Below are 72089 nucleotides of genomic sequence, written 5' to 3' on the forward strand. Positions count from 1 at the left end.
TAATTGTTAGTTATTAGAGATAATTATGTATTTGGCACCGAAACAAATTACTCTTCCATATTTGACACTAAAAATTTTGAACTTCCTTATCTAGCATCAACTTGAAAATTCCTCGTATATGGCACTGCCGTCCATTTCAAGCATCCCATCGTTAGTTGACTAGGAAGACCATGTCAGCTTTTCATTAGAAGTACCAAAATGCCCCTATTAACTTGAAAATTCCTCGTATATGGCAAGTCTTTGTATTCCCCTTCTTGCTAACAGCACCACCCCCCTTGTCATTCTCCTCAGAGCTCTTGGGGTTCTGCTCAGCTGCGATACTCTTGTCCTGTTTTTCCTTTGGCAGGTCAGTTTGGCATACATGGTTGTTGTCGAGCTCGAGGTCGGTGAGGTTGGTGCAGCGCGCGAGCTCGGCCGGGATCGGGCCGGACACCTTGTTCACGCTGAGCTGAAGCTCCTGCAGCGACGTCAGGTTCCCGAGCGACGCCGGGATGTGGCCGGTGAGGCCGTTGATGGACAGGTCCAGGACGATGCCGCCCAGCAGGCAGTGGCACATGAGAAACAAAAGTTCCAGGGGCATTTAAGTCCTTTGCCACCCACATTTCACACCGTTAGTGCTGCAAATAGACAGAATGGCGTGAGAGAGAAAAGTTTTTCGATCTTGGACACTGACGATAGATCAAACTTTTTAGGGACATAGACGATTAGACCATCTTTTTTAATGGCATACAAGTAAAAGACTCTTGATTTGAAAAGTTATATGTGTGCTTATTAGAGATAACACTGAATGATGCTATCTATTTTTAGAGTTCAGATTACTAATTGTATAAGATGTACGCTTACAGAAGCATAGTTGTTGTTCTGACAGTGTTTGATTCCACTTCGAATCACTGTATTTGTTTTGTTATTCATTTTGCTTTTGATGTCTAACCTAATTTATTGCATATTACAGACTAGCTTCTTGCTGTTATATTCAAGTCATAAGTCATTACACATTATTTATAGATTTGTTGCACTTTATTATTTGATAATTTGTTTTTTTTCTGACAACTAGGAAGCCAATAAGATGGGGCCAACCATAATGTTTTTTTGTATGTTCATTTCATTTTTGCATCATGTGCATTTGTACATAATCTTCTTTCTGGCAACTGTTATACAAGTCTATTTGACTTTTTGACCTACTGAATAATATAAATGTGTTCTTAGCACATGATATGTTACTGAATTAGGTTGAGTGTGCACATGTTCTCCCTTGCAGTTATTGTAGTTGCATAGAAATGTGTTTGTAATCCCACTTTGCCTACTCCTATCACCAATTTTGTTGGCCCTTATTATTTTATTAATTTTCTTAGCCATGCATTTTGTTATATTTTTAGTTCAACAACTTTGATCTATGTCATTAATTACAGATATATTTTTATTCGAGTTACATCGCATTATTTGGTGTAAATACAGTCTTAGTTCACTGTAATTTAATAAGTTCATTAATTTGAATTTTATTTTATGACCTATAGTTTTCTTACTTTGATTTGTTTGTTTGATTCAAGGCCCTCAAATTTATTTGTATTTGCAATTCATAGAAATAATATAGTTTTTGTATTTTTTTCTTTTTGATATGTTTGGTTTATTAAAGGCCAAGTAATTATGTTATTTTGCATCCATAAATTAATTTTGAATTTCGTCACTTTGATTATTTGTCATGTGTATATGCTTTCCTCCAATACGTACTAATTCATAGATCCTACTTTATGCTTGGGTGAGCTAGTGTGTATAGTAGTTATTTGAGGGTGTACAGTTGAGTTCTTTTGCCTGATTCGGTAGCAATGATATGTGTTTTTAACAGAGAATATTGCTTTTCTCATAGTAGTAGTTGGAGTGAATATGTCGAGTGATTATTTTTATTTACTGATGCATATGCTTTTTCTAGTGATTTTAATGTGCCGAGATCATTCTTATTGTATACCGATCCATGTGCATAGGAATGCGTTTGTGATGTCTGTCCTTATAGATCTATTTTATTTTATTTACATAATCTTGGATATGGTAATTGTAGCTATAGATCACTGTAGTGATTTTACTATTGCTTGTGACCGTCTTTGTTATGCCACCCCACACATAGCACATTCTGTTTTCTAATCATTCATTGCCTTGTTGTTAACTGCTGATTCCCGGCTGAGAGCTCATGTTGCTCTTGCCATTTTGGTTACCATGTTCTGGTCCATGCTTTTTCTTGCTGCTTCCTGATTCTCTAATTTTATAACTTTGGCAGCTCATTGATGCCTCATAGCTGATCATTTCATCCCGTGTTGTTATGCTTCCTTATGTTTTTTTACAAAAATCGGGTTAATTTCTCATGAGCTGTTTCATCTGGTGCTTACTATCTTGCCTGTTGTATATATGCATTATCTGTTGCTTTCTCGCCTTGTTGTTCCCTGCATGATTAGATGCATGTCCTTCGGTTTTTCCTTTGTCTTACTCTGAATGTGTTTCTATGCTCAGACTAGGTTGCTTGATTTTACTTACTATGTCTTATTAGAAGCTATTCCTAGATTAGTTTTTTTTATTTACATATCATTTATAGTAGTGTTACGTGACTATTTTTGGTGTAATTCATCATATGTAGTACTGTAATTTGTATTTTTATTCCTTTGTCTTTTAATTTTTCATTGTATCTATTTATTTGAATTTGATTTCTATAGAAATATAGAAATTTATTTGATTTCCAGTTTTGATTTTCTGATTATCTATTTGTTGTTTTTGATCTTGCTTCCTTCTTGGCAAATCTACTAGCACATATCTGCATCTAGTAAGAAGGTATGGCCCCAGCTGATAATGTACTTAATTAATTTACTATCATGTTACTATGAATTAATTTTGTATTTACACTAGACTTCAACTAAACTTACATTGGTTAATTAGGTGTAATTGTTAGTTATTAGAGATAATTCTGTATTTGGCACCAAAATAAATTACTCTTCTGTATCTGATACTAAAAATTTTGAACTTCCTTATCTAGCATCAACTTAAAAATTCCTCGTATATGGCACTGCCATCCATTTCAGGCATCCCTCCGTTAGTTAACTAGGAAGACCATGTCAGATTTTCATTAGAAGTACCAAAATGCCCCTATTTATTTTGGTTGCTCTCAGGTCCTCTGTCTCATGCGTGCGTCCATCTCCCCTTCTCTTCCGAGTCTCTAGTTTTCTCCCGTCGCTCTTCTCTTCTAAAAAAACAGACCCAAACCCTAGAGAGACTGGAGGCCGGAGGAGATGAGGATGGGGCGGAGGAGGCGTCGGTCGCCGATGCCTAGGAACTCACGGGGTGGGTCCCCCCAGCTTGAGGCGCCCCACGGTCAGCCCAGCTCGCCCCATGGTCACAGATCGAGGCACGGGTGTTACACCCTAATTTTGCATTTTCTAAAAAAATAGCCAAATTGATTTATTTAAGCAATTTATGTGAGCATTCAAACATAGGAAAGTAATAATTTTTATAAAACTAAAATCAAATATAAGATTAGCTACAAGTGATGCATACGTGCTGCTGCATATTTATTTTTGTGATAAATGGTTTTGATTCAAAGTCCAAATGAATTCAAAATCTAATTGAAAATGGATTTGGAAAATTGTTGGAAAAAGGAAAAGAATTGTTTTTTTCCTCTCCCTCCCTTCCTTGATTCTCGGCCCGCTCCTCCCGCCAGCCCAGCTCCCTCTCCCCTCCCCCTTCTCCTCATTTCTGGCCGAGGCCTAGGCCGAGCAGCCGCGCCAGCCCGGCTCGGCCTCCCCCTGGCGCCCCGCGTCGGCCCAGCAACCGCGCCGGCCTAGCTCCGCGCCAGCCCAACCGCAGCCGCGCTGCTCGCCTCAGCAACCACCGCGCCCAGCCACTGACACCCAGCCCCGCCTGTCAGCTCCCCCACCTTCCTCCCGCAACCGCAGCGGCAGTCAAGCCACAACCACGCCCGCGCCCGCTCCTCGCGCGTCGTGGGAGCGCCCCCTCCCCGTGCCCCGGCCTCTTTTTAAGCGAAGCCGAGCCCCCGCGCATCCCTCTTTCACTCCCCGCTCTAGTTTTCGCCCTCGCTCGCGCCTCGGAGGCCGCAACCGCCGCATGGAGAAGCTCTGAGGACCGCCGTCCGTGTCGCCCATCTTCCCCGAGCCGTCTCCGACCCCGATTTTCCCCGCTGTGAGACCCCATGCTCCCCTCTACCTCCCCATGCCGTTTGAATTGAGTTTGGTGGCTTCTAGCGCCGTAGCCGCGAGCGCCGATAGCTCTTGGCCGCCGGCCATGGCGCCCGCCACTTCAGCCTTCCCCTCCGGCCACCTTCTTAGCCTAGCCGAGATCCCCTGCTCCTTCGCATCTTCTCGGTGCCTTCGGATACGCATTCCGTGGACCGTGGCCCCCTAACTGAGCTCGCCGGCGAGTCCTCACCGTCGGCCATGGCGCCTGGCCGCCAGGAACACTGTTCTGGCCAGCCCCCCCCCCTTGTTCTCTCTCCTCTGAAATAATCCTAGCCGTCCATCGCGTGATCTAAGGCCCTGGTTGGCCGATACCCTTTCATCGTGGCAAATTTGTTAAAGAGCCCCTCCCTTTTCCCAAAATAGAACCCGTCATCCTTAGCGTATTTCCCCGTATATGCTTTCTCATTTTGAAAGCGTAAAGTTAACTGTTTTAGTTCAAAGTACGTTTTCAGTATTTACAGAAATGCCATTTAAACTGTTTTGCTTATAAAATTGTCGTTTTAGCTCTGAATTGAACCGTTCAAATTGCGTTAGCTTTGTAATTTCATTATCTACATGTTAGTACTACTGTTAATCAAGTTTGTAACTTTTAAATTTCATAGTTAGATTTAATTGAATATATTGCTATAGGAAATCCTGTTTAAATCATAACTTTCGCATTTTAGCTCCGTTTTTCGTGAACTTCGCGTTGACGTGATCGTAGCGAGACGTAGATTATTTTCATAAATATTTTATCTTGTTTTCTATACTGTTGGTGTACTGTTCTAATTATAGGAATGTTTGCTTTGCATGAAATGCCTTTGGAATATTGTATGTTGCCGTGTTGGTCGCGTTCAGACGGTGAGGAGAACATTGGAGACCAAGAATTCTTCGATGACCAGCAGAACCAGCAAGAGTTTGTGAACCAAGGCAAGTATAGCATGGGCCTACCTTGATGTCCTATTTCACTTTAATCAATTACTCATGTGCATGTGTCTAATTTTGATAACCCTAAGGACATTCTAGGCAGTTGATGACTTGTTCCCTTGACTCCTATGGGGTAATTGCATATGGGTAGATTGCTAGTGCTCTAACTGAATATGATCTACATGATGATGAATGGTTCTATGGAACCAAAAGTATAACATGATTTATAACAACTGATCCATAGGGCGAAGGGGCAAATGACTATTGATCATGTTGCTCCTGGCCCTCCATAAGGACTTATCTATTGGCAAAAGCTGGGACTGACAGTGCAACCGGGAGAGTCATATGGCTCTGACTTTAGCTCAGTAATAGGACCTTTTCTAGCTAGTTAGAGGTTACCTTTATGGCACAAAAGGGGCTTGCCACGTTGGGTATAGGGCTGCCTCTGTTCCTATGTGTATAGCCGCGATGGATATGTGCCATAGGAAAGGGGGTTCCTACATCTGCCTGCCAAGGAAACCTAGCGGTCCTAACTTGTTAGAGAAACCTATGAAATGGCTTCATAGTGTACCCTGCCCGCTCACCTTGGCAGTGACATGGGAGTAATTAACCCGGGCATATGGGAATCATGACTCGCGGTGAATATGCACCACCTCTGCAGAGGGTAATAAACTGTTATAACAGCCATGCTCACGGTCACGAGCGGCCCGGAAAACTCATAGAATAACTAGTTACTTGTTGATGATCATTTAAGTTGTTCTATGATGATATATGATACACTTGACCCTGATATCTGTTCATATGGGATTAAATGGGAGCTTAAGCATAATTTGATAATACCTGAGAATAAAAGCTTGACTTACTAAAAATGTTAACTGCAGTAAACCAGAGTCAACCTTTTTGAGCTTCATAACCCCATGTTAACTTGTTAAGTATGGGATGTACTTGCGCTTGTTTATTTTCTTTATTTGGATAAAAATTCTGGATGGGTAACAGATGACAACGGGTATGAGGAATTCCCTGAGGATTTTTAGGCTTGTGGTCAACCAGTTGACCTTCCCTGTGATGAGGCCCACGAGAGAGTTATCTTTTTATTTTTCCGCTGTGTGATGTAAGACTAAGTTATATTATGGATCTGATGTAAGGACACCATGATGATACTTTATGTAATTTGTCAGCTTGTGTGTGTGATTGATCCCTGGGCACACACGAGTTTTGTGCATTCAATTTTATCCTTAAAATTGGGTGTGACAACAGGTCCGACGAGGAACGTGGCCACGGGGCGGGCTTATCGGCCGGCGCTGGCCCCATCTCGCGCCGTGGGGGTGGCCTCACCCAGTAGCAATAGTTATACCTTACAAATGCTCATGTACTAGTTGTTTTGTTGTTTGGACACACAAAATGGATACAGATACAAGTTATTTGCTCAAAATTCACCTTCTTGGCAATCCAAAGAAAAGTAGAAAGGATGTGAGATGTTTTTCTTTAGAGAAGGTTGTGGATGTTGATTTCACAAATTATATGGACCTTGTTCAATCCATTGTTCAACAGTATCCTCCGGGGTACTTGGAAGTTCCACATGTGCAATACTATGATGCTGAGTTGAAAACTTTTCTAGAAGTAACGTCAGACCAAGAACTGATGGTAATGTTCAGTAAACATAAGGAAAAGGTCATCGGGATGTTCATTGCTTATTGTGATCTATCTAAACCTTACAAGCCTATCACTGAATGGCAATTTGAAGGAGAAGCACAACATAAGGACGACACAGAACAAGAGTTGGATACCTATCTCATGAATCCAATACCAAACAATGAGCATGTTGTTGTGGATGAGGATGGTATGTACTTATAGGAAGACCATGTGGTATATGTCCCTTCTGATAAAGGGAAGGAGAAGACCTCTGTTCCATTAACTGAAGATAAGGCACAATCTGGTAGTGAACAGGAGGTGACAGAGAAAGAGATGATAGAAGATGAGATGCAAAAGATCCAAATCATGGCCCGCATGTAGAATATAACAAAGAAGACCCTCCGATGACAGTAGGCAATATGTATCCCAATATGACAGAGTTTAAGTTGGCTTTTTTGCAGCACGCAATCAAAAATGAGTTTGAGTATAATATAGAGAGAAGTGGACCAAAACGGCTGAGGGCTTATTGTTTAAGGAAAGAAGAAGATAATTGTCCATGGAGGATACATGGTTCTACAACAGCTGATCGAATAACAGTAATGGTAATTATCTACTGTTCAAACTTGCACATCTTGCTTTTGTTGCAAACTTGATATGTATATTTAATTTACTATGTTTGCCTTTTTGTATAGGTGAAAAAGAACCCTAGTGCTCATTGCTGCTCTAGTAGTAGAAGAAAGAAGAGAGTGAGGAATGCCACCAAACACTGGATTTGTGAAAAGGTGAAGGACTGGCTCATACAAGATGCAACTCTAGGAGCGAGTGAATTGCAAGAAAAGCTCAAAGAACACTACAAGGTTACCATCCACTACAAGAGAGAATTTGATGGTAAGAACCTTGCATTGAAGCATCTATATGGTGATTGGGACTGCAGTTTCGATAATCTATACAGATTTAAGGCCCAAGTTGAGAGCTACTGCCCTGGTAGTTTAGTAATTATTGATCATCACACTATTGTAGATGAAATCAGATTTAGAAGATTTTTTTTGCCTTGAAACCTTGCATAGAAGGGTTCCTTAGTGGTTGCAGGCCATATTTGGCAGTAGATATCACATTTCTCACAGGCAAATTCAAAGGTCAATTGGCTAGTGCATCTGCTGTAGATGGACATAATTGGTTGTATCCAGTTACTTTAGGAGTCTTTGATTCTGAAACAAATGATAACTAGATATGGTTCATGAGTCAGCTTAGAGAGGCGATTGGAATCTGCTCACTTGTGTTGATTTCTATGTACAAAATATGCTCAACTGTGCTAATTTGTAATTATATTGTTTGATAACATAGTCAAAGCTTGGGAACTACAACTAAGAAGTCTCCAATTAAGAAGATAACAAGTAAGAAGAAGAGAAAAAAGCCCGACTCTACATCTGGACCTTCAAAGAGTTCAAACTGGTATTAAGATCTCTTTTGTATTTTATTTAATGAAACATGGTTTCTAATCTAATTAGAGAATCTAATTACCAACCTTCTCTCACCATAGCCAAAGCACAGAGATTACAAGCAAGAAAAATGAGAAACATGGTAACTCCAGCTCTAGAGCATAAAAAAGATAACATGTTACATTTGATAGGGTAGTTCTTCCTGTTGTTGTTACATATCTAAACTCAACTTCGATACATGTACATGCGCAGGTCAAGAAGCGGCTCCAATCAACCCGAGCCAATTTCCACCAAGTTTCATTCTCCAACAAAGGAGAAGGCTAAAAGGACCAAGAAACAACTTGCTTCAAACCTGAAAAAAATTCCTATGCTGCCACTTGACAGCCCTGCAATGGGCACCATAAACAAAACAGCTGAGCTTGCTAGTCCTGCAAGTAGCACAAGAAGCAAGAGAAGGTTGAGCCTATGATTCTCTATGCAGATGTGCTTGGCAATGTGTAAGGCATATGCTCTATGACCTATAATATAGTGCAACTGATGTGTGTATGATGAACCTGTTATTCTGCAATGTGAACTTAGACCCCTATGTATGAACCTTCATGTGTTTATGTTTATGAACCTTGTAATGTATGAATATTTATGAACCTAGACATGTGAACTTAGACTCCTATTGTATGGATTTGTTGAGCTAATGTGAGGTGTGCAAGGTGTTTACGTTTTTTTGCTTTTTAAGTATGTTGACAATGTGATCAGATTTGTGAATCTTGTGCATCAAATTTATTGATTATTATTGCCACTCTTCAATTATCAAAATGTTATGTTTTATTCACAAGTATATTTGTGCTTTCCTTATTTGACAACATGTCCATTTTTATTCTTTTCCTATCTGGCACTACATGTTGTTGCTACATAGAAGGGTATATATGTCATTTTAGGTGGCACTTGACAACGTTACTGCATCAAATGGACGGCAGTGCCATATATGGAAGGAATTTTCAAGTTGATGCTAGATAAGGAAGTTCAAGATTTTCAGTGCCAAATATGGAAGAGTGATTTATTTCAGTGCTAAATACAGAATTGTCTCTAGCTATTATTGATGTATCTAATACTAAGTGAAAAAAGTTTATTAGACACATGTTTGGCTCATAGTTTGGATGAACTATGTTTATTTTGATTTTTTTTATTTGAGGCAATGCCCTTAGAATCTCTTTGGTTTGCTTTCCATAGAAAATTCTGGTTTTTGTATTTTGTTTATTTGGTGCTGATTTTTATTATTCTCTTTTTGTTTCTTGAAGTTCTTTTCTATTAAATTTAGATTGTTCATCCATTAGTTATTTTTGCCAAACAACATGTTTGTAGCAAGACTCACGAATACAATTGATCTATTTTATTTCAATGCTCATGCTCTGATTTTTTGTCCATTTGTTATATTATGTATCATTATTGATGTTTTGATCTCAAATTTTGTTCATTTGTCTATTTGGTATGTTGAGTTGGAGCTGGATGTGGTGGAGGATGTGGTTATAGAGTTGTTTTCCAGTGTAGTAGAGAGCACGATATGGAGGTGGTTCCTAATGATGTTCTTGATATGGAGGTGGTTCCATAGAAATTTTCTGTTTTTTCAGTTTTCTTTGTATTTATAATAATTTATTTTGTATTATGTTTATTTTGTTATTGTCTTTCTTTGTCTCAATATATGGGGGATGCAGGGCTCACTCTTAGTTCTACTATTAAAGTTACGAGTGGCCTGTATTTTCTGCGGCTGTTTCATTTGTGCATCGTCTTCTTCTCTGTGTCACTTTGGACTTGTGAGAGGCGATTCCATCAGGCTACAAGGTTCGCTCCTTTTGTTTCCTTCAAATCCTCGTATTTTTTGTTGTTAGGGTTCGCTCATGAGTTTTGCCAATGTGACAATGGCAGTAGCTCTTGTTATTATTCTAAAACATTGGTATGTGTTTGTTGTGCTGTAGGTTTCTCTTGGTGCACTTTCCCTTTCAGTGTCACCAGGTACATTACATTGGCATTTTTTTGATTATCTGTTTGTGTTTTGATCTTGTTTTGTTTTGGCAAATTTACTATTATATGGACTATGAAAGTATGAATTAAACTTTCTGCATGATCTGGATCTGCACCTTCTACTGCAACAAACAGTCTTGTTTTCTGGACTTGTTGTATTTGTAGCAGTAGACGTGTACTTACTGCGTGCGTGCAGAGACTCATATGCAGTAGTGTTGACGGTTGCTAGTGGCGTGGATGATGGCAGGTGCATGCGGTAGCGGGCGGCGACTCCGCGGTGGGGTAGAAGATTGGGCCCAGCATGATGGTGGAGGACAAGCAACAGCTGAGCCTCGTGTCGGTTCTGGATTTCCCCTTCGATGACGACGACGGCGATGAAGGGAGCAATGCCGGCACCTGCTCCTCCCTGGCCTTCCAGTTCTAACGCTGCACGCTGTCGAACCTCCACATTAAGCTAGCTTCTTCTTTCCATTGCCATCCCTGCACTGCACATCCATCGACCCAAACTTCCATCTTCTATCTCATTTTTACCTGATTTATTTAATTAATTGTATGCATGCATGCCAGCTAGCAATTTTAGTTTGATTCGATGCTTGTTACAACTCAGGTGTTGTTGTTCAGTATGCTGTAGTATTGTAGTTTCTTTTTAGCTTGATCTGTATGGTGTTTTTGTTCTTGCTTTATGGTGTTTTTTATCTTGCTTTCTTCTTGTTAAATGTAGTAGAAAAATCTCTATATAGTAAGAAAGAATGGCCCCACTTGGTAAATGCACTTAATTAATTTACTATCATGTTACTATGTGTTAATTTTGTACTTACACTAGAGTTCAATTACACTTACAGTGGTCAATCAGGTATAATTCCTTGGTATTTTTTATGTAACTAGTACTGTTGTTCAACTATACTTTCATTTTTTAATCAGGTCTATTTGTTAGGTATTACTGATGTATATAATACTAAGTTAATAATTTTATTAGGCTCATTTTTGGTTAATAGTTTGAATGGACTTTGTTTATTTTGTTTTGTTTGATTGAGGAAATGTCCTCAGAATCTTTTTTATTTTGGAAACTATAGAAAATTTCTGCTTTTTGTTTTTTCCTTATTTGTTTTGACCTCAATTTCTCATGCTCTCATTATTTGTTCATTTGTTATATTCTATATCATTTTCTATGGTTTGATCTCAATTTTTGTCCGTTAGGTCTGATATGTTGGCTCCAAATGTCCTTCTCCCTCAGTATGTATGGAGGCTCTCACTTACAAATCTGAGGTACTGCTCTACTCCTTCGTCATCTCAATTATCCCACTCTTCTTTGTTGACATAGTTTTTCCTATACATTAGGTCTGAGGCTTTGCAAGTTCTGAAATGTTGGTTTCCTGCGTTTGTTGCTGCTTTCCTATATTTATTGGTACTTTAAGGCAATGGAACCTTACTTTTATCTAAATTTCTGTATTGTTCATAAGACTCCCTTTTCGGTCATTGCTTTTATGTTGTCTATCTATCTTCAAATCTTTAATGTGTCTGTCGTATCAGTTGAAGTTGTTTCTACCGTGTATGCCATGTAGTGTTGGGTGTTCTGAAATTTGGAGCTTAAAAAATATAAGTCTTGCCACATTGTGTGATCACGCTGCCATTTTTTCATCTATATTTAGTTTAACGTATCGTGTATAGAAGAAGTGAAATGTAATCCTTGATCAGTTGCTTGCCATTTGGCAGTACTGGTATATGTCAAACTTCATATAGAAATAAGCAAAGAAGGCTACATCCAGGTTAGCCCTGTAATTCTGGGGCTCTTACAAGTCTTGGGTCCACTATAAATCTTTCATGTGTTCGTTGTAACAGGTGTATTATGATTACTTGCTTGACAAGGGTGTGGCTTACTGCTCCAAGATTTGATTGGGTCTTTGCTTTCTTTTCATTTACCATGATTGTTAACTACACAATTATCCTAGTTACAGTAGAGTTCAACTTCACTTACAGGTGTTCATCAGGTGTAATTTATAGGTATTATTTATGTAAGTAGTACTAAGTGCAAAAAATTCATTACTTATTTCTATGATTTTTACTTTTTTATTATCATTCTTTGAAGTTTGTTTGATTAATATAATGACCTCATAATTCTTTTGGTTTAGCTTTCCATATTAAAAATTTGTTGTTTGGTATGTTTGTATGAGGTAGTTCCCTTAGAATTTTTGTTATTTTGCATTTCATAGAAAATTTCTGGTTTTTGATTTGTTTTTTTTATTTTTTATATATTCTTTTTTGTTGTTTGGTATGTTTGTTTGAGGCAGTTCCCTCAGAATTTTCTATGATTTTGGAATTCATAGAATTTTTTTGGTTTTTGATTTTGTTCTTTATTTTTTTTAATATTTTTTGTTTCAATTTTTGTAGTGATGGTACGTGAAGGTCTTTGGTAATCCAAGTGAAATTCAGGTTGTTTCACTTGAATTTTTTTTATTTGGTTATTTGTGTGTTTTCTGTTGTATGATTACTCATGTGAGCATTAGGCTTGAATCACACAAATTTTGTTTTTTTTTTGTCTCATTTGTGTGATTTGTCCTCTTAAATTGCTTGGGTCAAATCACCCAAGTTCCAAATAGACAGATCCAAAATAAAGTTTTTCTTCCTGTTGTGCAGTAAAAAATGGGTCAAACCGAGAGGAATCAATTGTGGTATATATTGAGCACCACATTGTTAACGGAATTGATATGGTTAACGAGATAGTGCCAGCAAGGTATGTCCAAATGCACTCCCATCACAAGAGACGAGATCGACTCGCTGGAAAATTGTTGAAACCTCAGGTAAAATTGCTGAAAATGAAAGGTGATGGATTACTTTCCAGTATTCTGAATAACAGGGCACTTGAATGGAAGCACGTTCCTATTTTTATTTTCTTCATTGATCATAAAATTTACAAGAGCAACGGCTACACTTGAGAACACCTGTGCTACGTTGCAGATCGCTTGACATTCAACGTCAGGTAAGTCTTCAGCTCACAGAAGGTAGTCTGCACACTCCGGCATCTGGCAACTGGCAGCAAGCCAGGCACGTCCTTAGTGGTGATTGTGGTTTAAAGAATCAACTCATTCTAGATGGAATGATGCATCATGAGTCCATTCTTAAAAGGCAGTGGAATGACCCCATTCCTCATACTAGTATTAATTATTAACTTATGAGGAATTGGGTGCTGATGAACTCATTCTATTCCGCTAACCAAACAAAATACTATAGAGTAAGATGATGACGGACCACATCATTCCACAAACCAAACACCCCAATCGGCTTCGCACCAGAGTATCATGTATTACACCCTATGGTGATCGAGTTGTCATGCCCTAGTCCTTCCATTACGGCCTGCGAATTTTAGATCATTTCCACTGGCTCGTTCCCAAACGACTGAACTAAACCGTTCCTAGCTCCGTGCGCCCATTCGCTCTTTATATTTTCAGAGATGGGTGCACGATTTAGTAAGCAGTAAGGATGTAAGCGGGCTAACCCATAAGCCCTCCATAACGATGTCCCTCCACATATAGATTTAACCCAAAGCAAGAGTTGAAGTTAAAACATTGAGTACGTATGTGAATAGTGCTACCATTTCACAATAGACCAAATGCCATGACGCGGGAGCTTGGTTGTGTCCACAGCGTATGGCTGACTACCAAATCTATACACCTATACAAAGATAAACCCACGAGGACAAAAGTACACAGATCCCGATGCTACAAGCTCGAGCTAATCCCTCCCTTGATAAAGGCTCGCATTCCCTCCCATTTGGCAAGCACTCAACTGCAAACCCAACTTCTTGTCTGCGGTCCACTTACCTCATCTACTTTGCCTCGACCACTCGACCAGCTTGTCCATTCCATGGCTATGATCAATCTCCTCTTGCAACTGACCAGCCGGCTCGGCCATCTTCATGCACAATCTTTATATTGGTGCACGTTCGCCGCTACGTGCAAGCGACGCACTTGCAAGGACGCCGGTGAAATTAGAAAAGGGAGGGGACGGGCTGTGGGTGGGGCGACCGCTGGTGAGGTCACCACATGCCGGGCGGTGGAGGAGGTGGCGGCGGCGGCAGTGGCCACGGCGTTGGTGGCGGGTTGAGGGGGGACAAGCTTGGTGGCGAGAGCAGCGAGCTCGATGGTGGGGCATCACCGAACAAGCGGTGAAAAACAACCAAGCTTTTTCTCCTATGGTTGGATTTAGAGGGCAGCGGTGGGTTGTGAGCGGCGCAGCCAGCGGCGGCAGAGGTCAGGGCCGGTGGTGTGCTGGTGTGGTCGACAAAAAACTGAAAAAACAGTAGCAGAGAAAGAACATAGCAGCACCCGCACGTACGCTACTTAAGAGCCCTCATCTTCATGGGCGTCCCCAGTGGCATCAATATCGTCTTGCCGTCCTACCTGCAAAACGGCACCGAAGACGTGGAGTATACTGCCAGCTCGACAGCTTCGTGACAGGCTGACGCCTGACCGCCGTGCTCCGGTGCTCGGCGTGGCTCCCCTGCTTGTGCACATGACATGGACTTCTCACTTCTCGGCGACGGACGACGGGGTTCAGCTCGGCCCTGCTGCCTCTCGTCCTTCAGTGGATGGTCGGCTGGAACATCTCAAGGTCTTGATTAGTACACGAGCAATGGCAGAACACGGCCTCACTTCCATTCAACGTCTGCTCAACTGCAGTCTGCAGATCGCTTCAGCTCGCACTTCCACTGCCTTCAACAATGGGCCATACGCGCGCGTAGCGCGAGCCTGTTCGCTTGTCCGTAAACGATCGTAAATTTCCAGCCGGGAACAGTGTTTTTCTCTTACATCAAACCAGCCAGCAGTAAATAATCCACGATACGATACGGCCTCCCGAACAGGCTGTAATTACTAGCACTCTGACAAGGCATCCTATTCAGGGCCACAGACCCACAGTGGCATTCTTCAGAGGAAACCTTTTTTCTGTAGTACTTGCTCTTTTTCATATATATAGAAAAAAAATGAAACAGATTCCGGCCCCCCTTTCCTCACCAAGTCACCATGTATTTATTATTCACCAAGCAGCCCATGGTTCAACATTAAAGCAGAAGGCCTATCTTATCTCGCCATTGCCCGTTGTCAAGCAAATGCAGGAGGGAGTAGCCACTCTGACGGAAAAGGCAGGAGGGCAAAGCAGCTAACAAAAGAAGCCTACTGCGTACTGTCCCAAACACATGGCAGTCATATTCCCAGGCAACATCGTTCACATTACTTCTGCTCCATGTTCAAGTTTTTGGACCTCCGACCTCAAAAAAAAGAGTTACTATCATACTATGGATCTAATCAGATTCGCAACCAAAAACCAGCCATGTAGCTAGTATATGACACAAGAACATCAATGTACTATACGGGGTATGGATAGCAAGAGACAGATTCTCCATGTGAAGCACCGGATCGATCAACCTGGGGTGGCTTTGTATCTAGGATGAGATTGGCCAGAGGATTGTCCCTCAGCGTCTGCAGGAATGTAGGAAGCATGGCCAGCATCGGATCCCTTCTGCTTGTTTACAGGTTTATAGGTAGGGCTACCGATCAGCTCCCATTTCTTTTCGAGCACTTCAAATTGCGCAAAAAAGATGGTCCTGAATTCAAAAGCCAAGTAACCAACACACAGAAGGTCAGGTAACAGAGGAAGTTAGGTTCCTTTTTTTTTTTCCAAAGTGGCAAATTGATAAGTGAACAAAACCATGAATGGAAGATGCCAGGAGGGTGTCCATCTTATTAAGATGTAGCTATATCCTATATAAGAACTTGTTTCAAGCAATAAAAGGTCCACTAAAGATGAATCAAAAGTTTTCTAAACATATAGTACATCATGCTTCATGCAGATACACACACAGCCAAGGCAAACTCGATCTCTCTTGCACTGCACAAGTCTGTACATATAGTGCAACATGAAAAGGGATCCGTACCTGCAGTTCCGGAAGGTGTCAAAGAAGAACTTGTGGAGGCGAGCTATAGTTCCTTTGCAGATGCAATTATTATAAACCAGGTGTCTTAGGTTGGATATGAGAAAACCACGCATCCAGTAGACACCATCAGAGAGCGAAATACGGTACCGTTCTGAATTATCTTTTGAGACATCAAGCACCTGCATCACAGGTTGCCGTTCTGCTGCCATCTGACCCTCCAGAATTGCCACCACTGCCCCCCAAGTCAGATGGCCCTTGAAGCCTTGGCCACTATCCATTCATTGGTTGAGCATAATTGGCCACAGATCTGGGATATGGTTCCCCATATTTACCCTCAGGCACATAGGGTTTTTCAAATAAGGAGAGCTCATATGCTTTAGGGCTTCCAATCAGTTCACATACTGTTTGCAGTACTTCAAGTTGGATAACAATGATCATACTGAACTCAGAAGTAAGCATGCAGACAGAAAAACAAAAAACAAAAAAAGGTCAACAAAGTATGGTGAATTTGTTAGTAAAGTGTAATCGTTTTTCTCAACTGAGAAACATTTTCCATGAAACAAATTTCAACATTTATAGTGGCCAGCACTCAGCACAAACCAGACCATAGAAAAATTAGTAACATGACAATCCTAAAACCCATTTTTAACCGCTGTAATATTGAGTAGTGGAAATGACAACTATCTACAAGACGCCATGTAGTGAGTAGAATAGGCGGAGTAATAATACAGTGCTCAACCAAAACTAAGCACTACACGTTCAAGTGTAAGCCCCATAAATATAATAAGAAGAAACAGCATATCAAAATTATGAATCCAGTTACTCCAACCAAAGCACAGCTGACAGCAGCACACGTCATTATTAGGTTTGGTAGTTCAATAATATGGCCAACTGGCCAATATATAGTGTCAAACTTTGTTTACAAGGTGATCTTTTGAAAGTGAAAAAAGAAAACAAAACCAGATCACTTGAGGACCTGAACCTAGGTGGTCAGGGTGTACACTTAACACCTTCAACCAACAGGGGTCAATCTCATGACTAAGAATACACACAATCAACAACTGAAGATTTGACAGTTTAGCTGTGTAAAAGTGCTGATTGGGCAAATAATACCAGTATCTAAAAGGTCAATCTCATGACTAAGAATAAACAAGAGGGCTAGCAAATACTGTTTCAAATGTTACATCCCGGTACCAGATAAATTTGGTATCCATGCCATCTAAAAATCATTAGACACCACCATGACTTATGAATGACATATTGAACATTCAACACAAGTTGGGACACAAAACATGATATGTGGAAGTCAGCAAAAACAAATGCTGTTGTAAAGTATAAATTCAACTAAAGCAAACCATGTGTGACATGCTGAGATATTTTCCAATGTTTCAATATGACAAGGCTAAACTCAATCATTCACAAGGTTGACTTTCCACTGCAACAAAGAATGTAGGAATGTATCTCTCTTCTTGTACAGTATGTCAGTATTTTGATCTCTCTTCAATCACTGTTAATAGCTAAGTAGGACCCGAAAAACACCATAGTCTGAAATTATATAAAATGTGGACAAAATATATAATAGTATTGATCAAAAAGTACACCCCATGGATGAGCTATCGATCAGTTAGTATTCTTGCAAAGTTGCACGCAAGCTATCTGTACACGATGTGAAGTGAAAATGTACTGAACTGCATATAAGTGGCCACATTATAAATCAGTACATATACTTCAACAAATAAAAATTAATTCAACTAACAAAGTGATAAATGGCCCCAAGACCTCAACCAGTCTTTCTTGCACGAGGATCCATTTTTGAGAAAACAAGGAATGATTCACACCTGGGACTCTTGGCGGTATCGCAAATAAACTCAAGGAGGCAGATGATGGAACCCTTGATGAGAAGAATATTTTCAACCAGGTGATTCAGGTCAGGTGCTAGTGTAGCATCCTGTGTGTACAGTATCAGAGAGTATCAAGTGGTACCTCCCAAACTTGAAGTCATCAGTGACACATCGACCACCTGCATCATAGGCTGCTGCAATGTGGTTACCATCCCCCTTCTTGTCAGGAATTCCTTCAGGCATTGCCCAGCAGAATAGGCTTCACAGTTCAGTTTGGCATTACTGGACACTGATTCAGTGTCCAATTCCTCGCGCTTGTTTTCCAACTTGCCAGATGGATACTGTTTGGGATTTCCAACCATCAGACAATCCGCCCGCAGCACTTCAAGTTTTAACACAACGATGACCCTGAATTTCAAAGACAGATTATGAAAGGGTAAATAGAAGTAGACAGCAAATTTATAGCGCCCGTGTTTAGTTGGTTGAAAAGTTGGAATTTGGCTACTGTAGCACTTTCGTTTTTATTTAGCAATTAGTGTTCAATCATGGACTAATTAGGCTCAAAACGTTCGTCTCGCGATTTCCAACCAAACTGTGCAATTAGTTTTTTTTCGTCTACATTTAATGCTCCATGCACGCATCGTAAGATTCGATGTGATAGGTACTGTAGCACTTTTTTAGAACTTTTTTTGGAACTAAACACGGGCAGCATTGAACATACTGCACATAGCTAATGGAGGATTTAATTGTACATCCCTTACATTTTTTTTTCTCGAAAACGCAGGAGAGCTGCGCTTCATTAAATTAAGAAGAGAATAAAGAGCAAGAGCCCAAACAACACCTTACACACCACACACACACGCACACACCCCAGTTTCTAGGATTACACTCGCGTCGTTGACATAAACACACAAGACGACCACTACTGAGTTAGACACTCTAACTACCGGGGAGGAGGGCAGTCAGGAAAGATAATCCTCGAGCCCCTGCCATAGACCACAAGCGGCGTTCCTCGCTAGCTAAAATCAGAGCACCAGCTAAGCTTGGAGCTGCTCCATCGAAAACACACCCATTGCGATGGTTCCAAATAGTCCATGCTCCAAGTATAATAACCGAATTAAGTCCTTGCCTTATCAGCCCATCAGCGGTGCTGCTGCTAGCTTTCTCCCACCAAGCATGGAAGGACAACTCTGTAGGCTGAGGGGACAGAATCAGAAGACCAACCTGTCTGAGCAGAATGAACCAAAATTCTCTTGCGAACACACAGTGGACAAGGAGATGGTCAATAGTCTCTTCTTCTTGGTCACAGAGAGGACAATATTCAGGATGAGGCAACCTGCGACGTGCCAGGCGATCAGCCGTCCAGCACCTGTTGTGCGCGACCAGCCACATAAAGAAGCGACACTTAGACGGTGCCCAAGATTTCCAGATTCTTTCCCATGGTCCAAAGAGAGTAGAACCCAAAAAGAACCCATCATATGCCGACTTAGTCGAGTATTGTCCGTTGGAGGAGAGCCTCCATATGTGTCTATCCTCAACCTCCGGCTGTAGCTGAAAATCCATCAATAAATCCCATAATTGGACAAAATCCACCAACACACCTACTGTACGAGCTCCCTGAATGTCTGAAATCCAAGCATGGTTAGTGAGAGCGTCCTGGACAGTGCGCTGCTTAACCCTCCTCTTGGGAATAGCTCCAAAAAGGCGAGGAGCAAGGTCTGCAATGCATTGCCCATGGAGCCACCTATCTGTCCAGAAAATAATATTTGCACCATCTCCAACTATAGAATTCACAGCTACAGAGAAGAAGGCTCTCACTTGCTCACGCACATGTAATGGGAGAGCAGCCCAAGGACAATGAGGTTCTGTTTTCTGCAGCCAAACCCATCTCATGCGCAAGGACCAGCCAAGAGACTTGAGATCTGAAATTCCCAGACCTCCCAGCTCCGGTGGTCGACAAACTTTGACCCAGGCCACCAGACAATGCCCACCTTTTGCATCTTTACGGCCTCTCCAAAGAAAACCGCGCCGGATTTTATCCACCGCTTTGAAAGCCCACGTAGGAAAATCAAAGGCCATAGCCAAGTAAATGAGCATCCCAGTAAGAACAGATTGTACTAGTACTCTTCTTCCAGCCCTTGTCACTAGATCTGCCTTCCAACTAGGTAGTTGATCTGCAATGCGGTCAATAATGGGCTGCACTTGTTCTTTAGTTAGTTTTCTTAAAGATAGGGGCACACCTAAGTATCTGCATGGGAATTCTGAAAGAGGGCAGGGCAGCAGGTTTTGTATTGTAGCAATCTCCAATTCAGCACACCTGATAGGGATCACAGTACTTTTCTGCAGATTAGTCTTGAGCCCAGAAGCTTCACCGAACAAATTAAGAATATCCATGGATGTAGTGATATCCCCAGACTCCGAGCGAAGAAAGAGGGCCACATCATCAGCATACATAGAGATGCGGTGTTGTAAACCACGAGATGACAGGGGTAGCAGCAAACCCTCACTGGTGGCCTTAGTAATCATATGCCCCAACACATCCATTATCAAGATAAAAAGCATGGGAGAGAGGGGGTCACCTTGCCGCAATCCTCGGCGATGATGAATAAAATCCCCACGCACCCCATTTAAAAGCACTTGGGTTGAAGACGAGGAGAGCAGCCCACTGATGATATCTCTCCATAATTGCTAGAAACCAAGCTGCTGCAGTACCTCTAGGAGGAAAGGCCACGACACAGAATCAAAGGCCTTGGAGATATCTAACTTGAGAAGAATCCGAGGCTGCTTTTGCTGATGAAGAAGCCTCGCCGTTTGCTGAACCAACATGAAGTTATCCTGTATGAATCGCCCTTTTATGAAGACACTTTGAATCGAAGAGACCATTTGCTGTAGACGACCAGAAAGGCGATTAGCCATCATTTTTGTGATTAATTTGGCGAAGCTATGAACCAGACTTATGGGTCGAAAATCTTTAGGCTGATCAGCACCATCTTTTTTAGAGAGGAGAGTAATATAGGCTGAGTTGAGGACGCCCAAGTTCACAAACTTCCTGTTCCAAACTGCTGAAACCGCCAACATAATATCTTCCTTTATGATGGGCCAGCAAGCCTTATAGAAGCGACCCGTGAAGCCATCTGGCCCGGGAGCTTTGTCTGAAGGTAAGATTTTAATAGTATTCCACACTTCTTCCTCACTAAAAGGGAGTTCGAGATCAGCAAGGTCATGTGCAACAATTTGTAACTCATTTAAATTGATACTGTACTCCCTGTCAGGACAGCTACCCAGCAAATTTTCATAGAAATCATCAATAGCTACAGCTTTATCCTCATGACTAGTGCAAATTTGCTCACCAGCGACAATTTTTCCAATAAAGTTCTTCCTCTTGCGGTGACGAGCATGAAGATGGAAGAGCTTTGTATTTGCATCTCCATCACGGAGCCAACTAATCCTTGAGCGCAGCCGAGCAATTGTGCGTTGAAGGGAAGCTAGAACTAAGCTGTGCTTTTTTAGACAGTTTTTGAACCACAATTCCCCCGAGGATAACTGACGACTATCTTGGGCGATCTCTAACTGATGGAGAATTTCCCTAGATAAAGCAAGCTGGAAATTCACCTGACCGACCATCTGGTGGCTCCAACTCTGCAAACCTGTGGTGGTAGCCTTGAATTTTTTTGCCAAAGTTATGAAAGGACATGGAGCAGCAGGAACCGAGGTCCAGGATGCAGAGACGGCTTCCTGAAAGCCATCCAGTTTGGCCAGAAGGACTCAAAATGAAACCTGCGACGACCCTGAGTGTTGTTATCCCTTAGGCCAAGCAAAAGGGGGCAGTGATCCGAATCATCCGAAGCCAAACTCTGTAACAAACAATTAGGAAATCTGTCCTCCCAGTCCACAGTGCATAGAACTCTGTCCAACTTCACTAGAGTAGGTAAAACCTGCTGATTTGACCACGTAAATTTGCGGCCATGCAGCGGAATCTCTGAGAGCAAGATCATTGATAAACCTTCTGAAACGACCCATCATGGCCCTATTAAAATTAGCATTATTCTTGTCCTCATCCTTATAAATTAGATTGAAATCCCCGGCAATCATCCACGGCCCTGGGCAAGTTGCTCGGATATCACGTAGTTCCTACAGAAAATGGATTTTATCTTCATTTCCTTGCGGCCCATAGACACAAGTTAACCACCACGCTTGCCCATCCTCAGAAGCAAACTGAACTGTTACACTGTGATTATCAATCCTTTGGACTCTAGAAACACCGATATGACGTCTCCAGGCAATCAGAATGCCCCCACTAGCACCAGTGGAGGGGACAACAGCATAATCAGAGAAATCAGCCCCAAGAGCTGAGAGAATAATCCTGCGAGAGAAGCTTGCAATTTTTGTTTCCTGAACACACACAATATCCGACCGCAAAGAAACCACAAGAGACCGCAGAGAGTCTTGTCTGGATGAAGAATTCAAACCCCTAACATTCCAAATCAGAATTTTGGAAGGATCCATAAATTACAATCATGTCAAACGACCAAGAAAAGACATCAGGAGACTTAACACAGCAGCACAACACCCTCTCCGTCATCCAGATTTTTAGGAAGAGACCAATGGAAAAGAGCTGCCAGAGCCTGGAGATGAGCATCAGGCAGGGGCTGCTCAAACAATTTCGCATATTCATCCAGGGCCTATTGATCTATACCTTCATGCTCCTCAATGAGTTCAAGAGTCCTCATTGCCTTCTTCGATCTCCTTTCTAGGTCGTTGAGTCCAAATTCAGACTTCGCACCAGCAAGGCGACGGCTGCGTCGGGGGGTGTCACCTATTGGTACGGTCTTGCCTCGCCGCTTATTGATGGCCGGGACAGGGAGAAGGCCTCCTGCGCGCCGAGCAAGTTTGTTGATGAAGGCAGCCCACGAAGCCGCCGGGACTACTGTAGAGGAGGCCGGAGGCGGAGCAGGGGCCTCCTGAATGACACCCACATCCACCGCCGAAGGGAAGGGCTCGCCAACGGCTGCCGGCGGCAGAACCGTTGCGGCCGCCTGGAGAGGCCCCACCCCTAAGACAGCCGGGTCAACCAGAGAGGAGGCCGGCGGCAGAGCAGATGCAATAGCTGCCGCGGGCATCAGTGAGGAGGCCGGAGATGGGGCAGCAAGCTCCGCAGCCTCAACCCCGACCGCGGGTAACCTGGAAGGACGGAAGCGACGCCGAGAATAAACCAAGATTGGCTTCACCAGAGCTTGAGACTGCAGCGGCGGGGTGACCAGGAGGTCGAAAACAGGGATGGGAGGGGAAGGTGGAGGAGTCCGAGGCGAGGCCGGCATTACCGTCGCCTCGTCGGAGGAGAGACAGGGGCGAACACGGTGAGGCCGGCAGGCACTCCGTCGCCTCACCACGGTCCCCAGCCTCACAGACGAAGTCCTGAAGCCGCTCATCAGAAGCCTAGTGGAAATTTCGGCCACCAGCGGGTCTGGAACTGGGGAGTCCTCAGGCCCAAGAGAGACCAGCCCAGGTGGAACGCAGCCAGTAGAGGGGAGCTCCAGATCCTCTAGCACTTCGAATCGCACAAGTGTAGGAGACCATTGACGGGCTGCCATCGATTGGGCCCTCCAAGCCGTTGGCAGCCGCCGCTAGATTAATGTCCGCAAGCCCGAGGGGTTCAGCGTCTAGGGAGCCCCGAGCTACATCGCTCTTCTCCTGGGAACCCGCGACCAGTTCCGGAAGAACCGCGGGCGCAGAGGCCGCCATGAAGACGCCGCTCGAAGAATCCACCCTTGTCAGGAATTCCTTCAGGCATTGCCCAGCAGAATAGGCTTCACAGTTCAGTTTGGCATTACTGGACACTGATTCAGTGTCCAATTCCTCGCGCTTGTTTTCCAACTTGCCAGATGGATACTGTTTGGGATTTCCAACCATCAGACAATCCGCCCGCAGCACTTCAAGTTTTAACACAACGATGACCCTGAATTTCAAAGACAGATTATGAAAGGGTAAATAGAAGTAGACAGCAAATTTATAGCGCCCGTGTTTAGTTGGTTGAAAAGTTGGAATTTGGCTACTGTAGCACTTTCGTTTTTATTTAGCAATTAGTGTTCAATCATGGACTAATTAGGCTCAAAACGTTCGTCTCGCGATTTCCAACCAAACTGTGCAATTAGTTTTTTTTCGTCTACATTTAATGCTCCATGCACGCATCGTAAGATTCGATGTGATAGGTACTGTAGCACTTTTTTAGAACTTTTTTTGGAACTAAACACGGGCAGCATTGAACATACTGCACATAGCTAATGGAGGATTTAATTGTACATCCCTTACATTTTTTTTTCTCGAAAACGCAGGAGAGCTGCGCTTCATTAAATTAAGAAGAGAATAAAGAGCAAGAGCCCAAACAACACCTTACACACCACACACACACGCACACACCCCAGTTTCTAGGATTACACTCGCGTCGTTGACATAAACACACAAGACGACCACTACTGAGTTAGACACTCTAACTACCGGGGAGGAGGGCAGTCAGGAAAGATAATCCTCGAGCCCCTGCCATAGACCACAAGCGGCGTTCCTCGCTAGCTAAAATCAGAGCACCAGCTAAGCTTGGAGCTGCTCCATCGAAAACACACCCATTGCGATGGTTCCAAATAGTCCATGCTCCAAGTATAATAACCGAATTAAGTCCTTGCCTTATCAGCCCATCAGCGGTGCTGCTGCTAGCTTTCTCCCACCAAGCATGGAAGGACAACTCTGTAGGCTGAGGGGACAGAATCAGAAGACCAACCTGTCTGAGCAGAATGAACCAAAATTCTCTTGCGAACACACAGTGGACAAGGAGATGGTCAATAGTCTCTTCTTCTTGGTCACAGAGAGGACAATATTCAGGATGAGGCAACCTGCGACGTGCCAGGCGATCAGCCGTCCAGCACCTGTTGTGCGCGACCAGCCACATAAAGAAGCGACACTTAGACGGTGCCCAAGATTTCCAGATTCTTTCCCATGGTCCAAAGAGAGTAGAACCCAAAAAGAACCCATCATATGCCGACTTAGTCGAGTATTGTCCGTTGGAGGAGAGCCTCCATATGTGTCTATCCTCAACCTCCGGCTGTAGCTGAAAATCCATCAATAAATCCCATAATTGGACAAAATCCACCAACACACCTACTGTACGAGCTCCCTGAATGTCTGAAATCCAAGCATGGTTAGTGAGAGCGTCCTGGACAGTGCGCTGCTTAACCCTCCTCTTGGGAATAGCTCCAAAAAGGCGAGGAGCAAGGTCTGCAATGCATTGCCCATGGAGCCACCTATCTGTCCAGAAAATAATATTTGCACCATCTCCAACTATAGAATTCACAGCTACAGAGAAGAAGGCTCTCACTTGCTCACGCACATGTAATGGGAGAGCAGCCCAAGGACAATGAGGTTCTGTTTTCTGCAGCCAAACCCATCTCATGCGCAAGGACCAGCCAAGAGACTTGAGATCTGAAATTCCCAGACCTCCCAGCTCCGGTGGTCGACAAACTTTGACCCAGGCCACCAGACAATGCCCACCTTTTGCATCTTTACGGCCTCTCCAAAGAAAACCGCGCCGGATTTTATCCACCGCTTTGAAAGCCCACGTAGGAAAATCAAAGGCCATAGCCAAGTAAATGAGCATCCCAGTAAGAACAGATTGTACTAGTACTCTTCTTCCAGCCCTTGTCACTAGATCTGCCTTCCAACTAGGTAGTTGATCTGCAATGCGGTCAATAATGGGCTGCACTTGTTCTTTAGTTAGTTTTCTTAAAGATAGGGGCACACCTAAGTATCTGCATGGGAATTCTGAAAGAGGGCAGGGCAGCAGGTTTTGTATTGTAGCAATCTCCAATTCAGCACACCTGATAGGGATCACAGTACTTTTCTGCAGATTAGTCTTGAGCCCAGAAGCTTCACCGAACAAATTAAGAATATCCATGGATGTAGTGATATCCCCAGACTCCGAGCGAAGAAAGAGGGCCACATCATCAGCATACATAGAGATGCGGTGTTGTAAACCACGAGATGACAGGGGTAGCAGCAAACCCTCACTGGTGGCCTTAGTAATCATATGCCCCAACACATCCATTATCAAGATAAAAAGCATGGGAGAGAGGGGGTCACCTTGCCGCAATCCTCGGCGATGATGAATAAAATCCCCACGCACCCCATTTAAAAGCACTTGGGTTGAAGACGAGGAGAGCAGCCCACTGATGATATCTCTCCATAATTGCTAGAAACCAAGCTGCTGCAGTACCTCTAGGAGGAAAGGCCACGACACAGAATCAAAGGCCTTGGAGATATCTAACTTGAGAAGAATCCGAGGCTGCTTTTGCTGATGAAGAAGCCTCGCCGTTTGCTGAACCAACATGAAGTTATCCTGTATGAATCGCCCTTTTATGAAGACACTTTGAATCGAAGAGACCATTTGCTGTAGACGACCAGAAAGGCGATTAGCCATCATTTTTGTGATTAATTTGGCGAAGCTATGAACCAGACTTATGGGTCGAAAATCTTTAGGCTGATCAGCACCATCTTTTTTAGAGAGGAGAGTAATATAGGCTGAGTTGAGGACGCCCAAGTTCACAAACTTCCTGTTCCAAACTGCTGAAACCGCCAACATAATATCTTCCTTTATGATGGGCCAGCAAGCCTTATAGAAGCGACCCGTGAAGCCATCTGGCCCGGGAGCTTTGTCTGAAGGTAAGATTTTAATAGTATTCCACACTTCTTCCTCACTAAAAGGGAGTTCGAGATCAGCAAGGTCATGTGCAACAATTTGTAACTCATTTAAATTGATACTGTACTCCCTGTCAGGACAGCTACCCAGCAAATTTTCATAGAAATCATCAATAGCTACAGCTTTATCCTCATGACTAGTGCAAATTTGCTCACCAGCGACAATTTTTCCAATAAAGTTCTTCCTCTTGCGGTGACGAGCATGAAGATGGAAGAGCTTTGTATTTGCATCTCCATCACGGAGCCAACTAATCCTTGAGCGCAGCCGAGCAATTGTGCGTTGAAGGGAAGCTAGAACTAAGCTGTGCTTTTTTAGACAGTTTTTGAACCACAATTCCCCCGAGGATAACTGACGACTATCTTGGGCGATCTCTAACTGATGGAGAATTTCCCTAGATAAAGCAAGCTGGAAATTCACCTGACCGACCATCTGGTGGCTCCAACTCTGCAAACCTGTGGTGGTAGCCTTGAATTTTTTTGCCAAAGTTATGAAAGGACATGGAGCAGCAGGAACCGAGGTCCAGGATGCAGAGACGGCTTCCTGAAAGCCATCCAGTTTGGCCAGAAGGACTCAAAATGAAACCTGCGACGACCCTGAGTGTTGTTATCCCTTAGGCCAAGCAAAAGGGGGCAGTGATCCGAATCATCCGAAGCCAAACTCTGTAACAAACAATTAGGAAATCTGTCCTCCCAGTCCACAGTGCATAGAACTCTGTCCAACTTCACTAGAGTAGGTAAAACCTGCTGATTTGACCACGTAAATTTGCGGCCATGCAGCGGAATCTCTGAGAGCAAGATCATTGATAAACCTTCTGAAACGACCCATCATGGCCCTATTAAAATTAGCATTATTCTTGTCCTCATCCTTATAAATTAGATTGAAATCCCCGGCAATCATCCACGGCCCTGGGCAAGTTGCTCGGATATCACGTAGTTCCTACAGAAAATGGATTTTATCTTCATTTCCTTGCGGCCCATAGACACAAGTTAACCACCACGCTTGCCCATCCTCAGAAGCAAACTGAACTGTTACACTGTGATTATCAATCCTTTGGACTCTAGAAACACCGATATGACGTCTCCAGGCAATCAGAATGCCCCCACTAGCACCAGTGGAGGGGACAACAGCATAATCAGAGAAATCAGCCCCAAGAGCTGAGAGAATAATCCTGCGAGAGAAGCTTGCAATTTTTGTTTCCTGAACACACACAATATCCGACCGCAAAGAAACCACAAGAGACCGCAGAGAGTCTTGTCTGGATGAAGAATTCAAACCCCTAACATTCCAAATCAGAATTTTGGAAGGATCCATAAATTACAATCATGTCAAACGACCAAGAAAAGACATCAGGAGACTTAACACAGCAGCACAACACCCTCTCCGTCATCCAGATTTTTAGGAAGAGACCAATGGAAAAGAGCTGCCAGAGCCTGGAGATGAGCATCAGGCAGGGGCTGCTCAAACAATTTCGCATATTCATCCAGGGCCTATTGATCTATACCTTCATGCTCCTCAATGAGTTCAAGAGTCCTCATTGCCTTCTTCGATCTCCTTTCTAGGTCGTTGAGTCCAAATTCAGACTTCGCACCAGCAAGGCGACGGCTGCGTCGGGGGGTGTCACCTATTGGTACGGTCTTGCCTCGCCGCTTATTGATGGCCGGGACAGGGAGAAGGCCTCCTGCGCGCCGAGCAAGTTTGTTGATGAAGGCAGCCCACGAAGCCGCCGGGACTACTGTAGAGGAGGCCGGAGGCGGAGCAGGGGCCTCCTGAATGACACCCACATCCACCGCCGAAGGGAAGGGCTCGCCAACGGCTGCCGGCGGCAGAACCGTTGCGGCCGCCTGGAGAGGCCCCACCCCTAAGACAGCCGGGTCAACCAGAGAGGAGGCCGGCGGCAGAGCAGATGCAATAGCTGCCGCGGGCATCAGTGAGGAGGCCGGAGATGGGGCAGCAAGCTCCGCAGCCTCAACCCCGACCGCGGGTAACCTGGAAGGACGGAAGCGACGCCGAGAATAAACCAAGATTGGCTTCACCAGAGCTTGAGACTGCAGCGGCGGGGTGACCAGGAGGTCGAAAACAGGGATGGGAGGGGAAGGTGGAGGAGTCCGAGGCGAGGCCGGCATTACCGTCGCCTCGTCGGAGGAGAGACAGGGGCGAACACGGTGAGGCCGGCAGGCACTCCGTCGCCTCACCACGGTCCCCAGCCTCACAGACGAAGTCCTGAAGCCGCTCATCAGAAGCCTAGTGGAAATTTCGGCCACCAGCGGGTCTGGAACTGGGGAGTCCTCAGGCCCAAGAGAGACCAGCCCAGGTGGAACGCAGCCAGTAGAGGGGAGCTCCAGATCCTCTAGCACTTCGAATCGCACAAGTGTAGGAGACCATTGACGGGCTGCCATCGATTGGGCCCTCCAAGCCGTTGGCAGCCGCCGCTAGATTAATGTCCGCAAGCCCGAGGGGTTCAGCGTCTAGGGAGCCCCGAGCTACATCGCTCTTCTCCTGGGAACCCGCGACCAGTTCCGGAAGAACCGCGGGCGCAGAGGCCGCCATGAAGACGCCGCTCGAAGAATCCACCACGTGGACGACGCATGACGAGGAAGGACCCACCCGCTCGAGGACAGGCCGACGTCGAGAACCACCTCCCTCATCGCCCGCCGTGGAGGAATCAGACGACGTCGGGGAAGATGGACGGCGGCGCCTCCGTCGATCAGAGGGACCCTCACCGCCTCCGCTCCCAGCATGAGATGGCGGAGGGGGAGGGGGAGGAGCGTCGGGCCCGAGCAGCACAGAGAACCGAGTCTCAACAGGGTAGGACAGAAGCCTCTTCACCGAGGGACCATCCATGGCAGCGACCAGAGGTTCAGAGACCCACAGCTCCTTGGTGGGTGGGAGAGCAGAAGGGTCCAGGCACCATGCTGAACATCTGAAAGAGACCAGGTCCCTCAACCCAACAGTGTCAGGGTGAACTTGCTGAATACAGGCCAGGGGGCTCAAGAACTGCTCCACAGTTGAGGTTTCCCACACATGTACAGGAATTCCCCGAAGCTCAACGTCGATCAACCATGGCAGCACCCGCCCCAAGGCACCGGCCAACCGACTCCACCGCTGACAAAGGAGGGTGAACGTAGGCGAGCGTAGGGGAGGCTGTCGTTGATCCATCAAACGTTGAACGAAGCCAGAATCAGGAAGGACGAGGAGATAACTCGAGCTGGAGGTTTGACGAAGCACCAGGGAACCCGCCTCGACACCCAGACGAGCGGCGAGCACCTCCGCCACCTCACCTGCAGGGGCCAATGGCTCCACCCCACATACAGTCACGATCACGGCATTCGCGAGGTCTTCTTGTGCCCTGGCCATACGATCATCCTAGTTGATAATGCATTGAAGAGACTGCGTAGGCGCGGCAAGGGCATCAGGAGGAGCCACCGCCGAAGAAATTGAGGGCCTAGGATCAACAGGAGTGGAAGAAGCGGCCGGCTGTCGAAAACGAGGCCGACATCGACGACGCGGCTGCCTCTCCCTGTCACCCATGGCTGCCCTGGTCCCGGTGTCACAACTCCGCAGGCAGTCCTCGCCACCTTCACCAGGGAGCTCACCCGCCGGAGTGCCGTTGCGGGGATTGGGTCCGGCCGGCAACTGGGCTGGAGATTTGCGCCTCCAAACACGCATGGCAGCTCCCGGGCCACGCACAGCACACGCACCGCCGACCAGTCTAGCCGCCGCGACCCCAAACTCGTCACCCGCCGGAGAACCGTTGCGGGAAGAAGCGCCAGGCGACAACATGATTGGCCCAAGCCGCCTCCAGACAGAGATGCACTCCGGCAGCAAGACACCGCCACCAGCCGACTCCAAGGGACACACGTAGGAGCGGTGCCCCGGCGAACGGCAACGGAAGCACCTAGTTCTCTGACGGCACAAGGCAGCAGTATGGCCGGCAGAGAAGCAGTTGAAACATTTGCCCACTAAATCAGCAAGGACTTGACGACGAGGGGGGCGTGCTTCGCACCGGCGTCTCCGCCGCTCGCCACGCGACACGAACTTCACCCAACCGCCAGGACCAGGCCTCACAGCACCACGCCGCCTAGGAGCAGAAGGGCGGATAAGGACGATCCTAGGAGGCGGAGGCGGAGGCGCTGGGATAACTTCAACTGCGGCAGAAACAACCGTCGCCGCGGCCACCGAAGGGGCCGAGGAGCCCAGGCCAGCAGACGAGATGACGACGTCGCGAAAGGACGGAACAGAACCGTCGGAGCACTCCAAGCCCGGACTATCGCAGTCCCACCGCTCGTGCTTGGAACGACCGCGAGAGAGCAAGGGAGGGGAGGAAACCGTCGCCGATGGGGAGGGAATGGCCGCCTGCGCGGACGAGGTGGAGGTGGCCACCGGGCTCGGGATGAGCGACGGCGGAGGGGCAGGGGAAGGCAAGGCGACGGGAGTGGGAGAGACAGGGGAAGGCGAGGCGACGGGAGAGGGAGAGACGGAAGTCGTCGCCGATGGAGAGGGATTGGCCGCCTGCGCGGCCGAGGTGGAGGTGGCCGCCGGGCTCGGGATGAGCGTCGGCGGGGAGGTAGGGGAAGGCGAGGCGACGGGAGAGGGAGAGACGCTTGGCATCCCGCCTAAAGTGCGATTCTGGAAGTTCTTACATCCCTTACATTATGTTGAGCAGCCCTAGCATAGGGCCAATAAGATCACCTTCTTATCAACAAGATTGGATGGATTTAGGGGAACGTGGCCACGACAATAATTCACTTATTATCACAAAGGAATTACAACTCAGAATCTATGATAGCACAGGACAAATATCTAAACTGAAATTCGAGCATGCAACCGAACCAAAGCACTGAAAGTTTTTTTAACACACAGGAGAGTTGTGTATCTTTGTATAATTGTATTATATAGAGGAAAAATGGCCCGTATACATTACCAACTCATGCCAGGACCATACATGAGAAAGTTGGATACACGTACAACACAATTACCTGGTAAACACGTTTAATGGCCAAAAAGAAAGGAAAACTCATCCGAGTGTTCCTAACCCATCCAGTCCCAGAGCTTGGAGCTTCTTAGCAACGGCTAGACACCGTAGCTTATACTCATCCCTAAATTGTCGCAAAACTCCGCTAACAAAAGGGGTTTCTCTATCAAAGACATAAGTGTTACGGTGCTTCCATAGGAACCATGCAGTCAATATGATAAGCACTGAAAGTAAGAGTTGAAATCACCAAACAATAAAATAAAAAAAAGGAGAAAAAAGGCATCATTCTAAACACTAGTAATTTAGTTGATATTTATGTTAATATAAAAAATGAGTTTTCACAAGACTATATACAAGCCTACAGGCCTAATATGCCACTCAAACTTAATTCATAGAACAAAACACAAAAAATTTCCTTAAACCAACCAGTGCTGAATGATAGCATGAAATGCAGATCATACGAAAATACAAAGAGGTGCCTCAAACTATCCAACAAGAAATTAATGGAATCTAATGTTAAATAGACAAAATTAATTACATGGTCCACGTTAATTTATTCCTGCAAGTTACCACCCAGCTACAACCGAATGAGTTGCATATCATCTACTGGACGTACTGCATGAGCTGCTTGTTCACCTAATAGTGATTGTAAGCGGCTAAAGTGTTCCTACAGGAGCAAGGCACGCAAGAGAAAATGAATGATTTATAGAAGCATATCACAAATCCCCTAACCTTACTGGGAATTTAGAGCAAGGAAGGCTAAACTCACATACCCCAACAACTGTGTAACTGCACAACAATCAGAACACGTGATGAAACCACCTCATAGTTGATAGGAGTTTCAGGTCTATGAATCCTTTATGCACAAGCAGTCTATGGTGTGGGTAAATGTGTGTCCATGCACTATGAGTATGAGGTAACATATTTGTCCCACATCTACAAGTTCAAATATGTCCATGGAAACATACTTTTGTGTGCATACCGGTAGGTGTGTTTCCCATGCGCATGTGCATCAAACGTAGTAATTAAAAAAAAAAGGAACTTGTAAATTTTCACAAACCAAATTTCCTGCTTTGCTTCTGATTCATACATAAGCCACCCAACAATTACCAAAAACTTGGCAATATCAAATACCAATTGAATTTGGATAAAGCTGGGAAGCAAACCATACCTCTCAGTTCTGTCATTGTGGCACGTGAACTCAAGGAGTCGGACCACTGCGCCCATGTGGAGGCGGCCGTCCCTGAAGATCGATGAGCTGATTATGTAGGGGGAAAGGCTGCCGCGGATCAAATGGGTGCCGTCCGAGAGCAAGATAGGGGATAACCATGGATCATCCATCTCTGCCCATACAAGCAGGTCAAACACTTGCAGCACTGGCTGCACCACCGCAGCCACATCCTCCCAGATGGCCGCCACTGCTCCCCACGTCAGGCTTGCCTGCATCTCCATGCCTCCCTGATCCTTGCAGAAGCTTCCAGAAATTGGCAGAAAGGACTCTGAGTTGGAGTGGCTCTGTTTATTTCCAAGCTCATAGAAGGTTGGGTTTCCAATCAGCACACATTCTGTTTGGAGTACTTCAAGTTCCACATGAAGTGGTCTATAAAAAGATACAACAACAACAACAACAAAGCCTTTAAGTCCCAAACAAGTTGGGATACAACAAGTTGGGGTCTATAAAAAGATACATTGATAAAAAAAGGGGGTACCAGTCTTTAGGAGGCCACCTTGACAACAAAAAATAACCAAGAGATCTAGCAAATACAAGTGGCACTGCTCCAATAGTTACAGCTTATGAGTCCCGACTCAGTCCATCTCTATAATAAGTTAATAACTAGCCACAAACATGATACCTATGATTCTACAGGTAAGATTTCTGAATTGAGCACTGAACATTAAACCCAAAGTTAAAACATTTCAATCTTAAGTCATAGACCAAAAGAGCAAACACTATTAAAACTTGCACTCACTAAGACTGAAACAAACATGATAGGCAGTAACTTTTTTTACGGCTTCAATATGAAACTTAAGACTATTGATTTTTCAGCATTGACAACAGGTTACATACTTTCCACAGCAATGAGCATAATCGGTTATATCACAACTAAGTCATAACAGAAAATAGAGTACATGAGAACATTAGGAACTAATAATTCACATATTGTGGCATTCTTCACCTCAATGATTGTTAATAAACAAGAAGGGGCCTAAAAAAGATAAAAGATTCACCATAGCCTGAACTTGTAAAGTATAGCCAGTCTATCAGTGGCTATTCCTGTATCTGTATGAAAACTATCGGTAAGCATAGTGGCACTGAACAAAAAGGAGAATTGTGTTACACTCTTGCATCTATGTGGCACAGTGGCAGTCTAGCACATAATGTTCAATAAATAAATAAATCCGAAAGAATAATAAAGTGATTAAAGCGAAGAAACCACAAACATCAAGGATCCAGTTTCAGAAAAATAAGGAACTATTAGCACCTGCGATACCGAACATTACAGCAAACAAAATCGAGGAGGCAGACAATGGTGCCCTTGCGGAGGAGAGTTTCCTCAACTAGATGGTTGAGGCGGGGATGTAGTGTAGCATTCTGTGTATGCACACCATCGGCGAGGATCAAATGGTACTTCACAAGAGTTTTTGGGTCTGGTTTCAGCAGTGAGACACCAACCACCTGCATCACAGGATGCTGCAACATCGCCACCACCCCACTTATCAAAAGTTGTTTCAAGCCTTGACCGATAGGATTGGCTCTAAAGTTCTGTTTGGGAGAACTAGTCACTAATTGAGCATCCAATTTCTCATGCTTTTTTACCAAGTAGCCAGGCCGGTATGTTTTGGGATCCCCAATTTTCAAGGAAGTATGCAGCACTTCAACATGTTCCGAGTCAATTGACCTGAAATTCAAAGATAAAATACGAAAAGGTAAATAATAAATAATGGTGAGTTCATTGGATTCAAATTTCAAAGTACTCAATAAATAAAACAGCGAAGTTAAGTACTGTATCCCTCAATGGTGCTCTTATTTAGCTCTAGTATTAGCAATGGGTAGATAAGAACCAAAAAAATTAGGGGAAATGGCCATAAAATCATTAGCATCACATCTCCGAAATCACCTCCACCAAAATGAATACTATGATAGCACAAGAAGGACAGTTAACCAGAAATTGAGTATGCAACTAAATCGAAGTACTGAAAGTAATAGCTGAATTTATCAGATAAATAAAAAGGGCAAAGTTGTTCTAGAAATCAAGTAATTTAGCTGGCATTTTATTACTATATAAAGATTGTTGTGCACAAGACACAATCGCCCTGTTCGCTGGTTAGATTCTGGGCTGGTTTGGGCTGGCTGGTGCTGGTTTATTGTGAGAGGAAAACATTGTTGGCTGGCTGGTTTGGACTGGCTGAAACCAACAAGCGAACAGGCTAAATAATGTAAGTTGTCTACAGGCTTAATACACACCCCAAGACATGGTCATCAAGAATTTGAATTAGTTACAGCTGCATCCCCTGTACCACCCAGCACTAAGCCACTCATGATAGCATGAAGTGGAATATTCATATGGAAACATAAAGAGATATCATGAGCTAATCAACAGGAAATATGAAACCAACACTAAATAGCCAACACTAACATGACCCAGACTAGAGAATTTTACTCCCTGCAAATCACTGCATATCTACAAGTGAAACAGATAGCACATCATCTACAACTACTAAATGTACTCAATCAATTGTTACCGCAGAGATCAATGAGACAATGATAGAGAACCAGAGTATGCCTTTTTTTCCCCACAACGGTAATACCCGAATTTCATTACCGAGGCAACGAAATTAAAAAGTTCACAAGTTCAGAGTTGAAACAAGCACCGGAGTATTCCTGCACGAGCAGAAACAAAGACCAAATGATTACTGTGTATGTATCGTCATTCTCATTTTAACTAGGCCGTAACTGCAAGGAACCGCAAAACCTCCCCACCCAACTCTTTGCCCAACAGGACAACATCCAGGCGCAGCAAAACACCCGAAACCCGCATGGTAAACATCCCCTCCCCCTCCAAATAAATGGAGAAAAATAATTGGCGGCAGCCCGAACTGAATATCAAATTGTTCCTGCGAAAAACGATCCGAGCAGGTGGGATGCGACGCGCACCTCCCACCCTCGATATTTGTTCTGGTCTCGAAGTCGAGGAGGCGGACCACGGCGCCGTAACCACGCGGGGCAGCCCGGAAGGCTGCCGAGGCGGTTTCGTCGAGGCGCAGATGACCGGAAATGAGGTGGGCGCCGTCGGAGAGCGCCGCATGGCACCATCCTGGTTCTGGCCGCTTTGGGCACGAGCACGTGCGCACCACCAGAGAACCTGAAGCACCAGCGGCATCTCCCGCGCCACCTCGCCCTCCCAGATCGCCGCCACCGCCCCGAACGACAGGTCCACCTCCATAGCTCACCCAGTCCTTCTGGAAGCTTCAGGTATCAGGCGGGCGGTTTCTAGCGAGGCTGCGAGGGCGTGCGGTGGGTTGGGTTATTTGAACAGGGGGCGGGGCCGGGCGGGCGGCGGGGAGGGCGGAGAGAACTGGAGCGGCGCCGAGGCGGTGGGATTTCGGGGAATGGGCCAACTGGCCTGAGTGTTTCGCCGGTCAGAAAGTGGGGTCGATTTCAGTCAAAAGGTCAAGGCGTCAGTAAAAAATTAATGGCATGGCATTCAATATACCAGAGACATGCGTTGTAAATACAAATTTCAAAAATTTTGAAATACTATTGGGTATCTATAGATGTTAACAAAAAAGTTGAGACACGATTTCAATCAAAGAATTATATAAAAATATTCATGTGTCTCAAAACAAACCATCAGTTAGAATTCCAGGAACAGATCGGCAAATCAAAACATGCTCAAGCGCCAAATTCAGAAGTTACCCAAAATTCCACAAGAAGTGCAACAGAAAAGAAACCTTCACAAGAATCGCAATACCACGGCAGATGATCACATTCAGAGCAGATGATTCACAGATAAACAAGTAGCCGGGTTAAATAAGCACCATTACTATCCCGTCAGATAACGCAGTTGCTACAGAAGTAGAAGACAAAGAAACCACCAACATCTAACTACAGCGAAGGCACAGTAACACTCGAGAAAAGCCCGCAAGCAGAGACGGCCGCGCAGCCTAGGACGAAGTGAACTTGGTGACGGCCTTGGTGCCCTCGGAGACGGCGTGCTTGGCGAGCTCCCCGGGGAGGACGAGGCGCACGGAGGTCTGGATCTCGCGGGAGGTGATGGTGGGCTTCTTGTTGTACCGCGCGAGCTTGGCGGCCTCGGCGGCGAGCTTCTCGAAGATGTCGTTGATGAAGGAGTTCATGATGGACATGGCCTTGGAGGAGATGCCGATGTCCGGGTGCACCTGCTTCAGCACCTTGAAGATGTAGATCTTGTACGTCTCCACGCTCTTCTTGCCCTTCTTCCTGCCCCGCTTGCCCTCGCCGCCGCCCTCCTTGCCGGCCGACTTGCCCGCGGGCAGCCGCTTCTCCGCCTTGGGCTTCTTCCCGGCGGGCGCCTTCTCGGCCGCCGCGGGCTCCTCCGCCGCCGGCTTCTTCGCCGCGGGCTTCTTCTCGGCCTTGGGCGCCATGGATGCGATGCGAGCTGGGCTTGGTTTGCGAGGGAGGGAGATCGGTTGGGATTTGGGAAGAAATGCTAGGAGATGTGTTCGCTGTAGTTGGATGGGAGAGGAGGCGGGGGAAGAGGTTGTGGGGCTGTGCGTTAATTATAGGATGGGAGAGGTGAGCGCTGATTGGTGGAGGGGAAGGTGCCGCGGATCGCTGGCTTCAAGCGCCGTGGGCCGTTGGTGCTTCTTCGCACGGACGGTCGCGATGCGGTTTTCACGCGGATCCCTGACGTGGCGGAGGGGAGGGCGGGAGAAGACGGAGGGAAATGAAATGCTTTTCGTCGCCGGCGCGCGGCGCGCCGTTGCCTAACCGAAATTTGAAAGAAGCCAAGGGCGCGTTTAGTTTGCCCTCAAAGTTGGCGCCGCCAAAAATTCAAGGGACTGTAGCGCATTATAGAGTTTCAGTTTGTATTTGGTAATACTTGTCCAATCGTTGACTAATTAGGCTCAAAACGTCCGTCTCGTAAAGTACAACAAAACTGTACAATTAGTTTTTGATTTCGTCAACATTTAATACTCCATGCATATACCGCAAATTTGATGTGATGGGAAATGTTCTTTTTGCATAGTGTCAAAATTAGGATTCTTGAGTAACTAACAAGGGCCAAGTTGAATGCTGGCTAGCCACGCTGCGCAGCGCTGTTGACCCCTTTTTTCTTGAACAATTTCTTGCTCCTTTCAATTTGGGCTGCAAGCTTTGTGAACAACAGATGTTGAGGGCTTGAGGCTTGTTTGTTTCTCTTTCCTAAATTTTAGTCTCTATCATATCAGATAGTTGGACACATGCATAGAGTATTAAATATAGACTAAAAATAATTAATTGCATATATTGTAACTAATTTACAAGACGAATTTTTTAAGCCTAATTAGTCCATGATTTGACAATGCATGGTTGGGATGCCATCCATGCGCTAGTTGTTGCTTATATAAAGAAGGGGAAGGCATAAATGGGCATAATTTTATCTGCGCACGGCTGAGCTTACCCCCTTTCTTTAATTCTTCGTCTTCCTCTACCTCTGTCCCCTTAGATCTGATCTGATGGAGAGCGTGGGGAGCTCGAGGACCGAGGTCCCCAAACGGGCGACGGACGAGCGCTATCCGCCCATCCATCCTGCTTTTGTTGAGTAAGTTCTTGGACCAACCCAAATCGGGTGAACTTGGCCACTTGGGGCTTTGTACTTCTTCTTACTAGGTGTTCTTCTAGGCTTCCTGTGCTTGACGGAGGCGGAGCACGACTGCGATGCTGCTACGGCTGACGCATCCGCCACGACGGTCAAGGCGGGTCAATATCGGGACCATCACACTGCCTTGTTGGAGGCGTGTGGTGGTGTCATTGATGTGCTCACACCGACGAGGTGAGCGTAGAGGAGCGCCTCGGTAATGTCTTGAGGCGGTTTACCAAAGTGATTTGGCATGCAGTTCGTCATGGGGCCATGTTGCCATTGGCGGCCGCTACACTCTGGAGCGGCGAGGACCTTCACGACATGGCGATTCGGGTTTCCACCGATGGAAGAACCTAACGATGTCGGTGTGCTGGCCGTGGAGTTTAGGGGCACGGTAGGCGCCATTGCCGAATCTGAGAGAGTAGAGGATGTAATCCACTCTGCTCCCCATGATGTGTAAATTGCATTAGCCTTAGAATAAAGACTTTTGCACTTTGTGTTTCCCTAGGTAATGGCTTTGTAACTTTGTGTAGTGTCGGTTGTATCCCCGGATCACCATAATAGGTTAGCATAGCGTATCGCGGTGATTGATCAAGGACCCTAACACGACTTGCTCGAATACGGTGTACCCTCAGAGACTTTTCAACTGTGTAGCCCCCGAGTGCCTTGGCAGGTCCATGTGATCTACCGTGGTGCTCAGTTTAAGCCTAGGGGCATATTGATTGTCTTTTTGATGGAGTCCACTATATTTATTGCGGGTTGGTGGTAACACCACCCGTAAATTAGGCCCCCTAGTATAGGGTGCCTTCTTATGCGTAGAACCGTCGCAAACAAGTCAACGTTCCAAGCATTCATGTAGACTTCACCTTTCATGTTTGCTAGCTTGTACGTTCCTGACCTTAGCACTTTAGCCACGCTAAACTGTCCTTCCCAAGGAGGTGAAAACTTGTATTTTCCCTTGGTCGTTTGCACTCGGTGCAAGACTAGATCGCCTTGCATGAAGTTTAGTGGCCGAACGTGCTTGTTGTGGTACTTGTGTAGCTATTGCTGATATCTTGTAGAGCAAACGAGTGTCGTTCCGTGGTGCTCATCGAGCCTATCAAGGGAATCCTATAAGGCTTCCTCTACTGTGTCCTCGTCATAGGCACGGACTCGAGGAGAGGCATAGCCGATCTCTTCGGGTTGTACTGCATCTGCGCCATAAATAAGGAAGAAAGGAGTGAACCCTGTCAGTCTGGTAGGAGTGGTTTGGAAGCCCCACAGGACTAGCTAAAGCTCCTGGACCCATCTGCCCTTGAACTTCTTCAATTTCCTAATGATCTAGGGTTTAAGGCCTCGAAGGATGCAACCATTCGCCCTTGCTACCTGACCATTGGTCTTGGCGTGGGCTAGTGCAACCCATCTTATGTTGATCTATTGTTCATCGCAGAAGTTGACAAATGTGCTTCCTGTGAATTGGGTACCGTTGTCGGTGATGATCGTGTTCATGACCCCATACCAGTTTATAACCTCCTTGATGAACTCAACTGCCGCCTCTGAGCTAGCTATAGCTACAGGCTTGGCCTCAATCCACTTGGTGAACTTATTAATCATGACAAACAAGTTATCAAAGCCCCCGGGGTAGGCGGGAGTTTCTCAACGAGGTCGAGTCCCCAAATGGTGAAGGGCCACATGATTGGGATCATTTGGAGTTCTTGGGAGGGGGCATGTTTTTGCTTGGCAAAGTACTAACATCCCTCGCAAGTCCTCACAATGTGTTAGGCGTCCTTAACCACAGTGGACCTATAAAACCCTTATCAAAAGGCTTTACCCACCAAGGTGTTTGGCACTGCATGGTGGCCACAAGCCCTCGAGTGTATATCTTGCAAGAGTTTTATCCTGTCATCCGTGGGTATGCACTGTTACAAGATTCCGCTCATGCTTTTATGATGGATCTCATCATCCCTCATAACATAGGATCTAGCTCTTCGACATACTCGATGGGCTTCATCCCTATTGATAGGGAGGATGTCGTGTCGTAGATAGTTGATGAGTTCCTATGCCTAGTCTGGGTTGGAGCCTGTGGCCTTGGTGATGGTGAGTACAGTCGAATCAAGGGGATGTTGAGTTTCAACTTCCCAGCGCGCCGAAGGTCTCGTAAGCTCATCAAGGATCATGCCACCTAGGGGCATGTCTCGGGTTGAGCAAATTCTGGCAAGGCTATCGGCCTCTTCGTTGTCCCTTCGAGGGATATGGCATAGCTCGTATCCGTTGTTGATGGTAGTTAACATTCATCACAGACCGTCAATATACCTTGCATAAATAACTAAAATGGATCACCAACATAGACTTAGGGCTTCTAATTGACAATTTCTATAAGTTTTGGTGAATCTATGTTTTCAGTAGGATTTAATCAGAAAATCGCCAAGGAGGACTTATTCATCGAAGGAAATCACGAAATTCCACAGCAGTACCTACGTGGGAAGACTCAAAGACTTTAGAAGGAAAATCACCAAAGCAAGTCACGTGTCCATGACATGTGGGGATGTCCGGCCCCACTGTCAAAACGCCTAACCTATGGGCCCCACCTAGCGGTCTCTCTTCGCTACGTCGATTCTTCACCGCCTTAGGGTTTGCATCTACGCCATCATTTTAAGTTAGTTTGATCTGAAGGTTCAAGATGCTTGAAGGGCCCTATATATACCTGCTTGTACCCCCTATCTAGGGCATCCATGCATTTGATCCTGAGAGCCTGAGGCTAAAAACCATAATTCATATGTTCACCAAGATCAGAGCTAGCAATCAAGAGAAGATTTGTCCTCAATAGGATCTAGTCTTGTATTAGAGATAGAGAGATAGAGTAAGAGGGAAGAGTTTCAAAGGAGTCCCGACCTATCAGTGCTCTCTCTATGGCTTGTACCCTGGCAGAATTAAGTTCTTCTTGAACTTGCTTTTGAGATTCTCTAGTAATCGACTTCTAATTTAAGTAAGCATCTTGTTCATATTGTTCTTTAGGTTTGTGACTCTTTTTGAGTACTTTAATCCTTGTAGCTCCTGGGTTATAGTAGTATTTGTAGTGTAAGCATGGTGCTTAGACTCGTTTACTCGTGGATGTACCCTACTTTTTGGATTGGTGGTAGCTCACAAGGGTGACTCTTATAGCCTCGTTAAATCTTTTGTAGTCCACCTCCCATCAGTAGGCCTAGTAGGATTTTGTTACTATAGGAAACATACTCTGCCTGTGTTTTGTTTAGTAATTTCTCTAGAATTGAATAATAGAAGACAAAGCTTACCAAAGTTAGAACTAGAAGACTTTAGTAATCTCCTCTACGCTCCTATTATCTAGCCTTGATTGTGAAGTTGGGTTAAGTTAGATTTGGTTATTCTCACACATGTTTCCTTGAGTTTGATATAAAACTGGGTACTCCTGGTGAAGTGCTACATCGATATAATATCCTTACGCTTGCAGATTATTATGTGTGCATTAATTTATACCAACAAGCATTTCTGGCACCATTGCCGGAGAAATGGTTGATGAGTTAACTTCGAATCTAGCTTATCCTTGTATCATTATTCTTTTATCTTTTATGTTTTACCATGGATCCAGAATCCACCCCTATCTACCGATATGTTGCACCTACGAGCGCATGCATACAACCACTAGAATCTTCAAAGCCTATCCTAACACCTAGCTATGACCTGCACCCATGTTTAATTAACATGGTTCAGGATCAATCCTTTTTGGGCGAAGATGATGAAAATCCCTATTCCCACCTAAATAAGTTTGAGCAGACCTGTGCATGCCTACACATAGCAGGCATGTCAGATGAAACCTTACGATGAAAGCTCTTTCCTTTCTCTTTGATGGGAAAGCCAAATGTTGGTACAAGCTCACCATAGGGAGTAGACAAGGAGATTGTTAAGCCTTATTCTCTAGCTTTTGCTTGCATTTCTTTTCCATCTCTAGAGTAGTTAGCCTTCGTTTAGAAGTTCTAACTTTTAAACAAAAAGAAAAAGAATCTCTAGGCATGGCTTAGGAATATTTTAATGCTCTCATTAATACTGGCCCTGACCTTGCCATTCAAGACCCTATTCTTCTTCAACACTTTTACATGGGTCATGATAGGAAAAACTCAAAACGTCTTGATATGGCCCCAGGCGGCTCGTTCCTCCATGTTTCTGCTAATTCGGGGAGAAGCATTCTTACTAAAATCCTAGAGAACACCCTTGAAGAAGTAGAAAAGAAGCTACTAGAAGAGGAATCCTAGATAGCTGAACTAGAATCTATGCCTAACCCATCATTAGCTTTAGCTACCCCAAATCCTGAACCATCGAAAAAGGAGGAAACTCCAATTTTGGATTTTATGCTTAAATTCAAGGATGAATTTTTTTATGAATACAGAGATACCTCAAATTATCATACCATGAGGAGACCCTAGAAGCCTAGGAAATCATCATTCCATGAAGAAAATCTTGACCCTTCTGAGGAAGCTTTCCTTAAAAAGACTACGAAAGAGTTAGTGTCTATTATAAGCAATGAATGGTTAGAAGAATTAGAGCTTTTCTCTGATGTAATTCATCTAGATTCACCTTCTATCTCTATTCATTGCCAAATTAACAGAGCTCCTTTCGATGCTCTTTATAATCCTATCGTGGGTGTTAATATCATGTCTGCATTTTTTTGCTCATGATTTATTGAAACACATACCATTAACCCCAACAACAAAATTGTTGAAAAATCTTTCGGGACACATTCTCCCAAGTTTGGGAATTTTATATGTCCTCCCTATCCATGTAAAAGGAACCAAGGTTCATTTGAGCTTTTATATCTTTGATATCATGGAGTTCGACCTATTGATAGGACAACCAATTAAAAGGCTTATCCAAGAAGGATAAACAGGGAAGTTAAAAATTAGTCTTGGGAAAAACTTTAAACTTTCTATACCCATTACTCATTCTTTAAATGCTGAGACTGAGCCAATTCCCAAGGAAGACCCAATGGAAGAGGTTAAGGTTGTATCTCTTAATGATTTGATCGAACCCAACCTTGAAGATGATGCCCAGTTCTTCATCGAGGAAGAGGAAAATCCTACAGAGCCTAAACCTCTAGATGAATTGCTGGAACCACCTAAGCCCACCATTGAGCCTAAACCCCTGCCTTCTGGTCTTAGATATGCTTTTCTCAATAATGATAAGGATTCTCCTATGATCATAAGTCATAAACTCTCTTAGGAAGAATCCCTACGCTTGATAACTATCTTAGAAAAGCATCACTCTGCTTTTGGCTACTCGCTCCAAGACCTTAGGTAGCATTTGGATGTACATATTAGGCCTTAGGAATTGGCATTGGCATTGGATAGCACCAAATGTCATTGTTTGGATGGCTTCAGATTTAGAATTGGAAATCAACTCCAATGCCAAAGGGGTATTCGCACACCTACACCCCTCACCCTCAATACAGAGCCATGACCCTCTGTATTGGGGGGAATTGGTGTCCGCCCAAGAAAAGAAAGGCACCTATCCTCTTCTTCTTCCTCACACTGGCGCTTTCCTCTTCTTCCTCACGACCGGTGCCCCTCCGCTTCTTCCTCTCGTCTAAGCCAAGTGGCTGAGTAGCACTGTGAGCTTGCACGAGATGGGCGGATGGCCGTGAGCTCACCTCCGCACCATTGAGGCCACACCTGACCACGTCGTTGGTGCTACCGAGCCCGAGCCCCTCCATGGCGGGCACAACTTGATCCAACGGTGACTTCCACATCGCATCTTCCACGCATCTGGGCGACGACGTGAGCTCAGACAAGGCAGGTGGGTGTGTGGGCTTCCTCGCATGATGAATCACTCGCACTCATGCATGACAGGCGGGTGGGCAAGCAACGGCGTGAGCTCAAACAAGGCCATGAGCCTAGATGAAATCAGCGGTGGTGCGAGCTTAGACAAGACCGGTGACGGTGCGAGCCCAGATGAGACTAGCAATGACGTGAGCTTGGATGAGGCTAGCGATGGTGTGATCTTGGATGAGTTCGGCGGTGGTGCAAGCTCAGACGAGGTGGGTGGGCGAGCACGCGCGATCCCATTGGTGCCATGCCCAACCCCATCACCAGCACTACCAATTTCCAATTTCACCGAAGGAATGTCCAAACATGATTTGGTATTTGCCATGTCACTAGATTCCTAATCGCAATTCCATCGACATTCAAACATGTGTTTTGGTATTGCAGTCCATTTCCAAAGCCAGTCCGATTTGGTATTGGCACTCAATTCAATTCTAGTCATCGAATATCTACATCCAAACAGACCCTAAGGGAATTAGCCTTGCTCTTTACATCCATTGCATCCCTATAGACCCATATTCTACACCTTCTAGGGAGCCACAGTGTAGGCTTAATATTGCGATGAGAGAGGTTGTTAAGAAAGAGATGTTGAAACTCCTGCACGCTAGGATCATCTACCTTGTTCCGTACAGTGAGTGGGTAAGCCCTGTTAAGGTTGTTCCTAAAAAGGGAGACATGACTATTGTTAAAAATGAAAAAATGAATTAATCCCCCAAAGAACTATCACTGGATGATGGATGTGTATTGACTACCGAAAACTTAACAAGGCAACAAAGAAAGATCATTTTTCGTTGCCCTTCATTGATGAAATGTTGGAGAGACTGGCAAATCACTCTTTCTTCTATTTCCTTGATGGGTATTTAGGTTATCACCAAATTCCGATCCATCCAGATGACCCAAGCAAAACCACTTTTACATGTCCATATGGAACCTATGCTTATCGAAGAATGTCTTTTGGATTATGTAATGCTTCAGCTTCTTTTCAAAGTTGCATGATGTCTATATTTTCTGATATGATTGAAGAAATCATAGAAGTTTTCTTGAATGACTTTTCTGTTTATGGAAAAACTTTCGATGACTGTCTTGAAGATTTAGACAAGGTTTTGCAAAGATGTGAGGAAAAGCACTTAGTCCTTAACTAGGAAAAATGTTATTTTATGGTTAGAGAAGGTATAATGCTTGGACACTTGGTGTTTGAATGAGGGATTGAGGTAGATAGTGCTAAAATTAAAGTAATTGAATAGTTACCTCCTCCCATAAATATCAGAGGGATCCATAGTTTTCTTGGTCATGTTGGGTTTTACCGCCGCTTTATAAAAGATTTTTCACACATTGCTAGACCGCTTATAAATTTTTTGGCTAAGGATGTTTCTTTTGATTTTGATGATGCATGATTAAAATCTTTTAACATTATTAAGAAAGCACTCATCTTTGCACCAATCATTCAACTCCCTGATTGGTCGTTGTCTTTTGAAATTATGTGTGTTGCTAGTGATTATGCTGTGGGGGTAGTTTTGGGTCAAACAAAAGATAAAAAGCATCATGCAATTGCTTATGCTGGTAAAACTCTGACATGACCTCAACTTAATTATGCAACAACTGAAAAAGAACTCCTAGCTATTGTTTTTGCTATTGACAAGATTAGATCTTATTTAATAGGAGCTAAGGTGATTGTTTATATTGATCATGCTGCTTTAAAATACCTGCTCAGTAAGAAAGATGCTAAACCTCTGCTTATAAGATGGATTTTGCTGCTCCAAGAATTTGATTTAGAAATAAAAGATAAAAAGGGCGTAGAAAATTCTATTGCCGACCACTTGTCCAGAATGCAATTTGAGAAATCACAGGAACTGCCCATCAACGATGCACTACAAGACGACATGCTCTTCAAGATCACAAAATCTGACCCTTGGTATGCAAATATTGTTAATTTTATGGTTGCAGTTATGTGCCACCAGGGGAGAACAAAAGGAAACTCATCCACAAAAGTCGTCTCCACATATGGGATGAGTCGTACCTCTTCAAAGTCTGCTCTGATGGCCTACTTAGAAGATGTGTACCAACAGAAGAAGGCATCAAGATCATCGAGCGATGACACTCATCACCATATGGAGGGCATTATGGTGCATTTTGCACTCATTTAAAGATCTGGCAAAGTGGATTCTTCTAGCCAACCATGTATGAAGACACAAATGACTTCATCTGGAGATGTGGAGCATGTTAAAAGCATGGAAATTTCAATTCAAGAGATGCCATGCCACTCACCACCAACCTCCAGATCAGACTTTTTGATGTCTGGGGAATCGACTATATGGGACCATTTCTAAAGTCAAAGAATTGTGAATACATCTTGGAGGCGGTTGACTATGTCTCCAAGTGGGTTGAAGCCATGCCATACAAAGCTACTAATGCTAAGAACTCCAAGAAGATGTTTGAAGAGACAATATTTCCACGTTTTGAAGTTCCAAGGATGGTGATTAGTGATGGAGGCACTCACTTACTGACAAGAACTTTCACAACTACTTGTCAAGACATGGGATCCATATCACCCTCAGACAAGTGGCCAAGAAGAAACATTGAACAAACAAATCAAGAATATTCTATAGAACACGGTCAACGAGATGGGGACTGCATGGAAGGATAGACTACCCAATGCCCTATGGGCTTACAGAACGGCCTATAAAACACCACTTGGGATGTCACCTACATGCTGAGCTAGAATTCAAGGCTCACTGGGCTATCAAGCAATGGAACATGGACTTTGAAGCTGTAGGAACCAAGAGAAAGATGCAACTCTCTGAGCTTGATGAATGGTGTGAAAAAGCATATCATAATGCTAAAATATATAAGGAGAGAACCAAAAGATGGCATCATAAGAGGATTAAGAAGAAGTTCACCCCGGGAGATAAGGTGTTACTTTTTAATTCTAGGGTTAAATTATTCGGGCACGGGAGACTTCGAAGCAAATGGGAAGGACCATTCAAGGTTATAAACACTTCATCGCATGGAGTGGTAACACTTCAAAAAGACAAAGGTACGCTATTCAAGGTAAATGGCCACTGTCTCAAGATGTTTCTAGAACCTAAAAAACCACCTGAGGATTTGGATGAGGTAGATTTTTTTGATTTTACCATAGATTTACGCCACTGCCCTCCTCTTTCCATTTCGTAACGCGAAAATATCTTTTTTGGGATTAGTTAGGCATTAGAAACCACTGAGAGAAAAAACCCGTGCAAGGAGATAACGTGTGGGGCCAGCCGGCCCCACCTCTAGGCTCACCGACCCACCTATCAGACACCTCGCCTCCGGTCGATTCTCTTGTGTCTTCTAGTCTTCCCCTCTTTAATCCCGTAGTTTTTCACCGCATTCATTTTTTCTTCGTTGCGAAACCCTAATATGATAAGATCTTGACCCCTGCTACAAGTTTTTCCTCCCTATATAAAAGAGCCCCTACCTGCCTCCATAGCCATTCCACCAAAGCTCTCCACCTCCCTAGCTCCAATGGTTGGAAAAGAGATTGTTCCCTATGGAGTTAACGAACCCATACCGCTAAGCATCATCCCGCCACAAGGAGAAGCTACTATTCCCTCCAACCAATCTTACTTTGCCCATGCCATCCATCATCCGGTCCTTGCTCCACCGCCGCCGCGTCTACTTCTCAAAGACAAGCCATGTCAACCCGATGCACCACCGATAATCAAGGTAGCAAAGGAGATCAACCTCCTTCCTCCAAGGGCTAACGAGACGCTGATCAGAGTTAAGACCAACAAGTTTGGAGATGTCACATGCACGAAGTACAAGGCAGTCACCCCTCGCTTGAGCATAGATGGAGTTCGTGCTGCACCGAAACAAGTGAAGGTTGTTCCACCGAAAGAGAAGAAGAGGGTGCCACCCTCTATCCTAGAGAACGACAAGAAGCACTAACATCCAACCATTGCCATGCTGCATGACAAGATCAAAACCCTCACCGATTATATCCACGCTCTATAGTTTAGGATAAATAAGGAGCACGTTTATCACAAGAACCTAGAGTATGAGCTTAGTATCTTAAGTCGCTATGTCATCAACAAAGAGAAGTATGAGGGTTAAGAGTTAGGTTGTGAATCAATAGGGCATAGTTTGGTCAGAGTTTAGGTCGCTTTCTTAGCTCAAATTGTTAAAGTGATTGAAGTTTGTTAGTTAAAAGTTCATGTTAGGATGGATTGTGTAATAAAGTGCCCTATCAATAAAATTTGTTATTATTACTTGTTCTCTATTTCTTTTTAGATATGTGTTTTTCTCCACATGTTGTGCATAAAGGTAAACAGGAAACAAGTGTGGGGGAAGCACACCTCGACGACAAAATGGAATTTGATAAAAATCATGAAATTCAGAAAGCAATGGACCAAATACCACGCTCGCCAAAGTTGGATCGAAACGGACTCAAGAGTGGGCCGCCTAGCCTCCTACATGGGCCAGCCAGCCTAGCCCAGCTCCGCCTCACCTCGTGCTTCGTCCATGGTTAGGTTTGTGGCCCATATTATCCATTTTCACATGTCTCGCTTTCTTTTTCTAACCAAATTGAAAATCCTATGATAAACAACTTTAAAACTGAGAAAAGATTATTTCAGTCATGACTAACGGATAGACTCACATAACACTTTTCCTAGAAGTCTTGCTACTGTTAGGAACTTATTATTAGGAACCCCATGGTACTTAAGTTGTTGTGGAATGAGATAAAGTAGAATAATGAGAACTTGATTCTTGATGTCTTGTTATTGGAGAATTTTATTTCAAAAAGTAAAAAAAATAGCTACACCTCTCCTTTGTGGTAAGAAATATCCCACCAGAGCCAAATACAATATATAGACTAGGAAACCTTCTACATATATTACTTGTTATTGTATTGAGTTTGGTCAAACCTTGTGACCCTTGTTGAGAAATTTATCATGCTCTCAAGATCAAGATCACGTACACTCCACATATATCTGCTACTCCTACACTGAGGGTACACAAAAACATGTTTTCCATCCACCCAAAAATGTTCTACTCCTACATTGGCAATAGACACAAAAATATGTTTGTTAGGATAATTGCTCCAAGCTCTTGTAAATACCTCTCTTGAAAAAGTTTCAATTACAGAAGAAGAGGCTTAGGCTATGCAAGAGTTATTCATGAAAAAAGAGAAGTATTAAAAAAATGGACAAGTGTTCAAGATATCTCAAATAATGGGTATTCAGATGCTCGCCTTAAAAAAGAAGAAGAAAGAGATGAATAAGATAGCCTATGTTTTCTTGCAAAAGTTTTCCAAGTTTCAAATAGGAGAGATATGTTTCAAGGAGCATAGTAGAATTAGGTTAGCTACCATATACATATCCATACACATGCACATCTTGATCTAGGAGTATGACATTTTCTCCTTGGATCCTTGTTTTGACTTTACAATATATGCAATGCAAGTATGTTATCATATTTATCCCTACCTGAGCTCCACATAAGCTTTTTAGAAGTAGGTAAAAAGAAGGCAAAGTCATCATTGCCTCGGTGAGGATCAAAAAATACCACATATATATTGAATGATTTGAGAGTACCACAAAAGGAGAAAGTAAGCTATGTTTTATTTTAAAAAATCTTAAAATATTTCTCCAATTGACTGGACTAAAGGTAGATAGCGATCTATTTCAAGTTGTTCCATTCCTCAACCACCCAAAGTTTCATAGTAGATACTTTGAATCCTGCAGTGCATGAATGACTAAGAATGGTTTTATGTTGATGTCTTGTCCCAAAGTTATGTCTTAAGTAATCCATCCTTTTATCAAGGACGAGTAAAAGCCTAAGTGTAGGGGAGTTTGTTGACGGTAGTTAACATTCATCACAAACCATCAATATACCTTGCATAAATGACTAAAATGGATCACCAACATAGACTTAGGGGGTTTAACTGATAATTTCTATGAGTTTTGGTGAATCTGTGTTTCCAGCAGGATTTAATAAAAAAAACTACCATGGAGGGCCTATTCGTCAAAGAAAATCACGAAATTCCGTAGCGGTACCTACGTGGGAAGGCTCTAGAAGACTCCAGAAGGCAAATCACCAAAGCAAGTCACATGTCCATGACATGTGGGGTCGGGCAGCCCCACTATCAGGCCGACCGACCTATGGGCCCCACCTGGTGGTCTCTCTTCGCTACGTTGGTTCTCCACTGCCTTAGGGTTTGCATCTACACTGTCCTTTTAAGTCGGTTTGATCCGAGGGTTTAGGATGCTTGAAGGACCCTATATACCTACCTGTACCCCCCTCTCTAGGGCATCCATGCATTTGATCCTAAGAGCCTAAGGCTAGAAACCCTAATTCATATGTCCACTAGGATTAGAGCTAGCAATCAAGAGAAGATTAGTCCTTAATAGTTTCTAGTCTTGTATTAGAGATAGAGATATAAGTGAGAGGGAAGAGTTTTAGAGAAGTCCCAGTCTATCGGTGCTCTCTCTATGGCTTGTACCCTGGCAAAATCAAGTTCTTCTTAAACTTGCTTCTAAGATTCTCTAGTAATCGACTTCTAATTCAAGTAAGCATCTTGTTCATATTGTTCTTTAGGTTTGTGACTCTTTTTGAGTACTTTAATCCTTGTAGCTCCTGGGTTAAAGTAATATTCGTAGTGTAAGCATGGTGCTTAGACTCGGTTACTTATGGATGTATCCTACTTTTTGGATCGGTGGTAGCTCGTGAGGGTGACTCTTATAGCCTCATTGAATCCTTTATAGGCCTAGCAGGATTTTGTTACTATAGGAAACATACTCTCCCTGTGTTTTCTTTAGTGATTTTCCCCAGAATTGAACAATAGAAGACAAAGCTTACCAAAGTTAGAACTAGAAGACTTTAGCAATCTCCTCTACGCTCCTATTATCTAGCCTTGATTGTGAAGTTGGGTTAAGTTAGATTTGGTTATTCTCACACATATTTCCTCGAGTTTGATATAAAACTAGGTACTCCCGGTGAAGTGCTACATCGGTATAATATTCATGCGCTTGCATATTATTCTATGTGCATTAATTTATACCAACATCCATTGAACTTTGCCTCAAGTTTTCTGACCTCAGCGCAATAGTCTTCCATCTTATGGTCACGGCACGCTGAGGATTTCATTACTTGCCCAATGACAAGTTTAGAGTCTCCTGAGGTGACAAGTCTTCTGACCCCAAGGGTGACTGCAGTGCACAACCCATGGAGTAGGGCCTCATACTCTGCTATGTTATTGGTAGCACCGTCAAAATTTAAATGAAGTACGTACCTCATTCGGTTCCCATTGGGGAAGACCATGACAACTCCCGCTCTCGCTCCTTGCAGCATCAAAGAGCCATTGAAGTATATGTTCTAGTACTCCAGGTCGGCTATGGCTGGTTCGACATGTGCTTCTATCCATTCGGCAACAAAGTCCGCTAGAGCCTATGATTTTATAGACGTGCGTGGCACATAAGTGATGCCATATGCCATATGTTCTAGGGCCCATTTGGTGATCCGTTTGGTCACATCCTAATTGTTGATGATCTCTCCTAGTGGGAAAAAGGTGACCACGATAATTGGGTGTGCATCGAAGTAGTGAACCAGCTTCTTCTTTGCCAAGTACACCCCATAGAGTATCTTCTGGATGTGTGGGTATCGAGTTTTGCTCTCGGCTAGTATTTGATTGAGAAAGTACATCGGCCGCTGAATGGTCTAAATGTGGCCTTCTTTCTTTCTCTCTACAACTATAGCCATGCTGACCACCTGAGTGGTAGCCACAATGTATAGGAGTAAAGGCTCTTCTTCATGAGGAGCCACCAAAATAGGGGGTTTGGTGAGGAAATCCTTGATATCATCAAAGGCTTTTTGAGCCTCCGAGGTCCATCACCAGTCTAGCATCTTGCATAAGAGTTTGTAGAGGGGGAGTCCTCTCTCGCCTAGCCTAGAGATGAACTGGCTTGAAGAAGCTAGGCAACCCATGAGTTTCTAGGTGTCCCTTAATGCTCAAGGTGGTCCCATATTGAGGATGGCTTTAACCTTCATTGGATTGGTCTCAATCCCACGAGCCGATATGATGTAGCTGAGCAGTTTGCCGGATGGTACCCCAAAGTGTCGGATTGTTTAGCTCCGGCAATGCCTAGCAACATGATCATGTATAATGATTCAGATGGTTGCACATGAGACATAGAGATTTATACTAGTTTGGGCCTCGAGAAGCGAGTAAAAGTCATACATCCAGTTGCTTCTTCTTCTTGTATTCATATGCTCGATTATAGGGTCTGTTGCTCCTAGCTATGAGGACGATTAGAATGAGGTGATGGTGTCGTGGTGGACGTGATGATTGTGGAGTCCTTACCACTCTTTATATAGGTAGAGGGATAGGGTTACAATGTGGGCGATCGGCGCCGTAGATTGGATTCCTAGTCAGTTACAACAAATCAATTCTATCCTGCCATAGCTGTGATGGCGGTAGTGTCGGGTTCATAAACCCAGGGTCCCTCGGGGACTGATTTCTGTGCCAAGGCTCAGTCCAAGAGTCTAAAAACAACAGGGCAAAGGAATGGTCTAGCAACCGATCAGAAGGCCAGGCCCAAGAAGAGTAACGCCTGCTCCTCGGCTACTTCGGCCCACCTATCCGACTGGAGCACTCAATTCAGGCTTCAGCCGCCTCTAGACGGCCTCTCCGGTCGGAAGGCCTGCCTCGAGCCTACTTTTGACTCTGACCTAACGTCCCTCCGACCGGGAGCTCATAGGAGCCCTACTTCCGACTCCGATCCCACGACCGGGGCTCGTGGGAGCCCTGCTCACCGCCCTTCTCCGACCGGCGCACTCAGAGCCGATTGGAGCCATCTGACCGGGGGCACCCTGTTCGGAGGGCACCAGAAGACATGCAGAGAAAGGCAAGGCAGGCTCACAAGTCAAAACCACTATACTAGGGACCATACCTTACACGAAATAGTACTCTACAGCCACCCTGACATAAATAGTATTATAGGCGTCAACATCTCCCCCTACGGTATTGTAGGGGCTACTAAAACTCCCATACGGTAAGCCCCCCACGTGTCTCTGGACATCGATCACAGTATGGGCACTAGGATTTCCCGTACCGGGTGAACATAGCGCAACTCCTCACATGCCACTAGGCATCAAATAATATTTACAGGTACCGGTGTCCATCCTTCCTGAAGAAGATAGCCCAACCTCCCGTGTGCATCTGATATTCTACAGCGACATCAACAGTGTTGGGGACACCTACCATTATCCAACCTTCATTAGCGTGGGCAACAAGGCTTAGAAACATCCATACCCTCTCCCTCTCACCTGTAAAGCCATCCCCTTCATCTATAAAAGGGGATGTGCTCCCTCCAACAAGAGGAGGTCGACTTCTTCAAGTTCATACTCACTAGATCGATAGCTCACAATCCCTCAAGCACACGCTCAAATACCTAGCTCGTAGCAAAGTTCCTGTCACTCTCAGCCCTTCCGGTCAGAGCCGACCGGACCTCTTGTACACCCCATCTTTCTCCCTCTCGTTTGTAACCCCACTGCAAACTTCGAGAACCTAGGCTTAGGAATAAAGTCACCAATCGACCCTGACTAGACATAGGGCACATTGCCCGAACTAGTATAGATCCTATGTCATTGAGTGCTAGGCCACCTCCGATCACAACGTACAGCAAAAACTACAAATATTTACTAGTTGGTCATTTTCTACACCGACAGTTGGCGCCGTCCGTGAGGAAGACGCTGTACATTCAACACTTTTTGGTCATCAGATGGCCCATTTTTCCGCCACCCCCACCATGGCTGGCTCAGGCGATACGTTACGCTTTGGCTCATTGGAATTTCCCACACTCTCGCCCGTCGGAGTGTGGGTTCCACCCATCTTCGAGCCATCCCAGGCCTTCCTCTTTGGAAGCCTAGACTTCATCGCCGACCGACTCGGCGTACTCCACCTCCGTGAGTAGGCTCACAACCTAGCACCCATTGGAGGGACATCATCCATCGACTCCGGGATGCGTGACTTCGACAACGTGGCATCTGCGCTTCATTCTGAGCAAACTCTTTGCTCAAACCCTGCTCTGAGTAATATACACGATGTTATGTACTCACTATTCTCTATCTTCCGCCGATTACCTGGCGGAACCCCGTTGTCCCTAATGCAACCATTGTACGGCTAGTTCCCCTATGGCCTCACATCTTTCACAGACGCGTATGCCTGGGGGCTCCGAAGGATGCTCGCACTGCCTCCTCTTGCATCCAAATTCGTGGGAATGGCGAGCTATGCTCCCACCCGTTTTCTCGACATCATGGATGACGACGTCGGGAGTGACGACTCCAGCATCAGCAATGTGGAGCCTAGCCACCATCGATCCTAGGAGTATGCTGTGGTAGATGCCTCGAAACAGCCGCTAGGGGTAACGGAGTCCTTCTGGACCCACGCCCCACCGGGCCCTCACACGGAGACCCCCGAGCTCACACATGAGCATGGGGAGGATCTACGACGATAGTGGCCGCATCAGCCACCAACTATACCAGCATGTTCGGCGCACCACACTGTGCCCCATGCGCATAGATTGGCGAATGGCGCTTGGGGTTGCACCCGTCAGCCCCAGTGCAATGCCCCGGTTTGGGGGACCAATCCCCCATAGTTCGCTCAGCCCAATTAGAACATTGCCGCCACGGTAATGCTTCTGCATGACCTGTCCGAGCCAAACGACCCTCGCAATCGGGCGATCCACTAGAACCTTCAGGCACTACTGGAAACTACCGCCGTTCAACAAGCGGAGTCCTTCGCATTGCGACACCGACTCACGACCTCACTCCCTGTCCAAGGAATAGGACGCAGCAGATGGGGCACTACACCCTATCACCGCAATAACCACAGAGTGTGACACAGGAAGCCGCAATGGCACCTCACCTTGACTTGATGACCGCCCCATGCCGACCGCCTATCTATGTGTAGCTTAGGCCAAACCAAGACATGCACAGCGTCGACCGGAGTCCCAGCCCCAACCGCCTAGGACCATGGACCTTTGTCCAACCGTTCCAACAAGCGCCGTTCCCACCGTGCTTCAACGGAGGCCACGACAAAGGTAAAGCCAAACGCTAGGGTCAAGACGAGGGCCCCTCCACACCGAGGGGAAAAAAGAACAGAAAGGATCACCGCCGATCGACCAACTCCATGTTGGCTACCACGGCAGATTACGCAGGCACTCTGCCCCAGCAAGACCCTCTAGGCCACTTTCACGAGCTCATGGAGAGCCCGTGCACCAACCACAACTATCCTGTCAACCATCTCTACAAGGACTGCTAGCTCCTCAAGCATCTACAGAGGTTGGCTGGCAGGCCAAAGGAGGAAGAAGACGAGGAAGCAGCAACCGAAGAAGGGGGCGCAGTGGGCAAGGATCCAGATGACTGAAGTGATCTGACCAGACGCCTACCGACTAAAGGACAACAATGACGACGTTCTCTCCGAGCACCTTGGAATAGCTATGTCTTTCTTTCTTTTCCTAAGTTTTAGTCTTACCTCTACTTAGCGAACGCTCCTATAAGAGCACCCTGACACGAACACTTTTTGGCTCAGGGCACTCGGGGGCTCCACTAGGGGGCTCTACTACCCCTCTGTTTTTGTTTTTTACTTCAAGTACTCTTTTACTTTCGTATGGAGAAACTCCTTCCTACCTGAACAAAAGGACAGTTCGTTCCTTTGTTTTACCTTACGTAGCTTTGCTTTGAAACATTTTGACTAATTGCACCCCGCCTTTTCCTACGGTTATGACCGGTCGAGCCTCGCAGGCCACGCCCCGGGCTTGGAAAGTTGCAGCCTATGGAACAAACGAGCAGGTATGAGAAAGAAAGAAATTTAAAACAAAATTATGCTAAGGCAAAACTAAGGAATGAAAGGGAACAAGCTTCCCTGAACGGAGCAACTCCATCACAAAAACAAAAACCGATTACAGTCATTAAAACACACACGAATGTTTTACACAGGGGTTCCCCCCCGTGAACTTAAACTTCTTACATTTACTAACTACTTATATTTGTCAAGGTATTAAATTGGCCCGCTGGCATCTGATGACGACACGACCGACGAAGGCGTAGGTTGCTCGCTCCCCAGCAGCATGACGTTCGGCTCGATCAGGGCTGAGGTGACGTTCCCCCCCAAACCAGGCTCCATGCTATCTGTAGGCTCGGAGGCATCCTCTCCACGCATGCTTTGGGTCATGTCTTGATGGCGAACATCCATCACCCACTCGGCGGAGACTTGCTCTGACACCGACCATGCATGTGGCAGCAAGCTCTCCTCGATTGATTGGATGTCCTCCATGCTCAGGTCTTTAGCATACCCGCTGTAGATAGTGGCAAAGTCTAGATTCGGGTGGTACATCACCACCGAGGTTAGCACCCCCGATGCTCCATAAAATAGCCCGCTCCTGACAAGGTCCTTGACCGCATACAGGACCTCTGCCAGCTGAACCACGGGCGCGCTGGTACTTGGCGCTGACCCGAAGACTTCCGAGATGATGAGCTAGGCAGCATTGTGGATCTAGCCAAGCTCCCCTTTGAGAGCATGTCGCTCTTCATGGGACTTCGCTAGCTCCTCGATGTTCTGGCTGAAGTTTGCCTTAGTCATCTCTAGGTCTCGCTCTAGCGCCTTCACCTTTTCGCCCAGCTCTACAAGAAGGGCGACAAGCTCAGAAACAGGTTAGGGGGAAAAAATCAACACCATGAGAAAACAAAAAGGTATGCATCGATGTGAGAGGCCTCAAGGGTGGAGAAATCCTCTGCCTGCCAAGCCACCTACTCGCGTAGCCAGGCACTCGCGTCCTCCATCCCCATCACCTGGTCCCGGAGCGCAAGCACCTCCCGATCCACTTCTGATTGGGCCCTCTGCTCCGCCTCTAGGGCCTTCTATGCCGACTCCAGGGTGGCCCGCTCCTGCTCAAGGGCTGCTAAGGCCTCCTAAAGCACCACCTCAGTGTTTTCCAAGGATGTCTGCAGCCCTGCCTCAATCTTCGCCTGGTGGGCTTTCATTGCCTCAAGCCCTAGCTCGGCAGCAGTCGCTTGCTCCACCGCACGCTACCCCTTTGCCCACGCTGCGGCCGCCTTGGCTGCTTAGACCTAGGACTCATGGCAAGCAAACTCCACCTAGCGCTCAAGCTTGGCCATCTAGGCGTGTTCCGCCTAGAGGAAGTAAGACTTGCGGGATGGCACTTTCCTTATTTCCTGTGGGAAAAAGGCATGCTAAAAACAACCGACGAAAGATTCAAAGGGCAAGGATAAGTACCAAAAACTCACCTCCGCAGCGAGCTATAGGTCAACCTCAACCAGCTGCTAGGCAAACTGAGCCTGCTTTCGGGCACTATCAAGCTTCGTGGATAGCTTGGTGAGTTCAAACACCATGGCATGCCCTTGCCCCCTGAAAATGTCCTAGAGCTGGTGCTCCCAGGAATCCTAGAGGACAAACCTTGCCTTCGACGGGTCCTCGGGGAAGGGCCACTCTAGGTCACCCTCCGATGAACCACTAGAGGGCCTAGCCTCTGACCAGACCACCACAAGCTCCCACGGCGACACCGCCGGTTCCACCACGGTATCCACCTCATCATCAGACGGGATCTCCACCACCACGCTCGCATGGGACACCGCCGGGCATCCCAACTCCATCCCAGCCATGCTTCCCTCTGGCGCCTTCGACTCCGATGGAAAGGATAGGTCATGCAACCCTCCACCCAGTGAGGTAGGGAGCTCACTCCCCTTGTCTCCTCCACCGCGACCGGTGGAGGAGGGGCCGCAAGAGTTACCTCTGACACCACCTCCACCATCGACACCGGGATCGCCGCCAACAGCATCGCCGCTGCTGTCATGTTATGAGTAGCCGCCCCAGGGGCACCACCCCTAGGAGGGAAGGCTTCGCTGCCGCCACCCTGCTACCCCTTCACTCGCCGCAACACGCTATAGAGTGGGCCTCCAAACCTCTCGCATGAGGTCAGGGCGATGCTCAACCCCGGCATCCCCCGTCCGCTGACAAAAATCGTGGGTAAGCCACACTCCAAAAAGACTCAACCATTAAAAGTCAAAGAGGCAACAAAAGGAAACATATTGGGTGGCGAGCGACACTACTCTAAAGGCAGGCTCCGACGATGACAGGCCCATAGGATGAGGACCGCTCTTGGACTGTGACCCACTCCCCCTTACTTCAGACGGGGTCGGAGTCGTTCCAACCGGCTCTTGCCCAGCCTATGGGTCGCTACGACCTCTGGCTCAGGGCTCCCCGACCAGAGCAGTGGGCAAGGTGTCCCCCAACTGTGAGTCACGTGTCGACCGGGCACTAGTCTGCCCCTCAGACCACCTAGACTGCTTGACCGCACCCATGGTAGGTGGGGCCTCCTCTAGCCACAAGTCTAGCGTTGGCACCAACTCCATCACCACACAGGCACCGGTCCGCTCCTCGGACCGCCTGGCTCATCCAGCCACATCCGCCGTAGGCAACAATGGAGCTGGCAATGCCACCGAGGGGCGCGGTGACCGCATCCACTTCGCCGCCCGTTCACCGATGACCTCCGCACTCACAGCACACTTCCTCAATGCAGGAACCTCCGCACGCCGCGCTGCCTCCTGCTCCTCACCAGCGGACGCCGCCATAGGGTTGTGATGCTCCGCTGAGGTCACGACGACCTCCCGACTCTCCTCCTCATCAGAGAAGATCATGTCATCCAAATCCATAGGATCATCCGATGCAAGTTCTGACTCGACATCACTCCTATGTTCCCCGACCCTCACGCGTTGGGTGACCTCCATCTACTTCTCTTCCTTCTGCCAAACCTCCCTAGTTTTCTTCTTCTTCCGGGCGTCTGCCGCCTCCTTCTAGGCGGCCTATCGGGCCCGGCCCTCCGGTCCCTTGGGAAGGTGTGGCCAGGACTTGTACCTCCCAAGCCCCTACGGAACAAATGAACCGAAATAAAAAAGAAGGGGGGCAGAGAAAAAAGCACGAACAAAATAAGGGAGCATACCAGTGTGGGCACGATCGAGGCTTTAAACAGTATGGGTTTTCCCACCACCGTCTCTCCGGGCCTCAGCTGCAGCACTCAGCTGACATGACTCCAGATCTTGTCATCCGGTAGCTCCTCCGGCGATGCATGGTCTGGGTCCGACCGGCCACCGTACATCCACATCGGGTGTGTCCTCTCCGCCAACGGCGCGACCCGGTGGTGGTAAAGGGTGAGGAAAACCTGCACCCCATCGAGGCTGCCCCTTATGAGCTTCTAGAGCTGCTCCTCAATGGCCTCCACCTTGTGCTTCTCCATGTGGGCGTAGCCCCATGACCAACTCTTTTGTTTCACCAGCCTCCCACCAATAAACGCTGGAAAACGACTCCCCCACCAGATTCCTAATGTAGAACCACTCCCCATGCCATCCCCTGTTGGAGTTACATGGGGAGTACATAGGATACAAGCCTCCCACATGCGGCTTCCTCTATAGGGCAAAGCCTCCGACCGATGCGATCTTGGCCGAACTCCAGTCCGCCATAGCTCTCCTGGAGAAGAAGAGCTGCAAGAGATCCATGTGCGGCTCCATCCTAAGGAAAGCCTCGTAGATGGTCATAAAACCAGCAATGTGCAGCACCCCCGTCGGATTGAGGTGTTGTAGTTCCAAACCCCACTTGTTGAGGAGCCCGCACAGGAACCAATGCATGGGGTATCCTAATCCATGCTCGTGGAAGGTAAGGAAAGAAACCACCTCATCGGGATGAGGTTGTAGGAACTCCTCATCCATCCCGGTGACCCTCTAGTGCGCCACCTCCTACGGTGGCATGAACCCCTTCACGATGAATGCCTCCAGCACCGATGCCCTCATGGTAGATGACCTCCAGTCTGACATGTCGATGAGTTCCTCTCTTCTCCCTCGCTCTCTCCCCTTCTTTCCTAGAAACCTCCATGGCTCTTAGGAACGCTCATGGTAAAGAGGAGGAGAGAAGGCAGCGGTAGACGAAGAACAGGCAAAAGAGCAAAACAAAAACCCTCTCCCCTCTCCTACTTAAGGAAAAGGGAGCAGCGGTTACGAAGGGATGCGCCGATCGGGGAAGCCAGAACGACAGGGTGAGATTTTCTCTTTCTTCCATTTAATGCAGATAAGACATACCCTGAACCAATGAGACGCGCCCTGCACGATGGAACAACTCCTGATCAGACAGGACATGGCCTGGCCATGGCCCACCACTACCGCATGATCAACCACTACCACACGACGGGCATAGGAACCAAAGCGCCACCGCACGCGGGTGGCTCCCCACTTCCCTAGGCCAGACCTAAAGGAACTCGAATGACAGGTAAGGATAGACACCGACTGATAGGTAAGGAAGCGAAGGGGCGCCCCATGTAGGCCACACCAACTCCATCGCAGACGACGAGCACAGGTCCTGATTGGACATTTCTGACTAAAGCTCTCTGAACCCTGTCACTCAGGTCATCAGGGTCCCAATCGGACTTTTTCGACTAAGGCTCTCCGAGCCCCATCACTCCAGTCATCAAGGTAAACACTACCCCATCTATTTCATTACAAATCATTCATACATCTATACGTGCATTCATCTCATACGCCTGAACCCCCCAGATGGTTAGGGCATGAACCACCCAGAGGCTCAGGAACTAAGCATCGCACGTGCAGCGAAATGCACTAGAATGCTTCGTGTTATGCCATGAAGCGATGGTTGCTTCATTCGACATGAGCAAACAACAGAGCTAGGGGAGAAAACCATAGATGAGCACCATGCGGCCTTTGCCCGGTCTAGCAAACCGGGTCATCTCAACCTTCTTGTTCAATCCTAAACCTCTCGCCAAGCCCCTAGAATCTCCATCGAGGGGAGGCCATTAGGCCACTTGGGTCGGTCTCCAGAACAACCTAGGCATCTACCGGGTTGCAGGTAAAGGAGTAGTGGAATGCCACAAGAGGGCTATGTCGACCCCATCATGAACAACGGACCTGGATTCTGCTCGATCATAGCCATTAGCGAGCTCACCGAGCTAGTCTTCGAGCCCGAGCGATCGGGACAGGCGACGAAACTCAGCCCCTCCAGTTGTGAGGAACCGGATGGGGTAGCGCAAAACAACTCACATCGACCCCCACGAAGGCCCAACGAGGCTCGAGGGCTCAAATGCCAAAAACCTTGGGACCACGACTCTGAACTCACGTCGACAGGATCTATGACATCCGGCTACGGCTTGGGACCATGACTCCGAACTCACGTTGATAGGATCTATGACATCCGTTTATGGCTTGGGACCACGACTCTGAACTCGCGTAATAGCTTCACTTCTGACTGCGCTACAAAAAAATCCAGGGACCATGACTTTGAACTCATGTAACAAACTTCACTTCTGACAAAAACCCTAGGACTGTGACCCCAAACTCGCATCGATAGGATCTACGACATCCAGCTGCGGCCTAGGACCGCGACTCCAAACTCGCATAACGACTTCACTATCGACTACACTCCAAGAAACCCTGGCCAGGGACCACAACTCTGAACTCACATAAAAACTAACTGAACTAACTGTCTCGGCTGCCCAGGCCACACCAACATCAGGACCCACGGGCTCCGTGTCATCCATCTCTGGAACTAACCATTTCAAAACCATGACGCGCATCGACACCAGGATCAGTAAGTTCTATTTCAAACCTCCACGCATAAAAATGCCTCGGCTACACAACAACGCCATGGATTAACAAAAATCCATCTCGGACTAAAAAACATGCACACACGCTCCAAACACCCTAGATGGTTCTGCCCAAACCGCCCGGGGGCTCGGGGCTACACCCGCGGGTGCGCTCATGCGCACCCACTGAACATAAAACCTCTCCCATAGACAAACACAGAAAACCCCCTAGTCGGTTCCTCCCGAACTACCTAGGGCTTGGGGGCTACACCCACGGGTGCGCTCGCATGCACCCGCTGACAAAACAAAAAATCCCCTGGACGATTCAGCTCAAAATTGCCCAGGGGCTCGGGGGCTCCTATCGAGTTCATAAACCTAGGGTCCCTCAGGGACTGGCTTCTATGCCAAGGCTTAGTCCAGGAGTCTAAAAACAACAGGGCAAAGGAACGGTCCAGCAACCGATCGGAAGGCCAGGCCCAAGAAGAGCAACGCCCACTCCTCGGCTACTTTGGCCCACCTATCCGATCGGAGCACCCAATTCAGGCTTCAGCCGCCTCCGGACGGCCTCTCCGATCGGAAGGCCTACCCCGAGCCTACTTCCGACTCCAACCCCACGCCCCTCTGACCGGGAGCTCATAGGAGCCCTACTTCCGACTCCGATCCCATGATCGGGGCTTATGGGAGCCCTGCTCACCGCCCTTCTCTGACCGGTGCACTTAGAGCCAACTAGAGCCATTCGACCGGGGGCACCCCATTCGAAGGGCAGTGGAAGACATGCAGAGAAAGGCAAGGCAGGCTCACAAGTCAAAACCATTATACCAGGGACCATACCCTGCATGAAATAGTACTCTGCAACCACCTTGACAGAAACAGTATTGTAGGCACCGGCATCTCCCCCTACGGTATTGTAGGGGCCGCTAAAACTCCCATACGGTAAGCCCCCTGTGTGTCTCTGGACATCGATCGTAGTATGGGCACCAAGATTTGCCATACTGGGTGAACATAGCGCAGCTCCTCACATGCCACTAGGCATCAAATAATATTTATAGGTACCGACGTCCATCCTTCCTGAAGAAGATAGCCTGACCTCCCGTGCGCATCTGATATTCTATAGCGACATCAATAGTGTTGGGGGCACCTACCATTATCCAACCTTCATTAGCATGGGCAACAAGGCTTAGAAACATCCATACCCTCTTCCTCTCACCTGTAAAGCCATCCCCTTCATCTATAAAAGGGGATGCGCTCCCTCCAACAAGAGGAGGTCATCTTCTTCAAGTTCATACTCACTAGATCGATAGATCACAATCCCTCAAGCACATGCTCGAATACCTAGCTCGTAGCAAAGTTCATGTCACTCTTGGGCCTTCCGATCGAAGCCGACCGGACCTCTTGTACACCCCATCTTTCTCCCTCTCATTTGTAACCTCACTGCAAACTTTGAGCACCTTGGCTTAGGAATAAAGTCACCGACCGACCCCGACTGGACGTAGGGCATGTTGCCTGAACTAGTATAGATCCTGTGTCATTGAGTGCTAGGCCACCTCCGATCACAACGTACAACAAAAACTACAAATATTTACTAGTTGGTCATTTTCTTCCCCGACAGGTAGATATCCTTGATACATCATGATCTCCAAGTTGGTAGTTGTGCCTAGTCCTCATGGGCTTCCTCCTCGGTCGTTGTTCATTGTTGGGCCAGATATATGGTCGATGAGGGTACCCTGGGCCCATATCTCTGACAGTAGCCCCCGTAGGATTTAATGATGGGCTCATAGAGCTGTACCATCCTTTGGGTGCTATGAGTCCCTATAACATTCGGGTGCCGTAGGTCCTGATGAACACTTCTCGGGTGTCGAGATGCTTGAATACAGTCAGAAGGTCCTGAGTATTGGGACGACTATGCGTATTGCACTAACTGGCAATAATGTCTTCCTAAGTATTGGGATTCCTTTAGGTGGAAGTCTCCCACCTGTTTGAATGCATCACATGCGCGTTATTAAATCCTATAAAAGATTAGGATAGTGGTGCCTGGGAACTCAAACCATGCTGTTTCCCATGCTTTTACTTTGTGGAACCCTCTCGATGCCTGAGTACGTTTTTAGTGCCAACCACCCACTCCCCTACCACCATCCTTAGGGCGCTTATTTAAGCAGGGGTAGGGAGGCCAGTGAGTCTCACCTCTACTTTCTTCCCCAAATCCCCTAGCCTTAGATAGAGTGTGAGAGTGGCGATTCTGCTTGTACGCCATGGTTCATGGCGATTTTCGGCAGTTGTGCCGATGCTGAGAGAAAGCTTTCATGATCGGGTTCCACAGCGGCCTAGCAGTGGCCATTCTCCTTGGGTGTTAAAGTAAGTTCTATGAAGATGGGGAGGAACAATACCATTGGTGGCCCGGGTCACTGAGGGAACGGCGACCGAGCTCACCAACATAGGAGCTTTCTAGGTCAGAATATCTATAGGGAATCCTAGAGTCAGGAAAACTTTTACCCCATAGATCTTGACCCTGGTGCTCTCATGTATCGATCAGAGGCTTGACATCATCGAATTGATGCCGTTCGCTCCTCCCTAACATCGCATAAGATGGCGTGAGCCGCCCTCCTCATGGGTCTCCTCCTTCTCTTGGATGTTAGAGGAAGCTCCATGAGGTGGGACTCCTAAAGGCATCTTCCGAGCGTCTTTTGTGCTCATGAAGGTTGAAGGTGAGGTGAGGGTCAAGCTGGCCCCTTGTCTGACTTCGACGCTTCACGAGATGTCCATCGCTTGAGTGGCGAAGTCAAACCTATGCTTAGAAGGCTTATCATAACTATAGTAGTTTCTGATAGATTTTGGTTATCGTGAACCTGATGATGTAAAATGCAGTAGAGTTTAATAAAAAAGAATGACTTTTGTTGATTTTGAACACTACTACCTGGGTCCTGATTAAGTCAGGTGGTTTGAAGATTTTTGTTCAGTCGAACCTAGCCTTGCATTTTTATGGGTCCTCCCTTCCTGATCCGATGGGTAGTTAGTATAACTACAAGTTATGCAAGCGACTCGATCCAAAATTTTACTCCAACCAAGTGTGGTTGTTCGTGGCTCTAGAAGCCAGCAATCCCGAAAGCTCAAGGATCACTTGGGCAAATAGTGAACACATGTAAACCTCTAGGGCTGTGGTGTATGCTATTCTGCCAAGTTAATAACAGGTAGAACAGGTGAATGTCCACTATCTGGAAGCGGTAGGACAAAGCTTGACCAGCTAGGATGTCATAAAACTCTTTTTCTAGATTTTAGGAGCTCATACTTTGGTTGTAGCTATGAGTTGACTAGTTTTTCAGTTTCCCTTGGAGGGGCACATGTTCACTGAAATAAGGTACTTGGATCCTATCCGAACATTCAAGAGATTTACATAACCTTGAAATCGTAGGTTTTAGGATTGGCTGGTGACCCCCCGAACATCCCCCTCACTCTAGAAATGGTAGGGTTCGACTTTCATGATTCCAGGCCAAAATCACCAACTGCGCATGTCGCTTTGGTGGGCTACGCCGGGCTTTGGTGGGGCCCAAATGTTGGTCCACCTGGTTTCACTAGTAATTTTGGGCCTCAGGCCATGGGTCCATAAGGGTTTTTGACTAGTGCAGTAGTGCTCACTCCTCTGCTTACCTTGACCTAGAGATCCCACTCCCGGTAGTCACAGTCATGGTGCCGAGAAAGACCCTGGCCAAGAAAACCAAAACCATTAGTTTAGTAAGTGAAGAAGATATGGGCTCAAATATCAAAGGGGATAGAGTCCCATCCCTAGTTCTCTGTGGGAGGTGTCGACAACGATAGAGGAGGACATCGAGAATCTTGTGGTTGGGGATTCCTAGCACCAAGAGAGCTTTTAGGTTACTAGTGTGCCCTTGGCTAGGACGTGCTCACCCCTGATTCTAGTGAGATTGTAGTCTTCGTCAACTTCTTTTGTTGCATATTCAGGGTGCCCATCCATTGGTTCATCCAAGATCTCCTCTAATACCACAACGTGCAGGTACACGACCTAACCCCGAATAGGATTGTGCTTCTGGCGATGTTCATTTCCTATTGTGAAGACTTTGTGGGGATCAAACCCCACTGGGCATTGTTTTGTTGTTGCTTCGACGTTCTTCCTCATCAGACCGTAAGGTTGTCATCGGCCTTTGGATCAAGGCGGCTGGCAAATCTCACTTTTTCACATCGATCTCCCTTCCAACGTCCCAAATTGGGTGAAGAAGTGGTTTTATGTTTATGACTGCTCGGCTCTAGACATTTCCCACAAGCTCCCACCGCCTCTGCCAGCAGTAGAGAAAGAGGAAGTTCTCGAGTCTAAGCTAGAAGAGGTGGACGAACTCAAGAGTGACCTACTGGATTATCACTGGAGGAGAGGGGTTACTGGTTAGGCTTGCCTAGCGGCCTTCTTTCGAAGGTGGATCTAGCCCCTAAGGGAACGTACGTCCCTGATGTGCAATTCTCCCGACACCGTTAGTCCATTAGGAGAGCCCATTGGGTCGATGACCATGCTTTAGGTGCTGGTTGTAACCAACAAGGTGCTAGGTCCAAAATCCTAGCTCATAGGCAAAGATCGTCTGGTGGAGCCCCTAAGCTAGAAGCCGAGAGATGATGAGAACTCGGTAAGGTGTCGTTGTTCGGTGAGCAGTTGACAACCCATCCTGATTTCCTCATGTGACTTGCTTCGTCTTGCAGCATCACCGAAAGTACCACTCTAGGGTCCCTTTGGACAAGGTCTAGGAGCAGAGGATCGATGGTGCGGAGACATCCTCCAGTAATGGCAAGATGTCCGCACTTTGAGAGGAGTTGAGTGCCATTGTCCCTACTCCTCGCCCAAGCCATGCTAGACACAACACATCGGGTTCAGTCATGCAGATGAGGAGGTGCAAGGCTACAGCAGAGTCTGCAAGCACGAATGAGGGGGATGAAGCCCCCAAGAGGAAGAAAAAGAGGAAACACCAAGCATAGGTATTGGTAGTGCTAGGTTACGTCATTATCCTCAGCCAGTCATGGCCTTGGTGTATGTGAATTTGGCTTACCATGAGTTGTTCATAGTGCTGAGGGCTCTAGGATCGCCCAGGTCCGCCAATGACCAGCCGTTGACCGAGACGGTCTCAGTCATTGGCAACTTTGGCCCGAAGGTGGAGTATGTCCCCTTCGAGCAAGGTTTTGGGACCTCGCATAGGCGTTTGAAGAAGCATGCGTTGCTAGATGTCCCCAGTGATGAGAACATGTAAGTTTAATTCCTTTATCTTGTGATTTTGTCGGGTGATGGGTTCCTGATGCTTGCTATTTGGGTGCAGTTCTCAGTTGAAAACCTTGTTAACCAAGAGGTTGCCTAAAGCAATCATGCTAGATAGCACTAGTTTTATCATAGCTCTAGGAGTTCGCCCAAATGAGAGTGAGGATTTGAGTATTTCGGAGAAGATTTGGGTCGCTGTTACCCTTAATGACTTCATGGCTGGTATCATCATAGGCACACCACCTTTGGAGGATGCTCAGGAAGATGTTTCTCTAGTGACCTAGGTAGGGCCTATGCAGGGTGAACCTGCTCGGGTTCCCAACATGGGTTCTTGAAAGAGCCTACTATTGAGCTAGTTCATGAGCTTGGTCTATCGGGGTTGTCCTTGGAAGTTATTCTAGAGGATGGCCTCAAGAGGGTGTTACTGTGAGTTGACTCTCCTCCATAGGTGGACGACATCTGCCTAGTCCCTCTCGGGTTTCAAGCCAAATGAGTAGGGGGAGGTCCATCGGTGCAAGCTTTCGACGCTAAAGGTGAGAGCTTGTTCGATGATGTCGAGGAACAGAGCCATCTTATCTCTAGCTTTGGAGAGCTAGATGGGATGGTGAAACATGTAGATAATCTATCCGCTATGCTATGAGCCCTGGCTAATGTTGTGAAAACCAAGAGCATCTCAGCTATGGAGTCCCTCAATGCTACCCTAGAGGTATGATCTATGTCAGGAGTTCTAGCCCCTGAGCGTTGAACTGGTGGTTGCACCTTGGCGAGTGTCGCCCTTGGTTTATACTCAAGGCCATGCAAATGCAAGTCCCCAAACTAGCCGGTGATGAAGTCAAGGCTATCAAAGGTGATCTTCTCGGCCGGCTGCATCCTCTCCATGGCATCGTCGATGTTGATGATGATTCCCATCTGAAACACAAGATTAATCTAAATGTGAAAGGCCCCTACCTAGCACGCTAACTATTAGATTGTTTAGCTCTAACAATGCCTAGCAACATGATCACATAGATTGATCCAGATTGTTGCACATGAGACACAAAGATTTATACTAGTTCGAGCCCCCAGGAAGCAAGTAAAAGTTGTACGTCTAGTTGCTACTTCTTCTTGTATTCGTATGCTCGGTTACAGGGACTATTGCTCCTAGCTACAAGGTAGATTGGAATGAGGCAATGGTGTCATGGTGGACATGATGATCATGGAGTCCTTACCCCTCTTTATATAGGCAGAGGGGTAGGGTTACAATGAGGGCGATCGGCACCATAGATTGGATTCCTAGTCAGTTACAACAAATCAATTCTATCCTACCATAGCTGTGATGGTGGCATATATCCTTAATACGTCGTGATCTCCAAGTTGGTAGTTGTGCCTAGTCCTCGCAGGCTTCCTCCTCGATTGTCCTTCATTGATGGGCTAGATATGTGGTCGGTGAGGGTACCCTAGGCCCATTTCTCTAACACAAAGGTACATTTTTCTAGGTTGAGCTTGATCTTGAACTTTTGGAGGTTGTTGAAGGTTTACAAAAGATCTTGTTGGCACAAAAAATGTGTCAACACATAGCAAGCCAGAAGGATCTACTTAATGGAGCAAGGCTGGAGATCCACTTGGCTTCAACGCAGGACCAGTCGACCCTACAAATTTCCTAAGGGCGTGCCAGTCAATTTGACCTACAATTGGCAAGGAGAGAAAGTTTATCAGTAATTTAAGGTGGAACATGCCAGTTTTGCCCAGATAGTTCCAAGTGTGCTGCTTCAGGAATAGCTAGATGGGAAAATTGACTAAATAGCTGATACACAAAGAAATCGACTGTGAGGCTCGCAGGTCGTGATTGATTTTATAGTGACGACTACGATGCACCTAGTTTTAATGATTCTTTCCCTTAAACTTGTTATCATGTATACATTAGAGATACATCACTAGCTAAATTAGACTTGATCAATACATAGTGTAGAGCCAATGAATTCGGTGAAAAGGGATATGCCACGTAAACAATTGACTGTTTGATATAGACAGACCTACGAACCATCTAGATCTAATCCATTACTGTCAATAGTGAGGTTCGACTGGATCGATGCAGCTATGATGATGATGATAGTCTAGAATCAGAAAACCCATAGAACCAACCATACTTCAATAGGTTCATGAAAGCATGTTATATCTGTGAAAGCATAGGTGAATCGGCTGAAATAGCCAATTCAGGTAGAAAAGGGATTACAACATGTGAACAATCAACTATTTAATATGGACAGATCTATAAACTCATTTGACCTAACCTGTTATCCTTAACAGTGGGGTTCAACTAGATCGATGGCAACCATGATAAAGACAACAAATCAAATCTTTAAAATAAACAGATCTATTCGTATTTAACAGAATCATGAAGACACACTATAAGCGTTAAAGTGCAGGCAATTGGCTATTTAGCCGATGCATGCATAGCAAACAACCAAGGTCATGCCTGGTTGAAAGCAAATCTACCAGCTAGCATCCTCCAATCTAAAGTACTAATAATGGAGATCGACCAGATTATTACATCCATAATAGCGAGCTATAGACCAGATTGAACTAGCTAGTAAACCTTATCAAGATCAGACATGCCTTAACCACTTACTATGCATGATCAAGATCGAAGTAGAACAACTGATGAGATATAATCCGCTGTTTAAAGTAAGAACCATCACAATGTAACAAAATAAATGAGGGACTAAAAGGATGTGAGACCGATCTAGATCGATCTGATCGGGTAGGTTGATATTGCTGAAACTAATGACAATAAGAACATCAGCAAGATTGGTAACTTAATGAATCTACCCAAAGGATGCCACACTCAGGTAGAGCCAATAACTTGACCTTAATCTAATTCGAGCAGTGGAGGTCGAACTTAACCAATGCAGCCGTACTTGAACTAGATAAGGATCGATAACTAGCTTATACTAGAGCTCGCAGTGGAGGTCACACTTAACCGATGCAGCCTTATAAACCGAAGCATAAGCCATGATGGTACTTACAGACAAGCTAGAGGTCGGCTGGACCGATGCAGCCCTGCTTGTTGAAGAACTCACCAAAATCTATACTACTCCTACTCCTAAGGGTTGGCGTGAAGCCAAAAAAAGTAATTAGTATTGATTGATTGTATGTCCTTTTTACAATGGCCGGGGTCCAATATTTATACCCGGAACTTAAGCATGAATCCTACTCAAGTATGACTCATTACAATCTTTGATATAAGAGAAAACATTCCTAATTTAAGATAACTTGGACCCTAATCTTTCCTTTTTTGTAGAGTCCGACATGTTTCTCCTGACGCCAACCATAGCTTATTGACATTATCTGCTGACATCATTCGAAGAGAGCCAATTCTAGTACCGCATTTGAACCAGCTGATATCGATCCTTATGCAATCGATTCCTTAATGATACAATCTTGGAAGCTTCAAGTTCTTGCGTTCTTCTTCCCAAATTTTGGTGTAAACACATGCCCCCAATTTTGGGACAAAAATAATTTTATTCCAAAATTACCATGTCTATACCCCTAATGGGTCCGTAGTCATGGGTAGAGAATCTCGATCTGGGTCCTACTATCCATCACTGTCCTTGCCTACTGATGAGCCCATACTTCAAAGCTTCATGAGAGCACTTCTGCTTCATGGGCGCTTGGATCCATCCTTCTAGACCAACTATAAATGTCTATCCGACTCTAGCGAGAGCAACTCAACAACTCAGTTATGTTTCTCTTCTGCTTGCCTCCTCGAGTGCCCTTGGTTCTACCAGACCCTCCATGGTCTAATTCCTTGCTATGAGGGTCTTGAGTGGTTAGAAGAATTCTTGTGCATAGGGTGATTATATCGGTTATTTCAACACCTTGTTAAGCAAGAGGATCAGCTACTGCAGTTAGAAGAATTCTTGTGACACCACCTGAGTTTTCTCACCATGATCGTAGAGTTGTTCTAGTGTTTGCAAGGGTTAAAATGTGTGGACACCTTTCTCTTGTTCACTTCATCAAATGCTCATCAGGGAAACCATAGACTTCTTTCCCACGGTTTCCTAGCCACCGAGAAATCGGTTTGATATATGGGCATCTTTTTAGCAGGTGGCCTTTTCTCTCCCCTAATGCCACTTCTATGTGCGGGTCGATATGACTTAGTTCATGATGACCTTCGGCCTTGTGGGGATCCGGACTCCCTTCAATCCAAAGAAGTTTTAGTGGGTTGATTGTCAATTAATGTAAACCTTTTGTATCAATCCCACGGTATCTTGTAATTATGGGAAGCAATAAGTCCAAATCTGTTGTTTCTTCATGATCCATCCCCTAAATTTCTAGAGTGTCGATCCATTTCCATAACTGACTTTAATTCCATAACCCCGATGAAGCCTATCTTCTCACCTCTCGGGCTATATATATGGGCCATGGCTGTGGATCAAAAAACAATCTGCTTCGTCCCAAACCTTCTGTGTCTTTGGTGCGATTTGCTTTTCAATAGGCTCGAAGGCATGGAGAACGGCAAGAGGTCTGCTGAAGAGGCCCTTGATGGGTCTGTGCCACCATGCTGGCGTCTTCGTCATTAGGAGAATGCAACCCGTGATCTTGGGCAGATGGACCTTTATTTGAACGCGTTGTAGGATGCTCTCATCGTCTCAGAACATAGGGCCAACTCCACTCAAGCGAGGTTGGCCGAGGCCAAGGCCAGAATCATGGGTGAGATGCCCACCATAGCTTCCTGTTTTTTCTTAGTTTTGTCTTCAAGATCTTGATTATCCCTCCCTCAAATCTTTCTAGATCTATCAACCCAGTTGGAAAGCCTTTGATCAGCTACAGAGTACGTGGCAGGATTTGTCAACACTAGGGGTGCCGTGCCAGTGGTTCGCTT

General features: G+C 46.0%; 3 protein-coding genes, 2 long non-coding RNA genes and 1 pseudogene across 5 annotated transcripts; 1 reads left to right on the forward strand and 5 right to left on the reverse strand.

Annotated features, from left to right (window-relative positions):
* The first annotated feature begins 6977 nt into the window (after window positions 1-6977).
* On the forward strand, window positions 6978-8991 carry LOC136502172 (uncharacterized). Its single transcript, XR_010770438.1, has 4 exons — window positions 6978-7372; window positions 7463-7658; window positions 8115-8222; window positions 8462-8991. It is a non-coding gene; the product is annotated as an uncharacterized lncRNA (long non-coding RNA).
* Window positions 8992-15173: 6182 nt separating this feature from the next.
* On the reverse strand, window positions 15174-18421 carry LOC136501384 (uncharacterized). The gene is made up of 3 exons (XR_010770246.1): window positions 17993-18421; window positions 16155-16593; window positions 15174-15824 (listed from the first exon to the last, which is right to left on the reverse strand). It is a non-coding gene; the product is annotated as an uncharacterized lncRNA (long non-coding RNA).
* Window positions 18422-18785: 364 nt separating this feature from the next.
* LOC136499949 (uncharacterized) lies at window positions 18786-19731 on the reverse strand. The gene is made up of 2 exons (XM_066495428.1): window positions 19606-19731; window positions 18786-19546 (listed from the first exon to the last, which is right to left on the reverse strand). Exons 1-2 carry the CDS (start codon window positions 19729-19731, stop codon window positions 18935-18937), a joined length of 738 nt encoding a protein of 245 aa, XP_066351525.1. The 3' UTR covers window positions 18786-18934.
* Window positions 19732-23476: 3745 nt separating this feature from the next.
* LOC136499950 (uncharacterized) lies at window positions 23477-36535 on the reverse strand (annotated as a pseudogene).
* Window positions 24334-25279, reverse strand: LOC136501890 (uncharacterized). The gene is made up of 2 exons (XM_066497419.1): window positions 25154-25279; window positions 24334-25094 (listed from the first exon to the last, which is right to left on the reverse strand). Exons 1-2 carry the CDS (start codon window positions 25277-25279, stop codon window positions 24483-24485), a joined length of 738 nt encoding a protein of 245 aa, XP_066353516.1. The 3' UTR covers window positions 24334-24482.
* Window positions 36536-36670: 135 nt separating the features above from the next.
* LOC136500423 (histone H2B.2-like) lies at window positions 36671-37443 on the reverse strand. The gene has a single exon (XM_066495767.1). It carries the CDS (start codon window positions 37333-37335, stop codon window positions 36877-36879), a length of 459 nt encoding a protein of 152 aa, XP_066351864.1. The 5' UTR covers window positions 37336-37443; the 3' UTR covers window positions 36671-36876.
* Window positions 37444-72089: the final 34646 nt, after the last annotated feature.

This window comes from Miscanthus floridulus, chromosome 13, assembly GCF_019320115.1.
Source record: "Miscanthus floridulus cultivar M001 chromosome 13, ASM1932011v1, whole genome shotgun sequence".
NCBI classification, from domain to species: Eukaryota; Viridiplantae; Streptophyta; class Magnoliopsida; order Poales; family Poaceae; genus Miscanthus; species Miscanthus floridulus.

Coding starts and splice junctions, on each gene's coding strand:
- LOC136500423 (XM_066495767.1), bottom strand. CDS start 37,335: ATGGCGCCCAAGGCCGAGAAGAAGCCCGCGGCGAAGAAGCCGGCGGCG.
- LOC136501890 (XM_066497419.1), bottom strand. CDS start 25,279: ATGGGCAATGCATTGCAGACCTTGCTCCTCGCCTTTTTGGAGCTATTC. Junction 25,095..25,153: donor TTCAGACATTCAGGGAGCTC/GTACAGTAGGTG, acceptor ATGGATTTTCAG/CTACAGCCGGAGGTTGAGGA.
- LOC136499949 (XM_066495428.1), bottom strand. CDS start 19,731: ATGGGCAATGCATTGCAGACCTTGCTCCTCGCCTTTTTGGAGCTATTC. Junction 19,547..19,605: donor TTCAGACATTCAGGGAGCTC/GTACAGTAGGTG, acceptor ATGGATTTTCAG/CTACAGCCGGAGGTTGAGGA.